This window comes from Rhamphochromis longiceps, linkage group LG18 (assembly GCF_057381845.1).
Source record: "Rhamphochromis longiceps isolate RC_006_pf linkage group LG18, R_longiceps_female_GT1.1, whole genome shotgun sequence".
Taxonomy (NCBI): Eukaryota; Metazoa; Chordata; class Actinopteri; order Cichliformes; family Cichlidae; genus Rhamphochromis; species Rhamphochromis longiceps.
The window spans coordinates 27354258-27409636 of NC_140574.1; the positions used below are offsets into that span (position 1 = coordinate 27354258).

A 55379-nucleotide genomic window follows, 5' to 3' on the forward strand; every position below is an offset into this window, starting at 1 on the left:
TATCCCCGTCCCTCTTCTCCACTGTTTTTCTTTCCCTCTTTCTCCCCTTTCTTTTCCCCAGTCAGGTCTGTCCCGTATTTAGCAAGTGAAAATAAAATAAAATAAACAATAAAAGGTGAATCAAATAGACCATTACGGCAAGGCTGGAATGGTCCATTTGGTAAAGTAAATCCGTTGGGCAGCTTTCTTCAACTTTAGAGAATAATTGTGATGGCAAAAAGAGCCAAACAGGACAGGCAAAAAAAAAAAAAAGTATGATTGCAGCCTGTAAAAAGGCAATCACAAGAAAATGGTACAAGATAGACCCACCATCGCAGGATGAATGGATCAAAATTATAGACGAAATACAAATTATGGAACAATTGACTTACAGAATAAGGACTCAGAAAGATTCAATACCATCACAGTGGGAGAAATGGACGGATTACATAAACTCGACAGGATAAAGACCATCACACTGATAATGAGAAACAATCAAATTGTAGAAACATGGTGACTCAACACCTTTTTATACCTGTTTTATTTATTTATTTATTTTTCTTTTTATGTTCTTCTTTGTTGTTACCCTCCATCTCCCCTGTATAATGTTTAAAGAAAAACAATAAAAAGAAATGATCAAAAAATAAATATAGTGCAAAGCTAAAAACAACATGGATTCATCTCTCCATCAGACGCATCACCACGGATCTTGTGTAATTTGGCGTAACCTTCAAGAAGAAAGTACCATCAGGTATTTTCCACAGTGTATTACATGGTGGATCAAAATCTGATGGTACTTTTTTAATCAGTTTTCACAAGATGCCCAACACCACTGGCTGAAATGCAGCCCAAACCATGACACAGCCTCCACCGTGTTTTACAGATGGCTGCAGACACTCACTGTTGTACGTCTCTCCTGACCTCCTCCATATGCATTTACAATGATTTGAAAAAGTGGTATTTGCATTTATCACTCTGTAAGACCTGCTGCCGTTAACTTTAGTCCAGGGTTGGTGTCATTTAGCATCAGCATTTTCTCCTCGCTATCCTTTTGTAAAAATGTCTTCTTGACAGCCAGGCACTGAGACTTTCTGAAGAGGCTTTGGCAAACTGAAACTGAAAAGCCAGATGCATCTCTCAGGTCCTGTGTCAGTCTTTGCTTTCAGATACTGTTAATCTGATGTAGACTTTTTTTAAATTCCTGCTAATCGTCTTTTTCCTCCAGTTGTTTAGTTTCCTTACATTATTATGCCTGTCAAATGGTTTATATTGAATTTAAGAAATGACAACAAACTATGTGTTTTTTTTCCACAGGCCTCCAAATTATGGAGGCCTGTTCTAGGTCTGGTCACGGCAGATGGCCCCGCCCCTCCCTGAGCCTGGTTCTGCTGGAGGTTTCTTCCAGTGAAAAGGGAGTTTTTCCTTCCCACTGTCGCCAAAATGCTTGCTCATAGGGGGTCATGTGATTGTTGGGTTTTTCTCTGTATTGCAGGGTCTACCTTACAATATAAAGTGCCTTGAGCTAACTGTTATAATTTGGCGCTGTATAAATAAAATTGAATTGAACAGAATTGTAAATTATGCATTAAGACTTGTGTACAGTATTGTACACACCTACATTATCAAGGGGCCATTTTCTTCTCCCTCACCTACACAGACGTCATTATGTATCATAGCTGACTGCAATGCATGAAGTATCACAGAATCACTGTGCGATGTTTCTTTGTTTTCACCAAAGCTCAACAGATAAAGTCCCAACCTCTGTGCTAAGCTAAACAAGAAGAAGCTTAATGTAAGAGTGGCAATAATCTTCTCATTTAAATTCAAAACTGAGGGAAATATACATTTTTTCCCCCAAAATGTTGAACTTTTTCTCCCCAACATTAGGATTTTACAGTCTTCTTAAATATCTTCTATACTACATATTTGACATGTGATGATTTCCACACTTTCAAGCTTATTTTTCTTTGCAAACTTGAACGAACAGCTGAGCGTTTCCTGGTCTTGTTGTGCCGTAGGAATCCAGGGATCCTCGTCCTCAGTGATTGGCTTTGTTTGCATGTGACTGCCTTCCACCACATGAAGCAGCAGGATTTCCTGGCTCGTTCGCCTCATTTGTAATGCTGTTTTTCTGACCCTCGACTCAAACATGTTTGCCCTAGTTCATGCTCATTATTTGGGGATTTGAGCTCTAAGGATGTTAATATATCTTTTTTCCTTTCTTTCTTTTAACGATCAGGGTGACTCTCTGCAGTCAGGGTGATGTGGTTTTAATTCTGCTCTTCACATGTTTCAGGTGTTTGAGGAAAAGAAAGTAGGGTAACTGCTGTAACAAACCTCCTGCCCTCTTTATGATCCACAGTAAATCACGTTTAATTGCAATGGCAGAAGCAGTAAAATCATATCTGCTCGTAATGTTCCCCTTTCAATGATATCCGCATTTTGACCATTTTTTAATGTTTACACAACTTTATAATTTCCCTAAAACTGGAAGTCAGAGGCCCTGACTCATAAAAAAACAACATAATTCCTTCGGTGCGCAACTTTTTTATGATTAACCACTGCGTCATGTAACGCTAACTTTAGGGTCACTCGCACATTTCCTGAAAGAGGTGGGCAGTAATTTATGCCCCCGTACACCAAGTGAAACCTGATGTTTATTCACTCCTCACTTCAGCTTCATGCTTTTTTTCCAGTCCAGGAGGCTGCAGAATGCTGTGTCACATTTGACAAATTTACCATCAGTGTTAATGCTTCTCTCTGATGAAGTCACTGAAACGTGCTCGCAGCAGTCGAGCACCTTTGTCAACAAACTTGGACATTTAATGGCCGAGCTTTCCTATAAAGTTACAACAACTACATTCTCCTGGTATACGCGATGACCTCATGGTGTTGACTTAGGCTCAGTTTTCAGGATTTGACAGGCTCAGTGGTGAAACTTGATCCGTAATCTTAAGAAAACAAAACTTGTGATTGTAAATCCCTGAAGTGCAAAGATATGACCTGATTTTTCAGACCAGAATGTGTCACCCTTTTATGGAGAGCTTGGAAATGTTGAATACATGCTGCCATCTGCAGGCCATTACAGAAAATCTAGTTTACATTTGAGCTTCAGCTGATGCTCTGTTACAAAGGTCAAAAGAAGGTCTTATTTATAGTTCTGATTATTTTCACTGAATTAAAGTGTTTAACTGATGCACATTGTAAAAATACAGCAACTAAGTGGTTTAGAAGGTGAGAAGAGGTCATAACGTTTTGCTTTAGTAATGCTCAAAGATGGCACACGCCATTCTACTGGAATGTTAATCTTTGATATAAACCTTGCACTCGTGGTTAATGCCAGATGTTAATTTTGTAATTTTGTTGTAGGTTAAGCAACATCTTTTTTTTTTGGACAGGGAAAAAAAACATGTGCATTTATCTTATTAGCCCTGTGACAGACTGGATAAACAGAAGAGGTTGGATGGATTTATCTGTGCAAAAATTCATTTTTCAAGGAATATTATGTAGTGCAACTAAAAGCAAAAACAAAATAGCTATTAAATTCTTACATTTATGCTTCGTGATTCTAAAAATAAATTAGCAACAATGACAGCAACACATTTCTTTCTACAAAAAGTCTTGATCCAGCCCTCATGACTTTTTATTTCCCTTCTAAGCAGCAACACGTTCCTGTTATTTCTAAAGTTTTTCAATCATTTTTAGTCCAGTCCTTATACCTGAATTCTTATAGATATGTCTTATGTGCTTTTTGCTTCTTTGTTTGTTTGTTTGTTAGCCACTTAACACTGACCTATGAGTAATTCAAGCATAAATAACTCATTATAATCATTAGATTCCCATCCCCTGTGTAATACCATCTGGATAGTATCTGATTGAAAATGGCTTCACAAACCCACAGTGACACACACTGTTAGTCATGCAGTAGATTGGCCTCCCCAGAGCCCAGAGCTCAACATTACTGAAATTTACAGTAATTTCCTGTCATTTCTATTTACAGCACAGTTACTGTAAATCTCATCTGCAGTAATTTGCAGTAATGTGGAATCATCCTGAAAACATCAAAAGAAGAGTTGCGTTTCTCCAGAAACCTGGAGAACTTAAAAAATTACAAGGAAGCCTGACTAAGAGAATTCTGTCTGTGTTGGAGAATAAAGGTGGTCGTACCAAATATTAACTTTCAAACTCCTTAGAAATGTGCTTACTCTGTTTTTATATGAATGATTTTTTTGTTGTTGGGTTTTATTTTTTGAAGTTTCAATAAATTGTTGCATCTTTTCTTGATTTTCCTGACAAAATGTTAAGAAATAAGAGTTGGCTCAAGACTTTTACACGCCAGAATACCTGCGTGTTAAAAACACAGTTCTGATATTGAATTTGATCCATTTATACAATTTCTATGAGGGCAGTAATCCTTAACAGCAACTACTGTGACTCCTATATAAAGTTTACCTGAAATGGTCACTATAACAACAGCGTCGTCCTGGTGGCCGCTGAGCAGCTCCAGTAAAACCAGTTGAGGTTTTCTGTTCCACTGCTGAGATTTAAATGTAAAGGTGAGTGAAATTTACGAGCCTCTAAACCGTGGCGTAAGCCGCCGAGGGAGGTAAAGCTAAAGGGCAGAAGAAATTCATCTTTTAAACCACGCATGAGATCATGACTCATTCTTTAACATAAACACTGTGCTCCCAGCTCATGCACAGACATGAACATTAGTTGTTTGGATGTGGTGGACACTTTTCGACACTTATTTTCAAATGAAGATCTCCAAAAGTTTTGAACTGCTGCTACTGCTTTGTATGTATGTTTATGTATTTTGTTAAATTCCAGCACCATCATTGCATCATTACCTTGATTCTATCATACATGAAACCTTCTGAAGTCTTGGATCTTGTTAATTATGAGGTATTGGCAGGTCCAGGTCAAGTTTTATGAAGTATCACTAACATGTTTTCTGCACTTTGCTTCACATTTTTAGTTAGGGTGATGCTGTATCATCATTGCATATTAAACAGGTATTAAACAATGCATTTTCTGCACAAAATCTTAGATGTGAAAAAGCAACAAGCATATAACCATCGGTCCAGTTTTAAAGAGGCATGAATATGGGGCAAAATGACAGCAAACAAAAATAAATCAACAATTTTAGCAGCTGGCAGATGTCAGCTTCCTCCCTGCTTGTTTGACCCATCTATGAGTCTAAAAAAGTAGGTTGTGATTCCTTCCACTTGGGGCTTTGCAAATCTTGAGCACTTAAAGAGCCCACACAAAGCTTTGGGGTTTTTGTTTTGTTTTTTAATTGCGTGAAATCTATTTGAGCAAAACACTTCAGACAGCAATGATGATAAACGAGAACAACGTCACTCCAACAACACACTCAAAACAAACAAGTTCATACTAGCAGAAACACAACAACATGCTCAGTGGAAAAAAATGGTAAGCAACGCTAAGCTTTGCATTCACTAGCAATCCATTAACAGCCCGATGAAGTACAGCTGTGGGCGATCCGATTTTCAGACTGGATGGTGTTGCCACGAAAACTGAACCACAGTGAAAGAAGAGGCCGGAGGAAGGTCAGTGGGCTGATTAACTAATAGTTTGGTAGGTAAGTCAGAACCTACCTACCAAACTATTGCAAGCTTTACAACAAATGCAAACATTTTGCAGTAATGGGGTTTCCACAAGCTTTGCATTTTGGGAGATCTGTCTCATTCTTCTCAGCAGATCTGCTCAGCCTTTGTTAGTCTGGGTGTCAGTCACCTGTTAACTGTCACCCACAGATGGATCTTAATTTCTTGAAGTCCAGTTCCCCATGCCCCTGCACTCTGAAGTGCTTCTTCTATCTGTATGGTTCGGTTATTCTTTCCTCATGTTCGTTCATGAATACGGCAAGGCAGGAGGAAAAGAGCTTAGACGAGGTTGACGTGAAGGAGGACATGCAGAGGGTGTGACAGTGAAGGAAGAAGAAGAAATATTTCCTTAGTTTTTAGAAAAGCATCCTCATGGCATTATACCAGTGCTACGTCTGCCATCCTTCACCATCAAGAGGCCTGCACTTGCCTGTACATTCATTTTCTTCTTATCAGAGCACATTTTTGGCCATGCTCCCATAGATCTTTAAATGCAATTTAGAGAACTATGGGCAGTCTTGTGAGTAAAAGCTGTTACTTAGAATTGTTTCCATCTAGCACTAATCTCGCTTAGCTGCGTGTCTAATAGGGAAGGACAGTTTGGCTGAACAATAACATAAAAAATAATCTGATGATTCCAAAGGTTTATCATCTTATACTTCACTACTTAACCAGCTTTCACTGGTTTCATACCATAATCTAAGCTGGCAAGGTCTTCAGACACTTCCTTTGAGCTCATGAACTGTATGAACTATGTATACTGAGATTAACCAAATGCACCACTGAAAAGTGTATTATCTTACTTTTTTGCATTGATTGTACTTAATTGTATTTTTGTATTTCCTTCATATGTACCTGAGCTGAGGTGACGCAAAAATTTCCCCGTTGTGGGATCAATAAAGTCTTATCTTATTTCTATCTTATCTTAAAAACACAGGAAATCATTCCTGCCTGTGGTTATCTTTCTGTTTTTAATTTTATATTTTATATTTTGTGTGTAACATATCGGGGATATTTCTATATTAGAGCTATTTTGTAATATATTGTATTATTTAATATGGTACTTACTGTCTTGGAGCACGTGTGACCACATATTTGCTCTGGGATTACTGAAGTATTGTGTCGTTCTGGTGTGCACTGTGTACTGGGAAAACTAGTCAGTGGAATTTCCCACAGATGGACTACAGTCAAGTTTGAATACCTTAAGGCTTAAAAGAAAGCGAAACCAGACTGTTTACGAGTAATCTGGAATAACAGGTAAAATACATTCAACCCATTTAAAACTCAACCTGGAAGTAGGGGAGACCGGGGATAGTTGTAACGTGGGTCAGTTGTAACACTTCCAATTTCTCCAATCAGGGCTGAGTTTCAAATGATGTGACTCATCCTGTGCATGCCCAATTCAGTTCTGCTATCACATGTGAAAAATCAGCACATTTTGTCAAACACAGACAGTTTAACATGAAAAAAAGTAAATTGTATGCCAAAAAGTAAGTTTTTCTACTTTATTTCAATTTGTGATAGCATTATCTGCTTTGCAGTTAAACTCATCAAACTTAAATTGTGTTATTTGTATGTCTATGGGGATATATTCTGTGTAGGTCTTTAGAGCTAATGTTTTAGCCGTTGGCTGTAATGTTAGCTAGTTCATGGCTATAGGAGTCTGGGTCAGTTGTAACAGCAACAGTCTGGGTCAGTTGTAACAATAATGCAGATGTTACAACTTACCACACTATTACTTTAACTTATATTAAACAAGTTGGGGCAACGACATCAGCAGAGAGAGGTTCACTGGTCGCTTTTGTATATGCGGTTAATGCCATTGGCAACACAATTCCTCCACTGTTTGTGTTCCCACACATACATTATGCAGACCTCTGTGTCAGAGATGGACCAGTAGGAAGTACTGGTAGTGGAACTAAATCAGGATGGGTGCAAGAAACAGATTTCCTCATCTTTCTGAAGCACTCTGCAAACCACACCAAGGTAAGCCATGATAAAAAGTAATGGAATTGCGATGCTGGTGAACATCTACATTTTTTTTTAGCTTCATTGTTATGTTCAAAATTGGTGCAAGAGTTGTAGGTTATAATGCCCACTGAGCCAATGAGGCCAAACTCAAGGAAGACCAATCAAAATTAATGAAATATTCAGTTGCAGAAAATTCCATAATTTGTCTTTTTTGGGGGGTTGGAATATGTTCAAAAGTTAGATTTCTGCATTTTGTCACACACACACACACAGCTACATAAATGGCTCTAAGTGCATTCATGTGTTGAATAAACAAAGATTACATGTTAATATTTTGTTAGTACCCTTATTTCATTGTGTTACATTTTACCCCAGGATATGTTACAACTAACCCAGACTATGGGGTTAATTGTAACATTTCACTCTTCGTGTTTGAGACCATACCATACAATGGGTAATTGTGCTGCAGAGAAAATAGCTGCACTATTTAATAGCAGAGACATGTAAATACTTTGCATTACATTTTGAATCCACTACCTTAAAAGAGCTCCAATTTACAGACAGAAATGTCAAAAATGTTACAACTATCCCCGGTCTCCCCTAAGTGTGTGTGTGTGTGTGTGTGTGTGTGTGTGTGTGTGTGTGTGTGTGTGTGTGTGTGTGTGTGTGTGTGTGTGTGTTTTTAGATTTTAAAAATGCCAGTAAAGTCAGTCACGTGATCCCATATCTTTACAGGGTATCCGGCACGCTCTGGTCTCCGGCAGCTCGGTGCTCGCAGGTGTTTCTGAAGCTTGTCAGTGTGAAATTCCTGCCATTGTTTGAGGAATGCACAAAGGGCATTTCCACTTTCCGCCGTCATGTTCCGGGCTGCATACCTCTGTAATAGGCTGTGAATGGTGACGGCAGTCAGCTGCCGCACTTGGTTTGTTCGTTCATACTTCCAGCGTTTTCGTAGATTTTTCTGCGCTCCCGTGACAAGTTTTTGTTTGTTTGTTTGTTTTCCAGTCGCGATCATGCTGAACTGTGGAGCGTTCAGGAATATAACCCTCGGACTGTGCTGTAAGTCGACAAGTGCGGGCTGGTTTGCGCGTGTGTGAGGTTTAAAGGGAATTTACGCTTAAGTGTTCCTTCCCATCCAAAACCAGCGATCGGGATGGCAGAGGGGTTATTCAGGGATTACTCCCCGGATCTAACAGAGCTGGAAAATAAGATCGGGATGAAGACACCGGAAAGTCTTCTGACCTGGATGAGAGATGCTCCAAATTGTGAAGGTGGCCGGAGGTCTGAAGTGAGCGGCAGGGAAAACCACAGCGCTGATTTCCCCGAGGCTTTATCTGACAAAATTAACAACTTAAAAAAAGAGCTGGTAAACATTTCTGTGCTCACTAATAATTATTTCCTGTGTGTGTGTGTGTGCGTGTGTATTATATGATACAGGTATATTTATAGAAAAGATTCCAAATGGAGTTTCCATCATGCGTTTTAGTGACTCACCATTACCTGTGTATTTTTCCTTACTTGGCCAAAGCTAAGCTACAACCTGTACAACTTGTTTAGCAATCACTGTGACATGTATGAAGTGCCATTCTGAGCCACTTCACAGGCAGCAGTTTATTTCTTATGACAGTCACTCTTACCTGTGTTCTCACCACACCTGTCAGTGCCACATTCTGACAACAGATTCCTATGTTGACTCCCACCACCTTTGTTCCACTCTAATGCAATTAAAATGAGCATGATAGTGGGGTGGAAGGAGTGGAGAAGTTCATAGTACGCACACACACACCTGTTTCTTCAGTTACACCTTAACACTCACTAACTCTGTGGCATTTAATCAGAGATGGCTCCGTTCTGCCGATGTAAGGATCCTACGGCAACTGGTGGCTTTGAACGAAGGGATCGAGACCATGCGCTGGCTACTGGAGGATAGGGGCCCTTTAACCAGTCGTGGCAGCAGTTTAACAGGAAGCCTGAGCAGCCTGGAGAATGGGCCTTTGATGTCTCCCTGCAGGTGGGTAACCAGGTGTCCCACTCTCTTGTCTCCATGCCCCACATACTAAGGCAATGTCTCACATTTTAGTGTGCAAAAGAGAACACAGAGACATACAGTGTGATTTTTTTTTTTTAACGTTTTTATTGTGATTGCTGCAAGCATGCAACTTTAACAGCTTTAATGTTTTCAAAAAGACTGTTGGGATCAAGGTGTTAAAAAAAACCCTTCTATTTTTGCTTCCAGGTTATTTGTTTTACCAATGTTTAATCTGCATACCTTTGACATGTTTTATTTTAAAACTATGTGTCAGTGTTACTAATGTGTCCCACACAAACATATTTTTTGCCCCACATTTAATTTATTGTGTTCTGGTCACCCAGCGTGTTACCTATTTAGTCTTTTGTAGATTAAATGACGATGTTAAATATGCGTACAGCTGCTAAGAGGATACACTAGGAGTAAGGTAAAGCTCTTGAACTAGAATTTTCTTGCATCCCTGCAAGTATACACAAGTGGCAGTTTCCTAAATTTAGTAGCCTACAGCATGTTGGCAAAATAATGCAAGATTTTCTAAAAGCGGTTAAAGGGAGAAGTTGTGGATCAAAGGATAGTCAAGGACGTTTGTGGCAAATTAGAAAACTCAACTGGAAAGACATAAATCACAAAATTGGCACATAAAATGCTGGCCATGATTTTCAGGCCCTTGCAGAAGAGGTCAAAAATTATGTGTTGCTGACCCATCAGAATAGACTTTCCTTGAGAGAAATGAACTTAAATCCTGCCTGTGACTGATGCATTTCTGTTTCTTTTCCCACAGAGAAAACCCAGACTACCCTGAGGAACTGACTGAAATAATGGGTGAGAATTCAGAGAATTCAAACCCTAAAAGCTATGCTGACATTCTCAGTTCAGACTCTAGTGAAGGAACATCTCAGAGTCCTTCCGGCTCCGAATTTTTGATCAATCATTCTGCTCCTGGAAGTTTTGGTCAGACATCATTTAGTCCAGCCAGTGGATTGAATGATGAACAACCACAGGACGTTTTTCTAACGTATTTAGCGCCAAAAGTAAAAAATCGTGGCGACACAATCAGAAGAGTTTTGCTTAGATCTTTCAAACCAAGAAAAAGCTTGGACGTGGAGACTTTTGACCCCACTCCACTTCCACGAGAGACACAGACATTACACCAACCTCAGGAGAGTTTCACAGCATCTCACACCAATATTATAGAAAAGGAAGACAGTGAAACCAGTGAGGAGGAGGTTTTTCTAGGCTATGATGCCCGGTGGTCCTGGGTGGAATCAGAAGATGATGTGACATATGTATGACGACCTCTGAACACAACTTTGATTTATGATCTTTGCTTTAAAGCTTTTCAACTAGTGATCTGAGACGTAAAGGCACTTTGGCACATTTTTTAGAATAAGATTAAAGCCACTGACTAATGTGAAGTTTCTCTGTGTGTCACTATATACTCTGTGTGTTTGACTTGATATTTTTAAATCATTTGTTATAAATATTAAATAATTAGAAATGAATGATGTGATGAAGGTTTCAAACACCTGAATGAGATCTGAGCATCAGATTTTGTGTCTTTGTTGTGTAACCATCGGGTCTTATGTTTTGTACACTCTCAGAAATAGGGGTACCAAAGTGTACCAAAAAGGGTACAAATGCTTGTCGCTGGGGGTGTTCCTTTTTGAAGGACATTTCTGTACCCTTTAGGCTTGGTACATTTTTGTACCTTATGAAGTTGTACCATCTGAAGTACAATCATGTACTTTCCTAAGACATAAATGTACCTTGAAACTATAGTACAGAAATGTTCCCTTGAAAAGGGTACAATAGGGTACCCCCCCAGCGACAACCTATTTCGTACCTAAAGAGACAAAAATGTAACCCCAATAGTCCAAAATATTTGGTTATTTAACCATTTATTTTCGATAATAGAATCACATCAAAGCACTTAAACAACCACAGGAATACATCCTTGATTACATTCGTATATTGCCATAGGACATAGGTGTCAAACTCTGGCCCGCGGGCCAAATTTGGCCCGCAGCCTAATTACATTTGGCCCGCAAAGCCATACCAGATTACTATTAGAGCTGGCCTACTGGTATTATACAGCTAATATATACATTGTTTAGTATTAAGCTTTGCTTGTTCCACATTCAGTTTTTCACCAAAACTTGTTTGAGTCCATAAGAAGAGATTCATTCTTATATCTGGAGGAAGATATTTTTCAATAAATATTAATGTTAGCCCGCGACCTTGTTCTAGATTTGAATTTTGGCCCACTGTGTATTTGAGTTTGACACCCCTGCCATAGGACATGTCAAGAAAAATACATTCATTTAAAAAAAAAAAAAAAAAAAAAAAAGAAGAAAAAGAAGAAAAAAGTAAACAATCACATAAAGACATTAAACACCTGAACACAATGTTTTGACGGATCACAGAGATGGCATGTATTTAAAAAACTGTCCACACAAATGTTTTGCTCTACTTCAACAAGCACGCACATACATACGCACGCACGCACACGCACACATACATAAAAATGTTCTTGCAATCACGTCACACAGAATACCTCAAGGACACAAACCGCCTATCATCAACTTAATAGGTGTCTAGAGCTTGAAAGTCTAATTCATTTCCTGGATTGAACAGGATCCAGTCATTGTCAACTGCCACTTGGTAAGCATGGAAATGACATTCATAAGTGCAAGGAAGTAACAGTTTCCCACACAATACCCAACAAGTATCAACATTCAAAATATACTTGATTTTAAAGAATTGAGGTATGGCTTCAGTGTGTACATGGCCAACTACAAAAACATCCTCAAGTTCATATTTGACACTGCTGACCGATATAGCAGACACACACTGAAGCACTTTATCCTGAAAATGCACATCTGTAAAACTTTTGTTCATTTCCAGAGCATTCTGTAAGTCACCTGGCAGAGATGAAAATGGCACACTGACACTTGTGCTGAGTGAATGTTCAAAGTCAACAAGCAACTTATCTGAAGAAAACTCCCAGCACTGTTTCATTTGATGACGATTGCTAAGAGTTGCAGTGATGTTTACAAAGTTTTTGCATTTACTCGCTAGATTTTTGAAATATTGATGCTTGCTTTCATATCTCATACACCACAAAGGGCGAAGAGGACCATACATCAAAATCAGCATTGGGTAGTCAATAAGGTAGTGACACTTGGGTGGGGGCGTATTTAATAGAGTTGGTTAAGTATCCTGGCGACACTTACTGGCAGGGGTTTGTCTCCCTGGTCTCCTATGTTGACAATGCAGTTCTGAAGAAAGACAAGTGTTTTCTTGAAGTATGCAGGGTAGGTCATGTTGAACACGAAGAAGGTGGAGAATGCTGAGATGTAGGCCTCATCCAGCGAGCGGCACGAGCAAACATCCACTCCTTCAACTGTCACAACACGGCGACACTGTCTTAAGAGGGCAGTTGTCCAACTCTTATCCTTCATTCGAATGGTTGGGTATGGACTCGTGGGAGTATTCTGCAGAAGAGGAAGAAAAACATTAGTATACAGTATGTTTAAGCAATATGTGCCAAGTGGATTTTCAACAGATTCCTCAAATTACCTTCTTTATTTGCTAGAAAACAAAACTGTCTATTCTGATAACCTGTAAACATGGCCCATACTCCAAACAAAAAGCTTCTTGACCAATGACTGTTGTGGTAGTGTTTGATAAGCTGCTAAAGTTTGACATAATATTCAAGGGCAAAAGCAATCACCCCTGACAGTGACAGTACCTGTGAAGAAGAATTTCCCTAAGGGGACAATAAAGGTCTATCTATCTATATAAACACCAGACAAAACCCAAGAGCACAGCAGCACTGTGGATTAACAGCAGTGTTTCCCCTACATTAGCTTAGCTGTGATGCTGAACCGCAGCTGAATTCAGCTCCATGCCAACAAAACCAAGAATGAAACTTGTGGCCAAAGGCTATGCATTGCATCATGCATTTACCTCTCCAAGGATGACGAAATCTTCTATCTTCTCCTTGAAGATGGATGGCAAGAGAAGTGCCCCCTTGAAGTCAATTCCTAGGTCATACAGATGCAAATGCACTTCATTAGATTTTGATAGCATGCAAATTCCCATTAACATGCTCTTCACATGACACTATGGTACATCAATTATCTTTGGAAGAGAGAGCAAATGAATTGTCACAAAATTTACTATTTGTATGAGGTCAAATTAGCACCTGTAATGTCTTCAGCCAGTGCATTCTCTCTTGCCTCCATGTAGACCTTCTTCAGTGGCAAATCCTTGGTCATTTGAAGAACAGCAGTGAAGTTTTTGCTAAAGTGGCGACAGATGTTGTCTTGGCAGGGATGCATTAAATCAACCTCATCACACAACTGGAAATGAAAAGAGCAGAATAGACAAAAGAATGACATTTTACATTGAGGATTTAAACTTTTGACATGTTTAAAGACACAGACTGGAGATAAATGTAAAGTGCTTTAACCCTTGAACAAAAATTCTAAAGCTAATAAACAGATTGATTAATCAGTTAGTACAGAAAATAATAATAATCAGATTTAGAGACAAAAAAAAAATCATTAGCTGTTTCCCCAATCATCTTAACAATTCTTGGGTTGCAGACAGTGTCCCTACGCAGAGCTTACAGTTCTCATATTCGAAAATCCCAAATCCCACTAAGTAGGTGGAATGGTACAAATGTGTACCTTCCATTGTTTAAAATCCCTTTGAGCGGGAAACACGTTAGATGGGATGAATTTTGCTTAGAGAACGATTTTGTTAATACCTATATTTACATACTAGCATGTTTTGAGAAATTATTGATTTTTTTACATTGTTGTACACGGTTAGTGACTATTTATTGATAAAACACTGGAATACGGCGGGCAGACAGACGTTGAACATTCCACCAACAGTCTAAATAGTCCACATTTGTACCTTTCTTTGTTTAAAACTTAGCTAACTGCTAGCATTCACCCATGTTAAAGCTAGCTCTTCGGACTTTTGCTAACTCTACTGTAAAATTACACGTTGTAATTTTTATAAAAACACAAAATCACACCCGACTTACCTCTAAACCTTTGCGCCTCGTCGTCTGACATCAATGCCTTCTTCCATCAACTTTTTAAGGAGCTCCTCCGTGTCGATAACCCCCTGAGAGTCATTTTCTGCGTCAACGCTAGTCAGCGCGGAGGCGGAGCACTCATCGCTGCTGGCTTTTCAGCCTTTGGGATTAATGCGCGTTGCGAACTTGATACATGGACATTGTGGTATTAATGCGTTTGGAAACCGTTATGCTGTCTTGGCGAACTATATTTGTAACTTACAAAATGTAGTCACCGTAACATAAAAATCTGCTTGACATTTTAACTTCCAAAGAACCTCGGTTTAACTTGATGTTGCAAATTCCATAAAAACCTCCCAATTAATGAACAATTCTAGGATGTAGTAAAAGCGAAAAAGTAAATGGCCAAACATAACAGTAATATGATTTCACGTTTTTGAAGGCTACAACCAAGATTTAAAACATTAAAAATTATAACTGAAACTTAATAAAATGGAAATGGACCAGTTTTTTTTAACATCATTTGGTTGTGCCTGCATGTCATTGTGTGTGTTTTTAAAATATAATTTAACATAACTTACACAAAGGTAGGTTACAGATATTCTTTGCATCATAGGATAATTTATGTACAGAGGAGAGGACCAACAGATTTGATTATAACATGTAGCTTTTATGAGCACACTCACATCTCATATGAATTTTACAATTAACCAGGCCCATCCAGATTTTCCCATGCTGACCCATTACCACATTCTGCCACTGTCACTGCAGTACAGGTCAAAATGGTACAGATTTGTACTTTATTTCAAATTGTACCTTTAAAGGGGCATTTCTGGACTTTTAAAGACCAGTATTGTACTTTTAAGGGAACATTTTTTTTAAATGTACCTATAGGTACAAAAATGTTCTTCTCTCGTACCTCTATTTCTGAGAGTGTATTTGTTTAAGTAACTTTGCTTAGCAGTTTTCTTATCTTGAATTTTATGGACACTGTGCTTTCTTTCCTAAATCTCTTGAAGATAGGGGAAAAATAGCAGAAGGTGATTTTTTTTTTTCAATTTAGAGTAAGGCTTTTTGTATTTATGAGCCTAATATATCTTTTTTATATATAATTGCCAAGACAATAAAAGTAATTTATTGGTACTCTTGTTTGTTTCTTAGAAGAAAAGCCTGAATGTTAAATGTCATTATTGGTGAAATAACTGTTGTGTCCTTATATAGTTGGGGAATACATTTTTTTTAAGGTAAAAAGCATCGTCTAACTTGTTAAAAGAACTCCCATAGGTACTGCGGTGAGTTTGGATTTGGTGACTGCTAAAGCTGAGGCCTGTTTGACATCACTTTCAAAGTCACCAAACCATTCAGGGACACGTTTTTGCCCAGCAGATGGAGGCATTTTCATCCAGGAGCTCACTGCCATCAGGACATGTTTCTGCAAAGGTTAAGGGCAGGTGGTCTTTCACAGTGATCTGCAGTGATCCACCCCTATCAACCAATCCAAACTACTCACAAAATGCCATCACAGCATAACAGAGCCGGGACAATCTAGGATCACAGGAATTTTTTGGTCCCGCCTGCACAAATTACACCTGTCCTGAGACTAAATGTAAACTTGGTTGTGGAAAAAGTGGCTACAAAAAGACTAATTTTAATTGCCAAAGGTAACAGTTCATATAGGTTAGAAATCCACTTTTTTATTTTGCTGTATCCCTCTTACTATTTTAATCAATTTGTTTAACCTCAGCATATTTTAAAGAACAACAGGAACAGGAAGAAACCAGGCTCGGGAAGAGGTAGCCAGTTGGAGGTTAACGCGAGAAAGATGGGGCAAAAGACATACTGTGGAGCAGAGGCAGGGATTAAGTTTTAAGCCTAAAAACTGAAGGCTCTGCCTTCCATTCTACTTTTGAATATCCTGGGAACCACAAGTAAGTCAGTAGTCTTTTTATTTGTTTTTCTTTAATTTATCGTGATAATCATATGTCCATTGTTAGTGGTGTAATACGTGTTAACGCAAATCCACAATTGATTATTTTGAATTTTTTTTTTTTTGCTTTATTAGCAAAAGTCAGATTTTTTCCTTTTTTTATATTTACATATTGTCTCTAAAAACTAATGAAATTGCGAGGGAAATACACAAGCCTTACATAGTATGTGTGTGTGTTATTCTTTCCGATAGGACGTAAACGCAACGTGACGTCATGTAGAGAAAACAGGAAGTGTTTCAAAACGTAGGGATGTCTTCTCGGGGAAGGTAAATTTGCAAGTGCAGGTGGATACGGAAGATGTAGCGACTCGGATAGTTGGGAAGGAAACATGAAAGTTTGGTTTCTATGTAGTCTCCTTTTCGTTGCCCTGACGGATTGGACATCAGGAGACGACGGTAAGTGTTTCGGGCAGAGGTCACACAAAGTCCGACGTATTAGCACTTTTGCTAGCAGTCATGGCTGGCTTGAAGTTAACTCGTGAAAACACATGAGAGACGCACTGAGCTGCCAGCGCTAGTCAGTGAGCTCACAGTATATCTATGCAACGATGCTACTAACTGGTTATTTACCCTGGTCAAAGAAAGCACTTTGTTTCTACTGGTGTATAGACATGTTTAGCCCTCATTGTTTTTGTTTTGTTTTGTTTGTTTGTTTTTAGTCTTATCTTGTCAAGTGTCCTGTATGCATTTCCTTTCTCCCAAGAATGTAAATATGTAAATATTTCTTATTGGAAATGTATAGCTATCTATATAGTGTAATTTATTTTTTATATAAGGTCAACAACGACAACCTACTCCTCACCCCACCCCAAGACACACACACTCTTAATAAACAAAAAAACAAGTAAACACACAAAACCCCTTCCTTATACTGCCTCATATCTTGGTAGTATGAGTAAGAACAGTAGATCATGAGCTCAGAAATGTATGTCTACTTCTCAAGATTAAAAATGTATATTTAAATATATTAATGACAAAAATAACCCAGCTAACTTAAAAGCCTTAAGCAGCGTGTGACACGACTAACTGCCAATGTCTGCAGAGGGGATTAAAAATCCTAATTAAAGATGAAGGCGTTTTGCTGGTTAAACTAATGACATTCAGTCAGTCAGCCAGGTGTTTTATGCTAAAGTGCTGGCGCAACCTGGTTAATTTGCCTGTTTTGTTATACTGGACGTGGTCAGAACTGCCATCAGTGCTCTATTATGAAAGCTTTCCTTGCCACTGTGCTATAGGAGTTATTAATAAGGAGTTATTAATGAGTAACACTCCATTTTCTCTACATCCCACATGTTGGCCAAGGTTCCTAAGAGAACAAAACTTATCTGTTATGATGCTACATCACTGAAGCCTGTTTACTTGCCCGTGCCAGCTGTGTTGCCACACAAAAAGCATATCGTAACTGGTCTCAGAGCAGTGAAAGCTGGGCCAGTAGCAGTTAGATGCTGGTCTCCCTTAAGTTTAGAGTCAAAGACCAGAGATCCAGAATGTGTTATGTGCAAATGACTATAAAAAAGGCTGCTGGCCTCTCAGCTTGTCCAGCTCCAGTCACTGTTAGTGGGGAACAGGGACTCGCATAAAATGGAGACAGCTACAGTTTCCTAAGAACACAAAACAAGCGCACCTGTAATAGTTAAGTGCAGCCACAAGATGTAATGTAAAGGATGAATGCACACACGTGAAGAGCTTTTTGACAGCACTGTTTGAGATGAAAGGGGAGAGATAATTGTCATTGGTAGGTTTTAAATATGCCTATTCTTGATTGGACAAGGGGAGCACTGCTTGCCTTGCTTGTCCTGACGGAATGCCACCGCTTTAGTGTGCGTCTCCATGTTTTGAGAGAAACTCCAAGATGATAAGGTGAAAGACTGTCTTACTATTTTTCCTGCAGATGGGCAGGTGACATTTGTGTCAGAGCTGTCATCCAAACCTGCCCAGAAATTATCAAAGTATGGCTGGTACGGGAATGCGAGGCTGCAGAGGTTTCACATACCGGAGGAAACCGCCATCGCTCGCTGGCTCTTTTCTGTGACAAAGGGCCACAGTTTCCACTGCGGGAGGCATAATGTCACTATGTAAGCTATGAAGTTTATTAATAATGACCTTTTGAGACTCCTTATAATGTATTTTATCCCCCCTAACCTAACCTTATGTTATAACCATTTTGCAGCTATATTCGATGGGGTGCCCCTCCTGTTATAAACCCCACAGGGCAGGAGTTTCCCAATACGACACTGTGGACCCCCTGTTTGTCTCTGACTTTACCTGTAATCTCAGAGAACTCCACAACTTTTAACCTCTCTGACCCTGCCCCAGGTGATTGGTACGTTGCTGCTCACTTGCCTGAAGATGATGGCCGCATTGAACAGAAGGTTGGTATAGAGCAGCATATGGTGCATGTTGCTGCTGCTGATGCCACAGTTAGGTTAGCCACAATTTTTCTTCCCTGATCCAGTGCATTAAAATTTCTGTGACGTTACCAGGAGTATATGGAAGAAAGAACTGGTTTAAATTTTCTTGGCTGTTTCAAATTGTCATCTAATTTTAACAATTATGTAACCTTTGTACTTGCATGAGGGTGAGGGGGGGCAGGCAATGTACATTGTTAGTATTCTGGTCATGTTACACTAGTACTCACAATTTCCTTTATCACTCTAACTTGATATATGGGAGCAGTTTTTGGTTTCTTTTGGTTTTTCATGCTAAACCGGCTGAACCACGTTCTTTGGCTCTGTTCCTCCTGCAAAAGAGTTTTCTTACTTATCATTTGATCTGTTTACATTTTATCTTAAATCTCTGCATTGTGTTGGTGTGCATTAGTTTCCTATTGTTCTCCTGTAATCACCTCCTCTTATTCACTTATTCAGACTCTGAATGGCGCCCATCTGTGTAAGAAGAAGTGTGCAACACAATGTCTTTATTTATAGACCTTTGTTGTCTGTCCTTATCTGTTAGGGTTTTCCTTCCTGCTCCTATTTCTTCCAGCCTCAATTGTCAGTTAGGAGAGCAGTGGACACACCTGTTTTGCAGAACGGCATATTCCTGACACAAACTGCAGCCCCTGACAGACCTACACGCCTTAAGTAAGAAGTGCATGTTTTATTTCCTGTATTTCCAGTCTTTGCACATTTTTTTCATGCATCAGTCAGAAGACCGTAAGTGAGTGTATTTTGTTCTCTTGCTCTTAGATTGTATGTTCCTGAGTTTGCCTCTTCCCTTTCGGTTTCTGTGGCTGGCTGTTCATCAGAGGAGGGAACGGAGATGGGAAACTGTTTCCTGGTCCTCAGGCTTGGCTCAGCTTCTCTGCAGCAGGGCCCAATACCAATGAACTGCTCAGGGTTTAGCTGCTCTGCAGCTCTCTCTAATCCACCTTGGGACACCTGGATACGAGTTGTTATTGAGAGCACCCGAGCCAACCGTACTGTTACCTTCAGCGTTGTCTCAAACTACACAGGTGAATTCAGAAATATGTACACTGAAGTATGTACACACATTACACCTGTGTTTGAAATCACTCTTTACTCACTACAATATATAAACTACGCTGTGGGCCCAAAACATCCACCAGTACCTTAAGAAAAATAGTCTAAAATATGGTCACTCTCTCATTGCATCATCATGAATGAAAAGAAAAAAAGAAGCCTGTCAAAAAATAAACCCACATTTCTTTTCTCTTCCACTTTGACAGTGAGCTCCAAATGTTTAAATAAGAAGTGCTGAATGAGTGCATGATTCCAGACACAACCTGTATTTCTGTTCTAACACATTTTCTTGTGTATCCATTTTGCTTCAGTGGGATGTAAGCCAAAAAGTCTTGGCCTCAAAGCAGATGATGAGATCTTTAAGCTCCATGGCAACAGCAGTTATAGCAACTCCTCATCATCAAGCAACAGTTCGGTGCTTGCAGACACAGGTGTCTCCAGCAATAAATCGTTTTCATGGATGTCACAGTTGCTGGGGTCAGCGTGTGTGTGGAGCATCCCTGTGCTGTATGAGGAGGTGGATGTCCTGTCACTGCGATTCACCCCCGTTGGTGGAGCCAATGTTAGCGTTACAAATACACACCCCACGCTGCTCACATACCCCCTGCACGCGCACGCCAGTGGTGGCACACTCAACCTGCAGCTCACACTCAACTCTGTGAGTAACATTGAATCGCTGTACTTGCATAGACAGATTGGAAAGTCACAGAGTTGAGCTTCTGTGGAGATTTGCGTTGATACATGCGTCTGTGTTGTGTTTTTTGTAGACTAACATGACATTGGGGAACAGCAGCAGTGTGGTTGCATGTCTCTCTCCCTGGACTCCAGTCCTTGAACTGAACCACTCTCAGTCGTGTCGCACAGGTACAGTAGCACTGATTCAAATTCACACACATCAAACACCAGAAAACATTGCTTATGCCTAATTGATCAGAACGCTTTGATGAAGAATTGCATACAAATGTCTTAATTTTTGTAGATAGATTATAAATCAGCTGAAAATTTTTCTGTTTAAATTGTTTTTACATAAAGTTCAAGTGGTTTTCTATTACAATTCACTTTGTTATCATGGCTTATTTAGTGTAGCTTTATGGGATCTCTTAAAAGTGTTTCATCCATTTGTCATAGCTGTGGCTCAGGAGGTAGAATAGGTCATTTTCCGATCAGAAGTTTGGTGGTTTGATTACATGGTGCATGTCAAGGTGCCCTTGTGCAAGGTACTGAATCCTGAGCTGCCTAAGATTCTTAGGTATAGAGAAAAAAAAGCAGTTTTGTTATTGGGTGAATGACTAGGAAGTAATTTGAGTACTGTTGAAAAGTTCTATGCAATACCAGTTCTTTTATCATTTCAAACAAAATCTAACACAAAAAGGTATAAATTTCAGAATTCACAGTGGGTCTGATTTTTAGATGACAATGTGTCCTGTAGACAAAACAGTATGTTGTTGATTTGATGACAGATTTATTTGGAGGTTATGGTGTTGCTGTGAATGCCAGCGTTCCTAAAGCTGTGGTCAGGCTGCCTTTTCCTCAGTCAGCAACGTGGTACCTCACCCTGCAGCTTATATGCAACAGGTAAGTACACACACACACACACACACACACACACACACACACACACACACACACACACAGCAGTAGCAGACTGTGTTCAGTTATTCAACTTTTCTTGCTTCAGATATTTTTGAAATGTACACTAAATATGTACCAAATCTTACATTTTAGAAGTTTGAAATTTGATGAAATGAGGTGTCATTCATTTATTCATACTTTGTGTGTGTGTGTGTAATGTATGTATAATATTACATGCATGTGTTTGTGCTTTTTCTTGCAGCAGTAACTGTGGTAACGCATCAGTGGTGTCTGTGACCCCAGAGGTGTTCCTCAGTGCCTGTGTAGAGGACTGTGGGTTATACGGTGAATGTAGACTTCTGAGATCTTACAGCTACCTGTACGCTGGATGTGTATGCAAGGCTGGTACGCCCACACACACACAGGCACACACAGTCCGTCTCCCCTAAGAAAAGGCCTTGTTAAAGTTGTAGTAGAAGCACTAAAAATATTAACCTATGTCTTGATGCATGTTCAGTCATCCAGGTAAGGAAATCCCAAAAAGTCGATTCTGTTCATCTGGACGTTTTCAGTTTCGTCACTCATCCAAGTGACTTCTTCAGTCTCAGCTGACTACAGGTTTCCCCAATCTTATAAACAGTAAATTTCTTAAGGTACTGTTTTTCAGCAATTCAGTTTTGAGCAATTTGACTGAAAATCCTCCAAAAAGCACAGAGTCAGCTGCTCAATGAATGGGTGAGACAAACAAATTTTTACCGTTGATGTGCTAAAATCAACAGAAGAGCAGATCCGATAGAGATTTGCAATGCTTCTAGATAAGAAAATTCTTCAAAAGGTGTTTGAATTCACTGACAGCATGAAAAGTCTGAGACCAGGCAACAAAGGACGTTTGACCTTTTTGTTGTGTGTCGGAAACCAGAGCAAAATACGGAGAGTGTCCTCAGTGGCCAGAAGAGAGGAGGACGCCACACTGAGGATGTGGACAAGTGGGTGAACAAATTTGTCTGACAGACAACTCATTCAAGCAGACATCCTTCCAAAAGGGTTGAACTTTTGCTGTGACGCATTGAGAAATCCCACTAGTGGACTGATCACAGCCATTCTAAACAACAACATTGCAGACATGGAAGCAGAGCAGCTATGGACTAAAGTTTTGGCTGGTCTCAGCAACGCAAATCCCCCACCATCCAAAATCAGCACAGAGGAGAAGAAGGCACTCATATTGCTTAGTAATGACATCAACAACATCATCGTCTCAAGGGTAGGTGGACAGTTTTGCTAAAGCAGAAAGACTATCGTGAGAAAATCACTGAAGAAGTGGAGGTAATTCATAAGTGATTACAGGATGACCCCAACCTCAGCAACAGGACCACTCTCAGCACCGACCACGTGTGTTTGCTTTTGGAACTGTGTTTTAATTCCACCTATTTCACATATAAGAGTCAGTACTACAGGTAGAAACATGGGTGTGCCATGGTGTCCAGTTTCACCCATTGTGGCCAACTTTTACATGGAAGAAGTGGAAAATAGGGCTTTGTTATCCTACCCTGGAACACCACCAAGTCATTGGTTCAGGTATGTGGATGACACCTTAAGATGCGCCACAATTCACTGATCACATTAACTCGGTGGACCAACACATCAAGTTCGCCAGGGAGGATATGAAAGTGGCAGGGTAGCCTTCTTAGGCTGTGAGATTTCATTGGGGACATTTAAAAGTTGATGTAAACCTACACATATGGATCAGCATTTAATGTTTGACTCTCATCATCCACTGGAGCATAAACTGGCTGTCATTAGGATGCAACAACACAGACCCAACACCATCCCCACAGATACAGCAGCCTGGGAAGCAGAAGAACATTGTCACTGATTAGTGGTTGTTGATCTATGGTCGTGATAATTTGTATATAAGTGATCCAGAAACTGACCTCACAGCCTGTTGTTCATCGGTGGTGTTAGTCTCAGTCATTGTGCAAATGTAGTGTGTATAAGGGTGTGGAAACCTGCAGTCAGCTCAGACTGAAGAAGTCACTTGGATGAGTGAACAGAATCAACTTGTGTCACTGCAGCTTATATTTCACTAATATTAAAATATTTCGAGATCTCCTCCTTAAAAAATTACAGTCATGCATTTATTTATTTTCACTGTGTGCAGGTTGGAGTGGTTGGGGCTGCACAGATGATTCAACAGCTCAGTCGTATAGTCACCAGCTGTTAGCAACTCTGTTGCTCACGCTCAGCAACTTGGCTTTCCTGCCTGCCATCGTGGTTGCAGTCAAACACGGTTACATCACCGAGGCCTCTGTCTACCTCTTCAGCATGTTTTTCTCCACGGTAAAACATTCAGGAACATGCATATACCTTTTTATACATGTAGACATACTTACGAGTGTGTTTCTGATACATAAATAGGTTTAAGAGTCGATTGTTATTGTGTGGGTTTGTGTAAGAGAGGAGACGGTGAGCTTTCCTGTTTCTGCTCTATTACACATTGAACTTTTAATAGCTTTAATATCATTTTGGCATAGTTTGTAGGTGGTACTGAGATATTCAGTAAACTTGTCACCAATAAAGATGATACAAAAATAGTAATAAAAAAAACCAAGATGAGCATCAGCAAATAATACTAATCTTAGTTTAAACGTTGATATCTGCCCTTACTGTCATTGTTTCCCTCTTGTTTGTAGTTCTACCATGCTTGTGACCAGCCGGGCATTGCAGTAATGTGTATAATGGAGTATAATACTCTGCAGTACTGTGACTTCCTAGGATCCATCTGCTCCTTCTGGGTCACCATCCTGTGCATGGCTCGCATCAGAAACGCATTCAAATATGTAAGATGCTGATTCCTGCCTCTTCTTTCATACTGTTGACACACTCTGCTAAGGATTGGTATGTTTTAAAAGGCTGTGTGGGTTTTACTCGCCCCTTTGTGTGTGTAGACTCTGTTCATGCTCGGGACTCTGCTGATAGCCATGTCAATGCAACTGGACCGCACGGGCCTGTGGAACCTGCTGGGCCCCATCCTCTGTGCCATACTGATCATGGTCATTGCCTGGGTAAGAGACGCATTTTCCATCTGTTGCAGATGTTGATTATATTTTGGACTGTAATAAAACTGTTTTTCCTCTTCTTTTCTGTTTACAGGTGCGCAAAGGGGTCCATCGACGACATTGTTACCCGCCCTCTTGGAGGCGTTGGGTCTTCTACCTGATCCCGGGGGTGTTGTGCGCCTTAATCGGCCTGTGTTTGTACACTTTTGCTGAGACAGAGGACAACTACTATTACACACACTCGCTGTGGCACATCCTGGTGGCGAGCTGCGTTGTGTTACTGCTGCCACCAAAGAAGAAAAACAGGGAGAAGTTTGGCTGGAGCAGTGGCTGGACCCTGAACTGGAGCTGGAGACCCCGGGTTTGTGGATACACTCTCTGTGAAGGCAGCAAAGATGAACTCTACACTGTCACATAGTAGGTCAGGAGATGCTATGTCTAGGTAGTGGCTGTTTGACACCCTTAGACTTACACGAGCATCTGATCCCTGCTGGTGTTGACATTTTACAAAAAAGTTTCCAAGCAATGTATTTTAAAAATCAAAGTGGACCTATATTCTCTTGGGTCCGCAGGTTTCTTATTCATAATTGCATTAAATTAAGTCTTAAACAAAACATGCACAAACACATTTGAAACCTCCACAGTGGACTATTTGATCAGCGGTTCATTGCACCAGCTTAATGTAGGGTTGAGCAACAAAACCTTAGACTTTATGCCCAGGCGTTTATGTGCTTTGCGTATGTTTCACTAGTGTAGGACATTAATGTTTGAAATATTTATAAAGAACTCTTTTAAGTCTTTATATTTAGTCTATTGACACGACTATGTTTAGATCCATTCGACACATGCTTGATCTTTAACTAACAGGTAGTTTTAATGCTAGCTTTTTTTCACGGCTGCTACGCTCTATTGTGCAGTTGTCCAAGTGCAATTCGCAAGAAGACAAATTTATTAGACCATTTAAAACAAAACAACACCTTTGCCAAAGTCTGCTTATTACATTTTTCATGCCTTAATGTTCAATTCAGTCTCCTAAAGGGCGTTGGACTCACAATTGACAGTTTTATAGTATCAAAATGACCACAGCTAAAACCACAGGTAACAGCATCTTTTCATTTGCCCGTTCTTCTTACTAGCACCTACACTACCCACAATGCAATGCAACACTTGCACAGTCAGTTGTCCCAGTAAAGAGATTATCTTTGACTCCATACACAAATATATAATATGGTACTGTAAACAAATTTTAATGTATAAAGTCAGTGTGATTCCTTTTTAACTTGCGCTTAAGTTTTTGTCCAAATAAAAACTGTCTTGACCCTTATCGGCTTTGCCGTCACCCCAACAGACTTTGAGTTAGATGATATAAACAGGTGGGGAAATGTAAGTGTAAAGCAGTGTAGTAAATGTTAGCATTGTAGCTTTACATCACTATATCTGAATGTTCAAATGTGTAACGTGTATCTGAACATTTTCTACCCTTAAGGATGTTTATAGCCGAGTGTGTTATTTTTGTGAACTAATGAAAAAGACTTGCGCACAACTTTGTAGTTGCACACATGTTTGAGTTTACACAGAACTCCTCTCCTAATGAATCTACCAGTTTAACTTAGATTATAAAGTGATATAAACGGAGAGCAGACCACACTGTCATTTTTAGTGCTTGCTGTAACCACGGTAACAGCACAGAAGACTCCCCTTTTTATTCTTTTATCGTTGCTCGCATATTTTTCTGACAGGTGCACATTGCAAAACAATGATGTCAGACTTTTGGCAGTGGAACTTTTCCACACCAGTCACATGGCTGGCTCTGTTTGCTATTCTGTTTCTAAAAACTATTCACAGTGATAATAAAACGGCTTTACTGATGCTAAATCCTGTGTAGGTCTACATTGTTCCCCTCAGACGATATGTCAAATTCAGTAAGAAAATTGGTAAAGGATGTCGCCTACAAGCAGACCTGGCAATGGGATTGGTGTCATTAAAATCATAACCAAAGTCGTCCCTAGTTATGGGCTACATAACTAGGGATACAGCTCATAACTATAAATGTGAGTTTCACAGATAAAACTGAGTTCACTAACAAATGCATCTTTTACTGGAAGTTATCCATGCAAGTCTCTTTCTTTGTTTACAGATCTGCTTGCTGATACAAAAAAGGTCTCACATGTAAATGTTTTACACATTCAGATACGGTAATACACAGCCAGCGTACTTAGGGCCCCGTTTTGTTTCCATATTCCGTTTGATTTTCATAATCATTGGTGAACTAAGTAACGCCGTGTCCTTCTTTTAAGCTCTAATTCCGTTAAATTCTACTCCAAAACCACTTCCTGTATTCACCTGACGCACCTTATGATTAGATGCAATGTATATAGCTACTGATATTACATAGCAGAGCAATCCAGTGTTCATAGTGTGCAAAGTGGAACTTATTGAATGTATATTCAGAATTTAGTCTTGTGCCTCTTTGTGTACTTTGTATGCCTGAATGTGTGTTTTGTCTCTTCTACCAATAAGGCTGCTGAATACTTTCCATACTGTTTTATGTAAGATGTACACACTACTTTACACTTTGTCTAGTGTGTTGCATACTGTAAGGGTTTTGCACTTGGTTTAAATTGAATGTTTCCTACTAACACTCTTGCATTCCCTTACTTTTATTGTTGTAATGCTCTTTTTCTCTCATGTATTAGCGCAAATCACATTGTTGAATAAGTAGGAGGATGAATAGGATTTCTTCAATCGCAACACACTGTTGCTCTCTTAATGTGTAAACATGGAAAAAATGTAATGTTCGGCATCAGAAATGATTTTATTTCCCTGTACTGTTAGTCTGTCAAAAACCCAAACAGTATTTTAACCTACCAAAAATAAATCCATGTGTAAAGAACATAATTTCATTTGTTGTCAATGCTTTTTATGTGGCTGCTCTTTTCTGTTCCTAAGGCGAAGACACTCCATCGCCAGCACTTATACTTGGATAGCAGAGAAGGGATGGGGAACAGAGGGAAGCAGATTATCCTAATCCTCAAAAATGCTGAAAGTGTGTGTGTGTGTGTGTGTGTGTGTGTGTGTGTGTGTGTGTGTGTGTGTGTGTGTGTGTGTGTGTGTGTGTGTGTGTGTGTGTGTGTGTGTGTGTGTGTGTGTGTGTGTGTGTGTGTGTGTGTGTGTGTGTGAGTGAGAGAGAGAGAGAAAAAGTATTTCCCCCTTTCCATAAATAGCTTCCCTCCATTAGTAAAATTGATGGTCCTGCAAAGCTTAGAGATCAAAACATTAAGCTGAACTGCTTTGGTGTGGTTAGCGTGTAGACCTACCTCCGAAAAAATGTGAAGAATTTAAAAGCCTGTTTTTGGTTGGGGGGTTTTTTTGTTGGTTTTTTTTGTTAACACGTTGTTGCTGTTGAGTTGCACTTCAAAAACTGTGGAATCTACACTTTGTGTAATATATAAACTTTTTTCTCTGTAATCCTGTAAACTTTGGAGGCTTGGTTCAGATCTATAGAGCTGAATGAAGCTTTCACAGGCTGAAAGAAACACTACAGTCACACTACGGATAACCTTTGTTATGCACAACAGAAAATTATTGCAACTGTGTGTTTGTGATTTTGTTGCCCATGAAATGGTTCCTTCAGAGTTGGGGACCAGGTCTGTGACCACTTACAGTTAGTTGGCGTCTTTTGGTGCATTGAGACGGTAATGAGACAAAGCCAGTCTATCAGTCTGCAGCCGAACTAGGCAACTGCATGCAATCTGCAATACTAAATTGATTAACCTTGATAAATGTGCAAAACCCAATAATAACCACAAAATAGCTTCAGTGCTTGAAATGCAAGCATTTGGCATCAAGCCGAGTTGAGTCCTGTATATCAGACTAGTTCCACTCATCAGTGCAGACTGACCTGAAGGTGATTGGAGTCAGCCTGAGTCAGACTACGATTGTTTGCAGGGTCTTAAGGTGTAGATTTTATTTTACACATTACTGTCACATCTTCAGACTTCAGATAAAATGTGCTGAGAAGGAAAAGGGTGCTCACAGCTCAGGGATCACACCTGCCACAAAGGATCACAGGCTGTAGTTTTTCCAGGAAACTTGAAAACATGTTGCTTTGGTCACATGCAGCCAGTAGAGGGAGCCAGCACAGAACAGTTATTATTATAAGGAAGTAGAAGCAACAGAAGTGTTACAATAAATAATGCAAATAATGAGCCTTTTAGAGCTCCTGCAGGTAGCCATAGGAAGGGTTAAATGACCGAAGGTACAAATTTCAGTGGGAACAGTTGTTTATTTATTTTCTTACTTTACTTTTTCTGGGGATTTAAAAACTTAAACCATGAAATCGATTAGCAGTGTGTGGTAGAAAGAGAGGAAGGAAAAGGTGCTCTAAAACCTGGTCGCTGATCCACACACTCACAGGTACTCACAGCATGCAGGGCTGAGGCTGGAGCACCACACTAACTGCTGTTGTGACATTTTATTGAGTTGAGAGCATGCTTGAGAAAAGTGAAGCGCAACGACAAACGCACTGTGCAGCTCCAACCGCACAAGCAAACTGCCCAACAATCACAGTCACACTGAGGCAGATCTCTGAAGAAATATCATGTTACCGACGCCTTTACCTAAACCGGCTCAGGATTCTATAGAAAAAGAACACTTGATATGGGGATCATAGGAAAAACTATTCAGCACACTGTGATGGGATGAGGATGCAACAATAAAGGGTGTAGAAAAAGCTCTTCTCTGTGGTTCACTGGTTGTCCTTCAGTGGCATGCTGCTCAGGTGTGCCATGACACCTGTTTCTCAAAGCTCTAGTGATGTTGCTGCGGCGTACGAGAAGCTCTGTTTGACTTTAAAGAAAAAACTCAGACAACAGAGAGTAAAGCGACCGAGTCTTTCTCTCTTTTTTGGGTTCTTTTTTTTTGGCCTGGATCAGAAATGCGAGCCAGCTGCAGAGTTGGCACCTGCCCCCTTGGCAAGGCCTTCTTCCTCTGCTGCCTGGGTGGCAGTCTGAGCAGGGGAGGGGCTAGAGTGCCTCTGGCGTCTCATGAAGGGGAACACACTGACGGGAAGGAGAAAAGGAAAATGCGCTCATTAAATGCATGCTTAAATATGGATAGAGGGAAAAAAAGTAGGATGAGTATAAAAATGTCACCTTTTCTTGGTTTCCTGGGGGACGATGGCTTTGGCCAGCATGTTCTTGTACAGGTCAGACTTGAGATACCTTGGATAGGAGTCCTGGGAACAGACACACATACACAAAAAGAAGCTTTTAGCTCATGGGAAAGAAAAGATGGACTTCCACATGAGTCAAAAAAGTATGTTTTTTGTTTAAATCTGATGTTCAGAAACAGGAAAAGGCAAGTCACACATTTATTGTACCCAACCAAAGATTTGGAGAGCAAAAGGTAGAAAAATAAAAATTGCTTTCTGGCTTCTTTTTAATGCGTTAATTTACTTTCCTGCTGAGGGTAAGAAGGAAAGATCAATACATTCTCATATGTCATGCAATATGAAGCCAGAGCAAAGAGGTATCCAGCTTAGCTTGGCATAAATACTAAATACACACTGAAACAGCTTGGCTCTGACCAAAGGTGAAGCAGCACTTCTAAAGCTCACTGGTAAGAAACTGATATTGATCCTCTCGTCTGACAAGGAAGCAAATGAGCTTTTTTCCCAAGCTGTATTCCTGTAAAGCAGGACTCACCTCAAAGCACCATTACAATCTAAAAAACAGACTGTGCATACAGTAATGTGCAAATATCTTGAGCCACCCCTATTTTTTTTTATATTTTGCTAATGTAAGTAGGTGATATAGTATGTAAGGCAGAAAACAGACAATTCTAACAAGCTTGAAAGTCGTTCTTTGGTATGTCCACCTTAAATCTCCAACACCGTCTGAACTTTGGGGAGGCCAGTCCATGCCTGATACTGTTATACAGTTTGTGTTTTACTATGCAAGTGTAATTTTGCTGCATTTGGGATCATTGTCACGCTGAAAAACAAAGTCATTGCCAATTAGCTGCTTTCCAGTGGTATTGTACGGTGAATCAAAATTTGTGCATAAAAGTATTTGAAAATGAAGTTTTCACTGATTTTTAGTTCAGTTTGTGTGTCATTTAGCAAAGCTCGGCCTTTTGAGGCTTATTGACAGCCAGGCTTGTGCTGAAAAGGCTTCAGTGCATAGTAAATGATCGACTACATGGCCAGATGCATCTCTCGGATCCTGTGTTGGGTCTTTGCTGGACTTTTTTCCTACTCCTCAGGGGCATGGCTTTCACATACTGTTCATCTTCTGTAGTTTAGACAGGTTCTTTGCTAAGTTGTCTGTCATGTGTATAAACACTGGTTCATCGCTTGAGAAATTGCCTTTGTGATGCTTGAGTGATTCACAGGTCAGTGTGAAGCAGCTTAACAAACAAACAACATTTCTCAGAAAATGGTCAGGTACAAGGACTAGATTGAAAATAAGTAAGAAGCAAGCCAATGTCCAAAGAAAACCCCTGCAAGACCTTCAGAAAGCCTAGAAGAGCAATTGATGAAGACCACTTTAAAAAATGACAAGAGTCTGGCTTCTTAGAAGCAAAGTATAAAGAAATGGTTCAAGACTTTTGCACATGACTTCATAACGTTGCATAATTTTATTATAATTTGTGGGACAAAGGAGAGAGATCCCGTTTAATAAATACAGAAAAGCCACGTCAGGTGAAAAAGTATAAGAAGGATCTGTGTTCCATATTCATGGCTCGCGCTTGCTTATAATGCATTTTTTATGGTTGATGGTAAGTGCTGTTACATAAAGGTACAGTGTGTGGGTGGGTGAGTCAGAGGTCAGACCTTCTTCATGAGGAAGTAAATGTGCATCTGCGCGTCGTCCATGACAAAGCGGTGCGGCCGTTTGATCCCCTCTAAGGTTTTATCCATTGTCTTGCTGTCGATGTTGACCCAGCGGGCCGCTCCAGGAGCCAGGAAATTCCTGGGTTACATAAAAGATGAGGTGCTTATCTTATGAATATGTAACACATGCATGTGTGACATGGCTGTCCACTTACTTGTAGATGTCCTCCACTTTCTCTACGATTTTGGAGCTTTCTCCATGTCTGATATCCTCACACGCCTGCCAGAAATACAGGTTCTCCGCTGAGAGCGGAGAGACACACGGTGAGGAGCTGCGTGTGTGGTAAAACAACACTGATGCAGGAAAATGTGACACACGGCAAGAGTCTTTTTATAGCTGTGGAAAGAGTTCCTACTGTACGCATGCATGGGTGAGCAAATCCCTCTCCTGTGTTTTGCTCATGCCTCCCTCTTCTCCACATCTCACTCTTAAATGTGGCCCTTCCTCTCCTCCATTCGTCTACCTTTTAACTTTGCCACATCTGTTTGTGACCTCTTCTGTATTTGAATTCTTCTTCTAATGATTTAAAAGATTGTTTTAATTGATTGCTGCGCAGCGCTTTAGCCCACGTCTCTGGTGTTTATACAGGACACATAAATATATTGAATCTCTTTTTCCACTGTCTCGTCTTTTCCACCTCTCACCGCCGGGACTGGAAAATATCATTAGGAGAGATAATCAAATTCGGAATAAAGCTGATGTGAAAAACAATTAAATAGATTTTCCATGTGTAATATTGTAACAATCTATACTATATTCCTCGTATTTCACGCATATTTTACACCTGTTATGCTCATTTCCAGCTGCAGTTTCAGCCTCGACAGGGACGTGGCTGAAGACAGGGTATGGGAGGACACCTCTGGTGCCTGCCAACATTGTGTTGTATTGATGCAAACATGAACTGAAAGTGCAGGTGGATACAGACATTCAGACCTGCTTTACTGGGAAAATGGGTTATGGATCACTTTAAACACAGCTATGCAGACACAAAGTTTTGCAGTTTTTCCTCTGCAAACCACCAAAGTGCCAGGTCTTCATTGCTCAGACAGCATTTAATGATGTCCATGGGTTCAAGACTTCAGGTGGTCACTGACTAAATCCATGTAATAAAAACAATCCGTCTATTCTCTTCTACTTATCTTTGTCAGGGCCACAGAGGAGCTGGAGCCTAACCCAGCTACCGCAGTGCCAGAGGCAGAGTGCACCCTGGACAGGTCGCCAGTCTGTCGCAGGGCTAACTCATAGAGAGAGACAACCATTCACACCTATGAACCAAACCCCACTAACTGCGTGTCTTTGGACTGTGGGAGGAAGCCCGAGTACCAGGAGAGAACCCACGCAAACACAGGAAGAACATCCACAACAACTCCACACAGAAAGGCCCTGGCCTGATGGTGGACAGTGCTAATCACCGCACCACCGTGCCGCCCTACAAAAACAATCCTCATATTTACAATTAGTTTTGTTCGTACAAATTATTTTGAGCCTCTGAAAATGAGGGCTAATGTTTAAAAATAATTTTTGTTAAACTCCTTGAATTAAAGCTGAAAGTCTACACTTCACTCACTATTGAGTGTTTCATTTTAAATTCACCATGGTGGTGCACAGAGGGGAAACAAACTACAAAGTCTGTATCTTTGTCTAAGAAATTATGGACCACAACAGTGATAGTGAACATAATAATATGAATGGTATAACAAGTGCATTTTGTTTTTTTATCCTCCAGTATTCAAAGCTGAATGCTCCATATTTGTAATCGGTTCCCTCGCTCCTGTTTCTCACCACTGAATTCCTTCTCCAGGTAGGTCATGAACTCCCTCCTCCCCATGGCATCGTTGAGGAGCTCCATGAAGCTGAAGCTCCAGCGTTCTACTCGTAGGCGCGTCGGGACCGGCACTCTGCTCAAGAAACGCACAAAAAGCAGAAATGTTACGCTGGATGTAGGATGCTGAGCTCATTTGTAATGTAACACGCTGATGTTTCTGTAGCGCTTTCATAGTCTCAATTACTACTTAGTGTTAAATAAGTGTAAAGTGTCTTAGTGTAAAATAAGGAAAAGCATGATAAGTTCAGTACTTCAACTGTGAGAAAATATATATGATCTAATGCGCTGCTGCTACATGACTCGATGAAGTCTTGAACGTGTGGAGTACTGTACTGTGTGGACTGGTTATAATCTCTGCATTGTCTCACATTTCTGCGTTCATCGTCCAGTGCGCGGTGTCATCAGAGATCCAGGGGTTACTGGGCAGGCAGCCTTGCATAATGGGATCGTGGTTCAGGTACTGCTCGCTGTATTTCAGAAAACTGCACATCCACGCACAAGTGCAGTGGCATGCGCGCACACAAGAACACACATGCACGCACACACACACACACGGTATTATTGTATTAGTCCTGCAGATCAGAGTTAATGGCCACTAATTCCAACTCGCCCCGGGAAGCATCCATTAGTGGCTCTTCTAGAGGGAGCGCTAAGCTTTATGTGCATGTGTGTGCGTACTAGAAGACGCCGAGTTTGACCCGGGCAATCAGACGTCTATTATGTGTGTATCTGTGCGTGTCTGGATGTGAGCCTTTAGCAAACTGACACATACCCTTCTAGGCAGATGGATGATTTTACACGGTTTCTTCCAAGAGCCTTTCTACAGGCTTCAATCTGCAAACAAAGGCAGGAGGAAGAACCTTTTATGTGCTCTATACACTCGTACTTAATCTGATGGCATCTAAATTACGCGCTGTACTTACCTCTCTTTTGTAGTAGTCACTGTTCTAGTTCTGTAAAGAGTAACACAGGGTCATCGTGTGAGGTCACACATTAAACCTTTATATAATGTATGTTACAGTTATAGAAACATATACATTTGAGGATAGCTGCCTTGTGACCAAATGTGTCACAGACACACAAACAGAAGCATTAAATATATAATTTTACAAACAATGACAGCCTAGTATGAGATTACAGACTAACATACTGAATTAGATTTCCCATTTGGGACGACAGACGCGACTGACTCTACCCTGTCATCTCAAGTCCTCGACTTTTTAACCTTGATTTACAATCATGATTATTATAATCATTCCTAATACACTGCAGGTCTGCGGTAAACTTACTTTCAAACGATCCCAGTGGCAAGGAAGAACAAAAGGTGGCGATTAAACACGGAGTGAAAAGTTATATTGTTAATGCATTTTTTTTAAAGCAGGAAGTAGAGAAATACAATGAAGTCACTGACCAGTGTGACTCTGCAGCTGAAGTTATTTGGTCGCTCCAAGCCTGTGTCCAACACGTTATTAACCCCAGGCTGTAAAAAAAGAAGAAAAACAAAAAATAACATAGTAAAATCTAAGTACAGTGTATTTGATGCATGTGTCTATACAATATCTGTGTGTGTGTGTGTGTCTGATGAGATGTGTGTGAGCGAGCACTTAGCCTCCCTAGAAGTTTCCACTCCACTAGCTCTGACTTTTAGTCCCAGGTTTCTTTCTTTTTCTCCAAGCCCTCGTCCCTAATTCATAAGGTCGAGACAGGATGGAGTCCCTCCTCCAAAACCCTTGTCCTCTTATCCACCCGCCTCCCATTATCCCTTTCATCTTCCCCTCCCCTCTTTCCCGCGGCATGCACACGCACGTGAATGCTTTTTCCTTCCCCTTTGGTACTTCTCTCTGCCTGCCTGCCTCTATCTAAGAAAAAGATGTGGAATATGATGATGATGTTTTTCTTGCTCTCTTTGTTTGTCCCTCTGTTGCTCTCACTCTCTCTATGTCAACTGAGGCTCTTACCGGATAGGTTGAATATTTCATGCAGAAGGGAAAAGGGACTGTGGGTGAACTTTAGTGGGACTGCTGTCTGCTTTTATGCTGGGATACAGCTTTAATAGTTGCCAAGTATAGAGATGATCATGTAGTTGTGCTGTAGCATAGCATGTACAGCACAGTACAGTTGAATACAGTACAGTGTTATTGAGCGTACCGGGGGTCTGTTGATGAGCCAGTAAGCCTGCTCCTGACACTCCAGAACAATGCGGTCAGCCTTCCGCCTCTGTTTGGACGCTCTGAACATAAATCACAAGGTTTGTTCGTGCACGCTGGTAAACGCACGTGTGTGTGTGCGTGCATGTTTGCGACAAAGTGCACCTGAGTTGCTCTCTGGCTTGCATCACAACAAAGTCCCAGGTGTGGTTGATCCTCTTGTGCAACAGACTGTACCTTTCCTAAAAAAGGAAAAGGAAAAGAGGGAGGAGAGGAGGAGGAATGATGACACAGACTTCTTGGCCCAAATTTTCCTGGTGCATATTTCATAACACAAACAAACACACACAAACACACTTTCTCTGTCATTTAGATGCACAGACATGCATACCCACATGATTTCCTCACCTTCTCATATTCCATCAGTTCGCCTTGTTTTCTTATATTCTTTTTAGCCAGATAGATTGCTGTTGGGATATAAGAAAGAAAACAAAGAGAAAGAGGTGAAATCAGAGGTCCAAAGACCTGCACCTGTGTTTATTAGATGTTATAAAGGCTCCTTTCTGCCTTCAGCTGCTCACTTATTCACATGGGTCTTCACAGCAGGTAGCTCCGCATATTTGATTTGGGATTTTTTTTTCCTGGGTCTCCTCCTGGTCTCAAACTGGGGTTCTCTTATGAATGTATAAACCACTAAAGTATAAAAACTCTTAGTTGTGTAGGATTTTTTCGCAAAGTGTTTCATATAAATAATTTTTAAAAAGAGTGAAAAAGACAGGAATTGTAGGATATATGTAAAAAAGAGCTTACATGTTCGTAATCATGATTATATAATGTTTTATATATGACATGTCCACTGGGAAGTGGACATCGTCCCTCAGAGATCACATGTATATTTAGAGTTTTTTCTTACCATAGTCCAGCTCTGACGCGGGCCACCTGGTACTAGTCCAGAAATAAGGAGTCTGTAAAAAACACAAACAAAAAAAAACTAACTAACTAAAAGCAACATTTTTCTTTTTCCTTTTTATTTATTTTTTTCTTGACTGAAACTGATGTTGAAGCAGTTGATGAAAAAGCAGCAGACTGGCAGATGGATGAGGGATTAGGAAGTGGGCTAATGGAGTGAGAGTGAAAATGGGAGATGGGCACTAATAGAGAGAAGGTGATGTTTACTGAAAGATTGATGGAGGAAGGGCCAGGGTTGTAGAAAGTAGGCAGAATGGACATACTGAGCGGCCTGACCTGGAAGCGGTAGGGTGACTCATCGGGCCGTAGCACAAGGCACCTCGGCTCTTTGAGGGGGTAAATGTATCCATATTTCACCAGCATGTTGCCAAGGTGCAGAGACTCTGTCGAACACCACAGGAGAAGTCTCAATCATCTCACCAGATTGTTATTCAGGTTTTTTATTTATCACCATGTCATGTCTGATGGCACCTGAGAGGGGATGCTGATTTCATTAGGACTAAAGCTTTTAGACTGAACTGACTAAGTAGCTGTGACTGGAAAAGAGCTGTTGGCACTGCACTTTTCTTTATCACACATGCAAGCATTGTCAACCATCTCTCATAAATCAAGGCTTTGCTCCAGCGATGGAATGCCTCATCAATCTTCAGTCTCTCCTCATTTGTTAAAGAGCCCTACTTTTTTGAGTGACAGCTCCCAAAAAAAGCCGTGGGATGCTTTTTAATCAGCTTCTACCACTCTCTCTCTGTCTCTCTCTGCCTGACTCCACTCTTTTCTTTCCTGCTGCTCGGAAGCAAAAGGGACCAGCGGGCTACTTTTTTCCCCCTCAACGTCTAATTTAGTTGAAAATCTCCTGAGGTGGAGATCTCTTTGGGCACACTAATCAAACTCAGATCATCAGGTGAGTTAATCAGACCCAGTCCCACAGGGGCTAACCCCATTCCTGTTTACTGGAAACATCCTTCCCTACGATGCACACACAAATAACTACCTACCGCGTCAGGCACCATATCCTGGCAACACACCAACGACACACAACATGCCGCTCACACAGAGACAGGAGAAAAACAGCAGATACGTAACAGTCAACAATCAAGCGCACATTGTATGCATCTGTACACCTACCCTCCTCGCTGATTCTGTATTTGTGTGTCAACCAGGCAATTATATCATGGCCTGTAAAAGAATGGAAAGAAACAAGAGGGGAAGTTCCTCTCCAATCTTGGCAAAGCACACGGGATTCTCAAAAAAATGAATGCTGAATTATGTATGACTGCTGGGACAAAGTCAAGCTGCAATGTACCTGTCCACCCAAGCGCACTGATTCTAATGCATACTGACACAAGGAGCATACTCACACACACACACACACACACACACACACACACACACACACACACACACACACACACACACACACACACACACACCTGTCATGGCGTGTGGAATGACAGTTATAAGAAGCCTCTGGTTTCTCATCTTCATGCCCATGTCAGGGTCCTGCATGGCCACTATCACTTTCTCCATCTGCAAGGGAGACACACACACACACACACACACACACACACACACACACACACACACACACACACACACACACACACACACATATGTAAACATGCAGCTGGGCAACAAGAATTGGACCACTACACGAATAATAACAACAACAACAACAATAATAATGATAATTTTACCTTAATTTGTTTTTCTTCTTTAATCTAATGAAATGTGTTGGATTTGTTCAGCGCTGGATTTCCAGGATATTCTGTGACAATAAATAAATACAACCAAAGAGAACGTGATCAAGCAGTCTTACCTTTCGAAAGCATGCCATTTGCTCCCGATGACACCCTCCTTTAGCCAGGGTGTTGATGGTCATCTTGCGGGATGCTTGGGATCACTCGACGGGACGGCAAAGTGCAAAAGCAAAGCGCTACCGGGAGAGCGAGAGAGAGAGAGAGAGAGAGAAGAGAGAGAGAGAGAGGGAGAGAGAGCGAGAAAAGAGAGAGAGGGAGAGAGATGGAAACATCAGGCTGTCCCGTGCCTGCCGGGCGCGCGCGCGGCTGTGTAGATTAGAGAGGATTACAGGTCAAATAAATTTTTACTCAAGAGTTTCGGCACAAAAGAGGCAACTAGCTTTTCTCTGTTTCTTTTTACAGATAGGCTACATGACGAACTGAAAATGAAAAAATATAGCTGTATACGAAATGTAGGCCTTACCAAAGCGTACACTCTTAGAAAGGATGTGTTAAAAAATGACACAAAAAATGTGTTGTTACACTATTAACACATTTTGTGTAAATTTTAACATAACATGTGTAAGAAAATGTGTAAACATTGAAAAAATGTATAAAACGCTTAACACACTTGATGTGTTGCACAGTTTAACACATTTTGTGTGTTATTTTCAGAATCTAACAGCAGGACCTAAAATTAGCAGCTCAGTAATTTGATGCTAGCCCTGTGTTTAGTGAAATAAATTGTAGATTAACAATGTATTATAACTATATTAACTGAATAAATAAAATGTTTAGTTATTGTTTGTTTTCCTTAATCCTTTCCTCATTACTTTCAACAAATAAAACATTTTATAATGTAATGTGGACCAAGGTGTGTATGGTGTACTAAAATTCTGAAAGAGGATTAATTTTTTATTTCTCAATATGTATGGCATACCAATTAATGGCCATGGCTATACTATAAGCATAAGTATCCACAAAGAACAGGCTTAATTTTGACCATAACATGTGAATATAATTGAAGCAAAAGTAGAAAATGAAATGAGTAAGAACACACATGCTTAAAATTGAAACAAATTCTGCCCAGCAACATGACATACCGGCGGCGGGAAGGGGGCGCTATCTTTCGCGCCACTGAGACAAAGGAGACAAAGATGGAGGTTACGTCGCCTAGTATGTTGTCAGACCTTACAGTAAGTATCATTTACCAGTTTATCTTAATGTACTGAAAATATGCCGGGTTTCTGGAAGAATGTGAATTTATATAAAATATAGGAGTTATGTAGGAGTTTAGAGTTTAAGTTAATTACTGCTTAACTATACCTAACTAACCTTAATGTAACAGTCTTGCTAACATATCCTACTCTTAATTTTATTATTAGTTCTTGGATTTCGTGCCATACTCCATTAGAGTTAATGTGTTTTGGTAGTATTTTTATGTATTACTTTATTCATGTATTTATCTATTTACTTTATTTATGTATTAGAGTATTCAGAAATTGCTCTTAGAACCAGTGTGGTAGTTGGCTAGCGGCTCCGACAGGCATTATGTTGTCTATGAGCAGCACCTAACCGTAGCGGTGTTGAGTAAAATGACAATATTGTGGTTAGCTCTGAATATAGCAAATGTAGTTATCACAGTTACCATTCGTTTACTAGCAGAGAATAGGAATAAAGACTGAGTAACTTTAACATGAAATATACCTCATATTGACAGAGATAATTATTTTTTCAAGCAGTTAAAGCAGTTTTTGCATCTAGTATGATTAACTAAAGTATGTGCACATTCTTTTTTAAGGCTTATTGCTGGAAACATGCTCTGATATAGTTTCTTTTTTATGCAGAACTTCTGAGGAAGTAATAGTCAGTGTTATTTAAAAAAACCAAACAACAGCAACTTGACCATGCAAATTATCTTACTTATTTAGCCATGTGTTTCATTTTTTCAGCACACATATGACAACTTAGAATCTGTCAAAGTCCTTGTAACCACTTTTATAGATGAGAAAGAAATTTGTAAAAAAAAAAATTCTTATTGTCAGCAGTGCCACAGACATCAGACATCACTATTAGTCAGGATCAGATTTATTCACCAAGTAGCAACTAGAAGATAAAATCAATTTATTTATTATTCAGAATTTCTTTTAGTCATTGCGTTATAATCACGTAGTTAAGAAACCGCCTTCTTCTGCTGCAGCTTTTTGAGTAAACTCGTGCTTTTATGCTCTGTGGAAATTTGCTGTCATGACTTTGAAGATTATTGCAGAGAGGTAAAGTGTCTGGTGTTGCCTTTACACAGTCTACCATTACCACAGAAGAACAAAGTCAACCCCTGAAGTCACTCAGGAAAGCCCCACAGATTCTTAAGGAGTATGAAACCTGTCGGTGCCATCGAGGAGGCTCCTTGTGAAGACTTGCATTGGGGATTTGGTGGAGAGGTGTGGTTAGTAAGTATAGCACTTTACTGTACTTTGTTAAAATTTTGCAATGAATGTTTTCCTTTAAAAATGTTGAAGTGCACAGAAGTAAAAAAGTTTGTTTTCCAGTTACCCTCTTAGTGCAGAGAAGCTAACTGTAGCAAAAAGCATCCTCACCACTTTTCCACCCTTAAGTGGCAGGACAGGGGGAAGGATTTGTAAGTAAATTTAGCATTTTAATAATGTAAATTCCACTACATACTGTAAATTGCACTTGTTCCCACTTACTGTGTATCGTTTAACCTTTATCTAATTATTTATTAGAGCTTTTTTTCTCAGTTAAAATTGCTCAGCTGTTACCCATATACCTCTGTCCTTTCTTCCTCAGGAGCATTATTATGATCCAGTCTCTCATTGTGGATTCCTAGAGACTAAACTGCGCAACCTTAGACGGAATCTCGACCAGGGGCAGAGACGTTATAAGAAGCGAAAAGTGACAGATGACTGTGGTGAAGACAAGAAGCTCAGGCGAGAGGATGGGAATACCAGCAGCACAGATGAGTGGGTCACCCAAGTTATTGCGGCCCTCAGCTGAGAACCTTCCAATTATCATGTCAGGCATGGAGGAAACATACACCAGTCTCAGAGCCTGGAATATTCGGAGAGTACCCACGGTTTTTGGACATGCCAAGTCTGGTAAGTTGCTTGGTTCTCTGGTAATGGTTTATGTACTCCTTCTCCACTCAGTTGTGTTTTGCATACAAAGTATGTAACAGGAGTCGATACATTTGGAGGTATGTTTATGAGCTCCTAGTGAATATTTTGAAAGTTTTATAACTTCAGAGTTTGATCATTACTCCCTGCGCACTGATTACAATGAGCATCACTTTTCACATGGTCCAAAATCTTAGTCGTACCACCAAATGACTATCTAATAGTAGGGACATCAAATGACAATGCAGAAAGTGCTGCTCGTGGAAGTGAAAACCCTACAAAAAATCACCTAAATCTGTATGAAACTGCTTTCAGCAGCACTATTTTCAACAAAAAAGCTCTACAGGACAAACCGCAGACAGACAACATAAGAAATTGTCTGCTAGAAAGTTGAACATCAGCTAAAAAGTCCTAATTTTTTCTCAGGGTCTGATGGGACCCAAATCATAGCTAAAATTAAGGAATAATGGACTTGTATTCAAATACCACTCCAAGTAAATTGTTGTTTCACTGTGTAGGTAAGCTTGATGTGGAATGGGTAATAGAAATGTGATACTATAAAGTTTGATTTTAGCCTTTCAGCTACCAAATGGACAGAATGTACTTTTGATTTAATGTATTTAATGCTTCATTTTAAACGTAAACACTTCTTTTATTTCCGTAGGCTGGACTTGGAGTTTGGCAATCTTACAGGAGGAAAGGTGGACCTCTTTTTGCGAAAATGGGAAGCCAGTAGGGCTGCCACAAACGATTATTTTGATAGTCGACTAGTCACCGATTATTTATGCGATTAGTCGACTAATCAGATCATCATCCACTGGACGTAAAACTACAGCTTATTGCACCAGCAGCATCTGCTCTTATATAACTATCATTAGCTTACAGCTTTAAGCTTTTAAGGTGCTAACTAAAAATAAAGACAAGATGATAGTTTATTCAATTTTAATGAAATTTGCAGATTGTTTCGGTAAAGTTTAATAAACTCCTTGCTATCTAAAATATAACAGGACACCGGAGTATATTCTCCAGCATCTCACACTTCTGATGATCAGCTGTCTGCTTGACGTTTATTCAGCTGTGTAAAAACTATAACTTTAATCTCAGCCAAACTGATTTACTCAGGAACAAATAAAATACTAAAAAAAAAAAAAAAAAAAAAAGCCATACAACAACATTTTTAATTTATCTAAGTGACTCATATATATTTAACCTGAGTCGCGAAAGACGGCGGTGGGTTTGAAAACAATTTGCCGGGAGTCCGGTGTTCTCACGGCGCTAGTGACCTAGCCCCCGGCTAGCTATCGAGCTAGTGGGTAACAGACGTCTCCGAAAACGTCGGAGCGCTTTTGAAAATATGTGGTGTCCTGATAAACTGAGCCGATATTTGAGGTTTACACAGCTACATTCTCGCCTGAAAATATGTTAAACGTTTATTTTGTGACCCAGAAAGAATAATAAGAGTAATATTAAAACTAACTAGCTACCGCCATTGTTGGAAACTAAGCTGGGCCGCGCTATGAATTCTGGGACACAGCTGCTTCTTCTTCTTCTTCGGGGTTTAACGGCAGCTGGCATCCTTGTATATGCTGTGCTGCCATCTTCTGTTTCAGTCCGTTATTACACTCTTAAATCCTGCTATTATTCCTGCGTCTTTTGCGATCTTACAAAGCTTCAAACGACACGTCGACTATTAAATCAGTCGTCGACGATTTTGATAGTCGACGTAATCGTGACTAGTCGACAAATCGTGGCAGCCCTAGAAGCCACTATCATTCCGAAGCTCAAATCAGTAGCTGCCCTGGAAACAAGAACCCCCCCGCCATGTGTTAACACACCTACTCCCACCAGTTGGTGCCAGTCGTTGCAGCCTTTTTTGCACTGGTATGTATTCAGTAAAGTTCTCACGGTATTTACCTGAGGAAAGCATTTGTCTACACCTCACTGAATACTATCTTTATCTTCCCCATCTCCAAGCCTGGAACAAGTATTGCATCGCTTTGCAGTGATCCTGAAGCATCATCCACAACACACCAACCCCAGCTGATATGCATCGGTGATCTAAAGAGGGCAACCAGGCAGTACATCATTGTTGCTAAGAATGACAGAGTAACCATTTCTCTGAATGATGGCCTGACGTGTGCTGTGGATAAGCTTTTCAAACTGTACTGGGTATGTAACTTGTCCTATCCAGCACCACTTGGCTCCGTCTTCACCTTCTTTGAGTTTGTCTATGACCTGCCGCTGTCCACCCAAAGGAAAACCAAAGTACTGGAGCTGATTGCACAGATTAAAGGATGCAAGTAAAATGTTCACCTGTCCAAAATGTAGAGAGTCTCTGTTCACAGAGGTGAGAAACCTCATTTGGCATCTTTGTCAAATACACTGCTTATCAGGACTGACCATTTTTATGCCTATGCAGTGGAAAGGTCAGACAATATGAACTGATTGGCTGAAATTTTTGATTTTCGTATTTAAACCCAAGGTACAAAATTGTATAACCTGGATGCTATATTCGCCAAAATGTATGTTTTTCTGTTTGCATGCAACTGCACATTTGTTAAATGTTGACAATTTGTTGAAGATGACAATTGTTACCTTTAAAAATTTTAATTCATGTATTGTCTGGATTATATCAGAACATTATATATATATTGAAAAAATTGAAAAAAGGGCAATCATATATATTGCCCTCAAATTTTTTTGACATTTTAATGATCTAGAGAGATAGAAAGCTAGTCAGATATGAATTTTGTTTGATTTTGTAAAGTAAAAATTGTGATATAGCTTTGGCTAAAATTGAATTTAAAACATTTTAATTGAAAAGATTCTGACAGCTGTTGTTCATTCAGTTTGTAATGATTTATAATATGCCAAATAAAAAATGGAATTCAATAAATGTATAATATATACCCATCTTTTTTCTCCTTTTTTAAAAAAAATTGAAATGTACACATTTTAACACATCTTTGTGTCAAAATAACACATCTTTGTGTTTACATTTTTTAACACAGAAGATGTGTTAAAGGAGCAGACACATTAATTGTGTTAAAACTGACACATCATGTGTTGTCCCTAATCTGATGCAGCACATGTGTTAAAATTTAACACATGATGTGTCAATTTTAACACATCCCTTCTAAGAGTGTACCATATCAAGTTCTTTCGCTGTTATTTGAATATTGACCTTTTTTTTTAAATAGTTTTATATTTGCAGAGAGCGTTTGGCTTGTGTACTGACCTGATAAGGGTAATAAAGATAAAGACACTGCATATTAGTATGTTCTGTGAGCTAAATAGCTAAAAGGTTGAATAAAACATGTCAGGTTGCTGAAATGTGTTGAACGGATTACATTAGTCAATAAATAGATGACTAAGCAAGCAGCCTTGGTATTTTTTCATTTTATGCCATTAAAAACAATAAACTGGCCCTGACTGTATGAGCTAAGAAATACATTTGCAGTTAAACAAATTTTCGTAACAAAAATTCTTAAAGATGCTTTCTCCGCTTACACATATTAGCATATCAGCAATTACAGTCATTTCGAAATGAACTGGTATTTTGTATCTTAAAATATCTATGACAGCAAACACTGGTGCTTAATCATTTATGTAGATTAAAATGGTTAAATGTTTTAATGAGGATGTATTATATATCCTTAACCATCATTATATTTATAACAAAGTAGCTACATATTGTTACGGATTTTGTTCCCTCTCTTTACTATATCCGTAGATGTGATTTGGTCATATGGTTGTTTGTTTGTTTGTTTAGGCTCCTGCGCAGTATCTTAGCTGTTCCCAGGACTGCGCTCTTCTGGACAGAGATCTCCGATGTTATTCCCGGGATCTGCTGGAGCCACTCGCCTTGGGAGTCACCGCACCTAGTGCTCCTATATATATATATATATATATATATATATATATATATATATATATATATATATATATATATATATATATATACATATATATATATATATATATATATATATATATATATATATATATATATGTATATATGTATGTATATATATATATATGTATATATATATGTATATATATATATAGAGAGAGAGAGAGATGTGTGTGTGTGTGTGTATTCTAATAAAATAGATCAGTCAATCAAACAATGCCCTATCCCAATGTATGATGTGTCATTATGTGGAATTAAAGATAAAATTATGAGAGTGAAATATTTTTTTGATTGGTAAAATAATTTAAACAAAAATAATTTAATTTAATTTAATTTAATTTAATTTAATTTAATTTAATTTAATTTAACCCTCTGATGCATAGTGGTCACTGGAGTGGACAGCTACTAAAACGTACATATCTCTTTAATGCATTGGTTTCTATGGTGGAACTGCATATTAGCCTCTAGAGTGCTCTCTGCTGCCATGCTCTATTGAGGTCAATTCAGTGTTCAGTTAGTGCAACTGCAAGTAAATTTCCTCTGAATCAAAGATGGCAGACAAACTGTCACCCCTGCCGACCACTGCTGGCATATCCTGTCAATCCTTCTATGCTAAAAGAGCCCAACAGGTAAAAAAAATATGATGATATGCAGTAACATCTAGGGAAGGATATTATCTGTTTGGAATAAGAAATTGTTATGTCTAATATGTAGAAAACTACGATTAACCATGTGTCCACTGTAGTGGACATCATGCATTACCCACTATATTTTTTTAACATAAGTCATAAATTGTCTCACTGTTTTTTGGGACTGTTTTGGTTATAAGTAAGCATATAATTGTTACATTTATAAGCTACTCATTTAAAATGTATATTTCTGTGCAGATCAGCTGTAGTTTGAGTTACTATAATAATTATTTTATCATATTTTGTAGACTTCAAATGCAGCAAAGAATAAGGCAGCGTACAGAATAGTCCAGGAAATTCCATCCAGCTCCAGTGATGATGATTTCATTGATGAGTGCAGTGATGATGAGTTCAGTGATAAGTCCAGTGATGATGAGAGTGGCTGCCAGAGCAGAACAGAGACATAGGAACTACGGACAGCCTAGGTGTGATGAACACAGAAGTGTTTGGAGATGCAGAGACTAAGATGTCAGTTTGTGTTTTCTTCCAGCATGCTACTAAGGGCTTGGTAATACTGTCCTGCATCGTTATAGAACTGTGTAGACTCAAAAATGTTGCTCTTGTTGGAGATAGTTTGCCATATTCAGGTGTAGGATTCACAGCTAGGACTGTTGATTGGTTTTGTTATTTACGTCTAAACATTGGGGCCTTATGAGTTGAAAGTTCCAAAAAAATTGCTGAGATGTTTTTCAAAGGATACAAGCAAACAAGTGTTTGTATATTTACAATAGAACACAAGGTAATTAATTTTTATAGTAAATTCACAGTATTTCATGCTAAGTGCTCAGGCGCATGTAGTCCACTGGAGTGGACAAGTTTATAACTTTATAAAAAAACATATTTTTGGGGAAAAAAGAGTTGAACATTTTTTTTCATGTCCTGAGAAGAATAAAAGCACTTAAGAAAAAAATCTTGACCAAGGCTTTCATAATTCATGCATCAGAGGGTTAATGCGTTGCCAGTTTACATACACATGATTAAAGACAATGATTGAACGTCAATGGCTGTCATTTTTGTGCCACACAGGCTTCCGTAGAAGCAGGAAGCAGTTCCGTCGTCTTTTAAGACCTTTCGTGGTCCTGTTTTCAGCTAATTTTTTGAAAGGAAATAAGAGCTTTTGCTGAGGTAAGTGCTTAACTCCTGCTTTTTGAATACTGCCGGGTTAACTGTAACGCGTAAGCTCTGTAGCGAAGGAAACAGCTAGTGTTAGCTGCCAGCTAACACTAGCTGTAGCAGGATGGAGCAGACCATTGAGGAGACTCAGTGTGGAGCTGGTCCACTCCAAAAGTATTGACACTATAGACACGGCAAAAGTCATAGGCATAATTTAACTTGAAACCAGAGTTTAAAGAAAATCACTGTCCACTGTTCCGTCATTTTGGATGATAAAACAAGCTAATGTTTTTGTTACATCTAATGTGCTTTGTTTGTTGTGTTGTTTTCTTTCTGTGGCACATGTCACAGTGTGTCAAGATTAAAAAAAAAAAGTCTGCAACATCTTAACAGCCCACCATGCAGTGTTGTTTAAAGCCTTCAGAACCACTGTTACTTCATGAATTAAAACTGTTTAATACTTTCACAGATGGAAGAGATACAGCCTTGTTACCATGGACTTTTCATTAATACACTTCACTTCTGATCATCATATTTAACGTCTTTCACATTGTTTATGTGCCTCTGTCAGGTTACAGATGGGTGACATCCGTCAGTCATTGCTGCCTCGGGATGTGCTGAGTGCAGCCAAGGAGCTGCTGTACCACCTGGACATTTACATCTGTAACCTGGTGCAGTCTGGGAGGCAGCCTCCTCAGGTTGACTCAAAAACCCTGGAGCTGGTTGAGGAGTTCATTCTACATGCACCCAAAGATAGAAACACCACAGCCAGGGTAAACTGGGACCCCAGAATGCTTAAGCACCAATGTATAATATGTAAACACACAAAAGAAATCAGTCAATAACTCAAGTGTGTTTTTTTGTTTTGTTCTTTATTTCAGAGAATGAGTGCTCTTCAGGAGCTCCAGCTGTTGGAGATCATGTGCAGCTGTTTTCAGGAGCAGAGTCGTGATGCTGTCCGTCAACTTATGTTTGCTGCCCTTTTTAATCTCCAAGGCAACCAGGCAGATGAAAGCCGCATGGCACTGCTGGGCAAATTGGTCTCCATGGCTATCGCTGTGGGCAGGGTTCCTATCCTGGAATGTGCTGCTACCTGGTTGCAGGTGAGGACTCAATCACACAGCCCTGTGTTGTTAGTAGTGAAATCATGAGGTCAGGGAGAAATGACAAAAAAACACAACCACAACAACTGTTCTTACACTAGACTTTGATACGTGACAGCAGACATCGTTGCATCTGGACGATGTATTGCTTCAGTGATGGTGCCATGTGTAATTTGACCAGTTTCACCAGCCCTTATCACAGTTGGAACTTTGATGCTTTAAGGTCTATGTTTTTCTCCTGACACTGTCTGGACCTGATGTGTCAAGAAAAGACTGCATGTATGTGTCCCTGTACTTTGGATGTACTAATCGTAGGCTTCTGATTATGTTTGTGCTGTGCAGAGAACCCATCGTGTGTACTGCGTACGCTTGGCGCAGGTGCTGGTAGATGATTACTGCAGTATGGTCCCAGGCTCTGTGCCCACCCTGCAGAATATCCACAGTGCAAGCCCACGCTTCTGCTGCCAGTTCATCACTGCTGTCACCACTCTCTATGACTTCACTTCAGGTAAAAAAAAAAATGCATGTAAAAACATGGAAACTGTTTGAAAAAAGACTGACACGCCTGTGTTCGTTGGAGGAACATCTGATATTTAACATTTTTGTGTGTGTTTTCAGAGGAGCTCACCCCCCCACTCGAACTCCTCCAGATGATAGTATCGTGGATTCAAGATGACCCTCATCTAGTCCTGATCACCTTCCTGAACTCGCCCATTTCCGGCAGCCAACCGATCACCTCGCTCGATGTCACACCGTTAGGGGGTTTGGTGCGCTGGTGCATAAAAGCACCGCTGGTCTATAGCAGAGACAAGAAGCAGGCGCTGACCAATGGAAGCTCTGAGAATGAGCCAGAAGTAGGGCCTCTCTTCTCTGCACTCCATTTAAGTGTCCTACAGGTTTGTGTTTGTGTTCAGATCCATTCAGTAAAAGACACATTGTACACGTAAACCCTTGTAACGTCCACAGAGAAGGTCATTAGCCATCTCCTCCTCCTTCCTTATTTAGGTCTTAATGCTTTTGCCCAACATACTCAACGAGAAGGGGCTTTTTGGTCGCCTGGCACTGCTTCAGATGGAGTCCTTGGCTGCTCTGACGTCCGATCTTTCCCGACTTTTGGACCAGGCTGACAAACACACGCACACGTCCTCCGCTGATACACTTGCACTGTCCCAGCTGGCCCTCGACCGGCTGGCCCAAGCCCTGCAGGTGGCCATGGCCAGCGGAGCCCTGCTCTGCTCAAGAGGTAACAGTGTGGAAAAATGGTGTCGTGAGTGCCTGTACATTGTTGTGCCTGAGACTGGAAATTAATGTAATATTCAGCTATTCAAATCCAGCTCCATGTATGGCTTCTAAGTTCATTTTCTAAAAGAAACAAAATGACAACAAAAAAACACAGCTGTAGTTACAGTTAAGTCTGCCATGAACTCATCTGTATATTATTCTAAGCAAGTATTCTAGAGTCAAATATGTGGCCACCTGTCTGACAGCTAAAGCTTGGTCCAAACTGGGTCATGTCATCATGTCATGTGATAATGATCCCAAATAAAGCAGCAAATCTACAACAGAGTGACTGAAAAACAAAAAAAATTAGACTGTTACAACATCTCAGTCAGAGTCCAAATGTCAGTCTGAGTGAAGAATGAGCCAAAGTTCCTCCACAACAATGTGAGAAACTGTTGAAGTCATACAGAAAATTATTACTTTGAGTTATTGCTGCTGAATGTGTCTCCAAAAGCTGTTGGATCACGTCTTGTACTTAGTTTTTCACTACTGAGTAGAGTCCTGTGAAATCTTTCTCCTTCCTAGTAGATGGGTACATAAACTTGTCCCACGTGTTGCAATTACTGCTTTATTTTTTCTCTTATCTTTTAAGTTAAAGACCTAAAAAGATTGAGTGCATTAGTATTTAAAGGCAAACTGATTTTTAAAATGTCACTTTGAAGGAACTTTAACAAATGTTATATATGAAGGAGCTTTTAGAAAAGAATTTAGTAGCTAGGTAACCAGCTGTACTTTGTCTTAGCACACTGTCTTTTCAAACATAATGTTGTCTTCACAGAGGACCTGAGGGCCATCTGTTCCCGACTCCCCCACAACAAGTAAGATCCAAGAATTTGTTGTTTAGTACATCATTTCCCTTCACAATGTGATATTTCCACAGTGTTGTCGCCTACACTGTGCTTCAGCTTCAGGGTTTGTTTGTTTTTGTTTTTGTTTTTAACAAAATTACATAAATGTACCATGTTATAACCAGCACCCTAGACTATATAGGAAGCTGGTTAAGGACTGAAGTTTAGGTGTTGAAGTGAAATCGAACAAACTTCCCCATTGGAAGAAATTTTACCGCTAAAGCCATTCTATTTAAACAATGCAGTATCTGTGCCTTTAACCCTCGGACGGTTTAAGTCCCTTTTTTGACTTAAACCGTCCGAGGGTCAATCTGATTACAGATTTAATTCCTGTGATTTTGGTTTTCTTTTGGCTTCTCATCTCAGTCTCATCTTTTTGTGTATTTGTGTTTCCAGTCTGCTCCAGTTGGTGCTGTTTGGCCCGGTGATGTACTACAACAACATCCACACATCTCCGCTGGCCTATAGTCCGCACGCCGCTCATTCACCCATCGCCCCGCTCCCTGCACTCCCCACACACCGCGCACACACCCCGCATGCGCCACTTGCCCCACACCCTTCCTCTCACCCTCAGTACCCAGCTCAGCCCTTTATGACAGGGATGCCGTTCCCCTTCCGACCCAGCCACTGAGAGAAAAATCCCTCAAACCACTGGCAGATGTTCATGTGGACATTTGGTAGTATGAAGTGAGTGTTTGTGTGCGTGGATTAATATGTGTGTTTGTGTAACTAGGGTTTATTGTCTGATGTTATTAGCACCTTTGCTTCTGAGAAAGTCTGTGAGGCTTACATGTTTGTCCAATAAATATTTTTTTACCTCCATCATGGTGGTGTTCTTTTTACCAACTATTTGTGGTCACTGTTGTCCTGTTTCCAGCAGGAAACGCTGAGCTTGTATTTCCAGGTGGACAGTTAGAAACTGAATCATCATTACAGGAATTAACCAAACCACCTGTTAAAACATGACGTGACATGTGCAAGTGCAGGCATAGAGGCAACTTGACTCAGAGTGTGGACAAATGAGTAAAGGTAGACTGTTCGGCGTGTCCCAAACTCAATGTGCTTCATTACATAACTTGGAGATGTCAAGAGTTTTTGGAGCCCTGCCCTGTGTGCATAAGTTCGCCCTGTTGCGGGGCAGATAGCATATCATTGAACTGCAGCACCTCACCCTTTTCAGAGACCCCAGCTGCCTTCATGTAGGATGAGAATTGCATCATCTGCGATATTTTCTCTATAGCAGAAGCAATGGGTGCCTTTAACAGAACAAAAGGTTAGGATAGGGTTGAATATTTTTGCTTCACTTCCTTATAACGTGCTTAGAACGAAGTGAATAGTTTTCAATCTATTCATGTTATTTTGATCAGTATTGTTGCCATTGTTAGCCCTTGTGCTTCCTTTTCTGTTCTTACTGGAATTGCGCTAACAGAGGTGCACGTAGATTTCCTTCATTCCATCCTGGAACAGGTGCGAGGATACATTAAGTCTTGAATCCGCTCCAACAGAGTGTCAGCATGTGGCGGCAAAATGGAATCCAGTTCACAAATGCATTTCGCCACAGCTTAAGGCTGATTGTAGTATGTTCATGCATGTGCTGACTGTTTGCCCCCCCACACACACACATCTCATGGGCGGAGGCAGTGATAAGGATAATCTCTTCCTAGAAAATGATGCTTTACTGTTGGGCCTTCAAAGGTGACACACGGAGATAGTATTAAAGTTAAAAAGGCGGGATCGATGAGAAAGAGCGTGTGAGCTTTGTTTCTACAAATGATAATGAAACCGGCCGGGCGGACTCAGATTTTGCATTCTAGTGTGTGGTTTGGTGAAAATGTAAATTAGAGCAGAATGCGATATGTCGCATATCATCAAGATATGTAGTTTCTCCTTTTAGCAACACTCTGTCTTCTTTGTCCTGATGAAATAAGAAAGGAGTGTATGGCCAACATTAAATAGCTTTTCTATTTCCGATCATGCAACTATTTAACCTCATCAGATATTAGATGTTCCAACATTTCGTAGGTAACTGACTCTACCAGCTTTTTTTATGTGTTACTGCCATTAAATTTCAGTTTCAACATTTGATACGTTCTTGTACTAATTAACATTAGAAAATTATGCTGCACCATGTTGCCACACATGCTGACCATAGCTAGTTTCATCTGTGCTCTTACTGTAACAGATTTTTCCGTCGAGGTTTCAGAGGATATTTTGGTTTGTGTTGGTTCAGTTCACCCTTGCCAGAGGTGTGACTGTATGGTTGGGCTGGACTGTGTGTTAACAGCTGCAGAAGCAAGGTTTCTGCAGGAACACCGCCTCAGTCACACAGATGCACCACTACCTACATTGGGGCTGATTCCCTCAGAACTGCAAGCTAACCATAAACTAGATGGCTGGACTAGTTTATGTGGTGAACTACTTAAGTGGTGAACGTCTGCAGTGCCTGGACTAAATGTTACACTAGGTTTTCAATCTTTAACTGTGAACTCGTAAAGTTCATTCATGCTTGAAACAACATATCAGCAAAATAAATCATGGCACAAAACGACCTCTTCCCCTTCTTCACTTTGCTTTGCACAGAGTGCAGGTGTTCAGTGGTTCTGCTTACACTTCCTCTCTTACAAATACAGCAACAAGTCTGGAAGTCACCGGCAGTTTCGGCACCTGTCGATCTGAAGGTATAAAGTAATAAAAATCAAACTGTCACTGGAGGACTCAAAGAATAAAAACAAGTATCTTTCACCTAGTTTTTGTGGGGGGACTCGTGTAACTGATTCTATTCTCTGAGTGAATATGTACAGTACATGGCATCAAAGCTGTCATTAACAGGTTTGCTCTGTCATATCCAACAACACAAGCGTCTCTGAATAAAGAGCTGTAAGTCGGGCTGTAGCTGCTGTGGGACCACCCTCATTTGCTTTTCTCAAAGACAAGGATCAATGCTGCTGACTGTACATCCTGCAAAGCTTGATCTTATAATTCACTTTAAGACAGAAACAAGCACAAAGAGGACACAAAGCAGTTATTTTCTGGGGATTTAACGGTGATATGGGAAACTCAGGATGATTCTTTCCCATATCGTCCTGAAAGCTTCCAAGAAGCTCCTGAGATGAAGGTTTCATTAGCAGCAGTGTGTAAGTTTGAAAAAAAAAAAAAAGCCGTGCTGCTTTTCAGTTTGGAAAAAATACACCTAGAAAGGATATTATCTTCTCTCATTCACTGTTCTGCTTACTGGCTAATTTATTAAGTCTGTATTAATGTGTGCACAGTGATGCATGTTAGAGGAGGAAAGTCCCTGCTACCTGCACATCCTAAATATTAGTGGCTTGTAGCATTTACCTGAATCACCTGCATGCTAGCATTTCCCAAACAGCCCTTGGAAAAAAACATAATGTATGAGGCAAAACCTCGATTTTGCCACGGTGATGCACCAAAAAACAAACTCTTCATTCATTCATTCAAACTCTGAAATGAAATCAAACCTCTGCAGGTGAAACTGTTAGTGGATCATAAGATGCATTAAGATCTTCTTGGAGCCAATGATGTGTGAACAAACATGGGCATTGATCCATATCACTAGATATCAAATTAGTTTACTGAACAAATGGCGGTAAAGAAATTTATTGTACCATAGTGCACTTTTATGATGGGGTAACATAATATTCAGAGGTGTTTCTGAGCTGCAAACAGGCCAGCACAGCACCATTTTTATCTGTGACCACATTATTAAAGCCAAACATTCCTGACGGCTTCATCAAAATCGGAGTATTATGAGCTTCATAAGAAACACAGAACTGATCTCTCAGGTTGGATTTGGATTCCATTTGATTGTACAGGTGTGCATGAAAACAGGAGTGTATTTTATTCAGAGAAACAAATGTCAGCCTTGTGCAGTTACAGTAAAATTCAACAGTCTGCAGGATTCGTTCTCCGAGGAATGTCGTGTCTGCACAAATTTTCATGGCAGCCCAACGCCTAGTTGCTGAGATCTCTCTATTAAACCTATTCAGGAGTCTTATTTGAAAGAAAGGAAGGAAGGAGTTGCATGAGGTATTTCTTAATGATTTCAGAAAAGCGGTTGAGTCTTACAGCCTCTCTCCGTGTGCACACTGAACACGTGTGCCTTATTAAATGTTTCGTTTTTTAAATTCCAGACATCTTGTTTTTGTCTTGTCTTTTTTTCTGAGAAAACATTTCTTCCTCTCTTCTTGCACAGTTGGACTATTGTTACAGACACCACACATTATTACCCGATGCCTCACTTTGGATCAGTGTGCCAAGTAATGATTAAAAGAGACAACAAAGGCCGGCCTGAAAACAATTCTTACGACAACTTTACATTCTTGGCTTACACCAACATGGAACTACAACGACGTCTTGCTGTAATAAATGCTCTTGAACTTTCAGAACTCTAAATCCTTAAACGTGAAAGCACCGTTTCCCATGTCCACTGTTTTGTATAGAGAGAGATATATACACAGTAGTGTGCTTCTGAGTCCTAGCATGGAATGTTCTCAAACAAGTGGACTTCCAAAGCAGGTGTGACACAAAAATGTGGGGAAATGATGGTGTGGGAACATTATTAAAGCCGGCGCTCTCGTCACTCAATGACTGCTTTCTGCAAAATACATGTAAGCAGCCTGATGTTGGGCATAAACATGCAATTACTTAAGTCAACCCAAAAGAGCAATTACAGGGACAATTTCACAATCGCGCTTGTTTTGGTTCAATAATCAATAATTAAAAGTGATGGCAAATAAACGAGATTGCAAAACCAGCCATCAAAAAAAGTTTACAAAGACCTGTTTACAAAGATTTACTAATAATTTACCATCAGTGGCGACTGCTTCGCTGCTGCCCACCCCAATGCCCAATCCCAGAGGTTATTGATTGGTCAACCCTGTCTGAATGAACATGACAGTGAGTAGTATAATAACCAAATTATCAATGTCGTCTCCTTTTTTGG

General features: G+C 40.0%; 5 protein-coding genes and 1 pseudogene across 7 annotated transcripts; 4 read left to right on the top strand and 2 right to left on the bottom strand.

Annotated features, from left to right (window-relative positions):
• Positions 1–8335: 8335 nt before the first annotated feature.
• On the top strand, positions 8336–11282 carry LOC146648528 (uncharacterized). Of its 2 annotated transcripts, XM_085389486.1 has the most exons (4): positions 8336–8639; positions 8726–8946; positions 9419–9591; positions 10391–11282. In XM_085389486.1, the coding sequence occupies exons 1-4, from the start codon at positions 8474–8476 to the stop codon at positions 10899–10901; spliced, it is 1071 nt and encodes a 356-aa protein (XP_085245612.1). In that variant the 5' UTR covers positions 8336–8473; the 3' UTR covers positions 10902–11282. The 2 variants fall into 2 exon arrangements, with proteins under 2 accessions (XP_085245612.1, XP_085245611.1); XM_085389485.1 differs by having other exon boundaries at positions 8600–8946; positions 10391–11279.
• A 228-nt stretch (positions 11283–11510) lies between these two features.
• LOC146648529 (uncharacterized) lies at positions 11511–15452 on the bottom strand. The gene is made up of 4 exons (XM_085389190.1): positions 14669–15452; positions 13817–13973; positions 13579–13655; positions 11511–13103 (listed from the first exon to the last, which is right to left on the bottom strand). The coding sequence occupies exons 2-4, from the start codon at positions 13950–13952 to the stop codon at positions 12807–12809; spliced, it is 510 nt and encodes a 169-aa protein (XP_085245316.1). The 5' UTR covers positions 13953–13973; positions 14669–15452; the 3' UTR covers positions 11511–12806.
• Positions 15453–16470: 1018 nt separating this feature from the next.
• On the top strand, positions 16471–27651 carry pgap6 (post-glycosylphosphatidylinositol attachment to proteins 6). Of its 2 annotated transcripts, XM_085389318.1 has the most exons (14): positions 16471–16590; positions 16842–17045; positions 18541–18724; positions 18820–19021; positions 19605–19732; positions 19838–20103; positions 20443–20789; positions 20899–20995; positions 21592–21706; positions 21966–22108; positions 23862–24040; positions 24394–24540; positions 24649–24765; positions 24854–27651. In XM_085389318.1, exons 2-14 carry the CDS (start codon positions 16979–16981, stop codon positions 25175–25177), a joined length of 2316 nt encoding a protein of 771 aa, XP_085245444.1. In that variant the 5' UTR covers positions 16471–16590; positions 16842–16978; the 3' UTR covers positions 25178–27651. The 2 variants fall into 2 exon arrangements, with proteins under 2 accessions (XP_085245444.1, XP_085245445.1); XM_085389319.1 differs by lacking the exons at positions 16471–16590; positions 16842–17045 and having other exon boundaries at positions 18582–18724; positions 18966–19021.
• Positions 27652–29575: 1924 nt separating this feature from the next.
• Positions 29576–38502, bottom strand: rgs11 (regulator of G protein signaling 11). Its single transcript, XM_085390074.1, has 17 exons — positions 38413–38502; positions 38027–38123; positions 37722–37772; positions 36873–36979; positions 36541–36592; positions 36036–36094; positions 35793–35869; positions 35629–35710; positions 34892–34960; positions 34404–34427; positions 34253–34314; positions 33849–33962; positions 33438–33553; positions 31810–31897; positions 31595–31733; positions 29913–29995; positions 29576–29819 (listed from the first exon to the last, which is right to left on the bottom strand). The coding sequence occupies exons 1-17, from the start codon at positions 38473–38475 to the stop codon at positions 29690–29692; spliced, it is 1413 nt and encodes a 470-aa protein (XP_085246200.1). The 5' UTR covers positions 38476–38502; the 3' UTR covers positions 29576–29689.
• A 924-nt stretch (positions 38503–39426) lies between these two features.
• On the top strand, positions 39427–42202 carry LOC146648532 (uncharacterized; annotated as a pseudogene).
• Positions 42203–47094: 4892 nt separating this feature from the next.
• Positions 47095–51229, top strand: ints15 (integrator complex subunit 15). The gene is made up of 8 exons (XM_085390123.1): positions 47095–47193; positions 47753–47954; positions 48063–48284; positions 48627–48792; positions 48903–49180; positions 49290–49527; positions 50344–50383; positions 50810–51229. Exons 2-8 carry the CDS (start codon positions 47760–47762, stop codon positions 51042–51044), a joined length of 1374 nt encoding a protein of 457 aa, XP_085246249.1. The 5' UTR covers positions 47095–47193; positions 47753–47759; the 3' UTR covers positions 51045–51229.
• Positions 51230–55379: the final 4150 nt, after the last annotated feature.

Bases quoted from the DNA above. Each gene is read 5' to 3' on its own strand.
- pgap6 (XM_085389318.1), top strand. From the start codon at position 16,979: ATGAAAGTTTGGTTTCTATGTAGTCTCCTTTTCGTTGCCCTGACGGAT. The intron at 19,022-19,604 runs GTTGGTATAGAG...CTTATCTGTTAG, and splicing joins ATGGCCGCATTGAACAGAAG to GGTTTTCCTTCCTGCTCCTA. The intron at 24,766-24,853 runs GTAAGAGACGCA...TTCTGTTTACAG, and splicing joins TGATCATGGTCATTGCCTGG to GTGCGCAAAGGGGTCCATCG.
- rgs11 (XM_085390074.1), bottom strand. From the start codon at position 38,475: ATGACCATCAACACCCTGGCTAAAGGAGGGTGTCATCGGGAGCAAATG. The intron at 37,773-38,026 runs GTGTGTGTGTGT...ATTCTTTTACAG, and splicing joins CATTCCACACGCCATGACAG to GCCATGATATAATTGCCTGG. The intron at 36,593-36,872 runs GTCAGGCCGCTC...TGTTTTTTACAG, and splicing joins AGTCACCCTACCGCTTCCAG to ACTCCTTATTTCTGGACTAG.
- ints15 (XM_085390123.1), top strand. From the start codon at position 47,760: ATGGGTGACATCCGTCAGTCATTGCTGCCTCGGGATGTGCTGAGTGCA. The intron at 48,793-48,902 runs GTAAAAAAAAAA...GTGTGTTTTCAG, and splicing joins TCTCTATGACTTCACTTCAG to AGGAGCTCACCCCCCCACTC. The intron at 49,181-49,289 runs GTTTGTGTTTGT...TTCCTTATTTAG, and splicing joins TCCATTTAAGTGTCCTACAG to GTCTTAATGCTTTTGCCCAA.
- LOC146648528 (XM_085389486.1), top strand. From the start codon at position 8,474: ATGGTGACGGCAGTCAGCTGCCGCACTTGGTTTGTTCGTTCATACTTC. The intron at 8,640-8,725 runs GTAAGTCGACAA...ATCCAAAACCAG, and splicing joins TATAACCCTCGGACTGTGCT to CGATCGGGATGGCAGAGGGG. The intron at 8,947-9,418 runs GTAAACATTTCT...GCATTTAATCAG, and splicing joins ACAACTTAAAAAAAGAGCTG to AGATGGCTCCGTTCTGCCGA.
- LOC146648529 (XM_085389190.1), bottom strand. From the start codon at position 13,952: ATGCATCCCTGCCAAGACAACATCTGTCGCCACTTTAGCAAAAACTTC. The intron at 13,656-13,816 runs GTGCTAATTTGA...TGTATGACCTAG, and splicing joins ACTGGCTGAAGACATTACAG to GAATTGACTTCAAGGGGGCA. The intron at 13,104-13,578 runs GTAAATGCATGA...CCTCTTCTGCAG, and splicing joins ATTTCGTCATCCTTGGAGAG to AATACTCCCACGAGTCCATA.